Source organism: Stegodyphus dumicola, chromosome 1 (genome assembly GCF_044657685.1).
Source record: "Stegodyphus dumicola isolate Sdum_Otavi_A_Nest chromosome 1, ASM4465768v1".
Lineage (NCBI taxonomy): Eukaryota > Metazoa > Arthropoda > Arachnida > Araneae > Eresidae > Stegodyphus > Stegodyphus dumicola.
The window spans coordinates 190,564,912-190,637,000 of NC_140768.1; the positions used below are offsets into that span (position 1 = coordinate 190,564,912).

Genomic DNA, 72,089 nt, shown 5'->3' on the forward strand with positions numbered 1-72,089 from the left:
TTTGGCCTTTCAGGCGCCCCAGCAACATTTCAGCGATGCATGGACATTGTGTTAAGACCTGTTCTCGGAAAGTCCACATTTATCTATTTAGACGATATCATTATTACTAGTGATAATCTAGACCAACATGTACAGGATTTAAGACAGGTGTTTTCTTTATTAAATGAGGCCGGTCTAAAAGTTAATGTCGAAAAGTGCAAATTTGCAGCCCCTGAATTAAAATATTTAGGTTACAAAATAACGCAAAACGGGATCGAGACAGATGAATCAAAAATAATCGCTGTACAAAAGTATCCGACTCCAAACACGGCAAAGAAGCTCTCTTCTTTTCTAGGACTTTGTTCATATTATAGGTCCTTTATAAAAGATTTTGCGGCTATCGCTGAGCCATTGTTAAAATTAAAAAGGAAAAAGGCAAAATTCTCGTGGACGGCCGAAGCCAATAGTGCTTTCGAAAAATTAAAACAAGCATTAACGCAAGCCCCTGTGTTGAAATTTCCTGAAAAGGATGAAAATTTAGAAATTTCAGCGGATGCTTCGGATTATGCGGTAGGAGCGGTACATCGCAAAATCAGCAGCCAGTGGCATTTTTTAGCCGAACTTTAAATCAAACACAAAGAAACTATTCCGCGACCGAGAGAGAGGCACTTGCAGTTCTGTTAGCAGTGCAAAAGTTCCGAGTCTATTTTGGAAAGGCGCCGATAACAGTATATTCTGATCATGCGGCGGTAACTAGATTGTACTCTGGGAAAAATTTATCCCCAAGGTTAATAAGATGGGCACTCAAGCTGCAAGAATATAATCTGGTAATCAAGCATACCCCCGGAAAGGAAAATATCGTAGCAGATGCCCTATCACGAATTAAATTAGACGAACAGGGTAATACCGTAAAAGTTGCAATGCTGACAGCGTGTACAATAAATTCCCGAGAAACTGTAATAACCGAACTGGGTAAGGATCCTGAGTTTGGAAGTATTTATGAGTATCTGAAGGATCCTGAAAATTTTAGCCACCAAGATATTGTGGCGATAAGAAATAGGGCGGCCCATTACGAACTAATAGATGGTCTATTATTCTACACAAAAACTACGAATTCCAACAACGAATTTCGACCTGTTATCCCAGCTAGTCTTAGATTAAATATCTTGCAAGAGCTCCATGACAGCCCTTTAGCTTCTCATGCTGGTATTCGAAAAACTATCCAACGCGTACGCGAGGCAGTCTACTTTCCTGAACTGCAAAAGTTAACAAGGGCGTATGTCCAGTCCTGCCCAACATGTCAAGCCGTTAATTATATTAATTTCCGCCCGGCCGGGTTTCTAAATAGTATTAAATCCGAATTTCCAAATGAAATAATCGGCATCGATTTATTGGGCCCTTTCCCAAAAAGTCAGTTAAACAAAAGTCGCTATCTCCTTGTTATAGTTGATCATTTTAGTAAATGGACCGAAATTGTTCCCTTAAAACGAGCCTCCGCGAAATTAGTTACCGATTCTATTTTAAATAAATATATTTTAAAATACGGGGCGCCCCTAAAAGTTATATCGGATACTGGTCCTCAATTTGTAAGTAATATATTTGAAGACATGTGCCAAAAACTGGGCATACGTCATTTAAAAATGGTCCCGTATCGGCCGCAATCAAATATAGCGGAACGGGTCAACAGAAATATAGTGAAAATTATCCGTAGTTATGTTAAAAATTTTCATAAAAGCTGGGACAACTATGTCAATGAATTTGCTTTCGCCCTTAGGACCGCAAAACATGATACAACGGGCAAAACTCCTGCTGAGTTATTTCTAGGCAGAAAGGTTATAACACCGTTAGATAAACTATTTTATGTGCAACAAAGAGCCCCAGAATTTAAAATGGGTGATATAGAAAAACTAATAAAAGAAGCAAAAAAGAATACGGAAGTAGCACAAAGAAAACAAAAATTGTATTATGACTTGAAACGACGGGGAGTAACTTATAAAGTAGGGGATGAAGTACTAAAAATTAAGCATTCACTTTCTTCAGCACCAGAAGATAAAACTGCCAAATGTTTTCCACGCTTTGAAGGACCATTTGTTATAGAAAAAATAACTCACGCTGTTGTAGTGTTAAAGGCAAGAAATGGTGAAACCTGTTCCGCAAACATTGATCAAATCAAGCCCTACTTCGATCGTAATAAAATGCAAATCTTTTCAGATCTTTTGCAGGATCCGGTACGGCAGACACCGCAGGTACAAGTTCCAGAGGTGGGAAAACGACAAGTACAAGGGCAAGCCAATGAGAGACAGAAGCAAGTGAAAAGAAAATTGCCCCGCGGAAAAACTGAAGGTAAAAAGAAAAAGAAGCCGTTCCACCGTCCAAAAAACAGAGTTCACGAACACCCCCAGAATGAAGAAGGGAGAAGGACGACGTATGTGGAAAAGACCGGGAGAAAGGACGGCAACTATAACCCGGCTGTGAAACGGAAGATTGACTCATCCGACAGAACTCTCCGCAGCAAAAGTCGCCGAACTGCGGAAGGGCCATCAGCGGCGGAGGAAAAAGTACAAGAAAAATTTGAACGGCCAACAACGAGGTCCAAGCAGGATCACGACAGAAGTTTCCCGGTTCCACCAATACCAGCTGCCTTCAAACGGCCAAGACCACAAGCAGAGCACAAAAGGAAGATGTTCAAGGGTGGCCGTAGTGGTGAAAAACGGAAGCTTCCAGAGGAAAGCACTGAAGGGCGAGCCCGTACAAGGAGGAGGATCAACCAAGCTACGGTCTGCAGCACCTTTAAAGACTGGGCCCAGAAAAGGATGTCTGAATATTACAAAGATAAGTAAAATTTTATGTTACTTTACAAACTTAAGTTAATCTTTCATTCTTACTGCAAGTGGCAGATTTCAAGAAGTTTTACCTCATGCGACGTCTACCTTTATCGCCAAAAGGGCGAGAAATGAGTTGTGACCGATTTTCTTATTATGTTTTTCAATTACTCGCGCGTAAAACTAAAGTTGATGTATAATAGCGTTGTATAAAGACTTAAATATTGTAAAAAGTTATTGTATAAATTTTATTTAAAACATTCTAACAAGAAAGAAGTTTTAGTCTGAAAGACTTTTTGAAATGTAGTATTATTTCAATGTAGAAAGAATTGGCACTTGCTTTGAAAAGAATAGAGGTTAACAATGTACTACTAATGTATGTTTTCAAATGTGTAAAATTAACGGCATCCTGATATGTTCTTGTATACATGTGAACTGTTATTTTGAATGTTTAGAAATACCGTGATATGGTAAAAGTGAAAGTAATGTTAAAAATTTGTTATTCGTGTGACTGTAAAGATTAAATCATGGTGAATATGTGTTAAAGGTTGAATGATGTAGTTAGGCTCTCTGACGCTACACTTTAGAGTTAGCCACTTTCAGAATAGTACCTCAGGGTCTAGAGTTGAAATTAGGGTGTGTTAAGAGGTCTCGTATGTTGAATTTTAACACGCTAGTGTTTTGATTGTAGGAGGAAGTGTTGAACACATAGACAGAAACACATTCGTGTTTGGTGTTTTTACAACACATGTCACAGAGCACGGGGAGAGATAATTAAAATAGTCATGAATGAAATAAGAATGTTAAGAAAAGTATATTCTATATGTTATTTGCAATGTCATTCTGTAACATTTCATTAAACTAGTTTTCCTTCCAGATCTCTGGAAGGAACCAGAATTGAATAAAGCTCCTGTTTAGATGCAGTACAGATGAAAAAGAAAAAAGATTGTTGTATATTCCAGGAGCTGCTATTGTAACAAATTTCTTTCTTTTAAAATTTTCTAGTTTCTAGCTAAGTTATGATTGTAAAAGGTTGGCCTCGCGTTAGTTTCTAGAGCTAAAAGTTTTCAACAAGGTCGTTTTAGACCTCAGTTTCAAACTAATTAACTCTGGCGGGAAGTATGTAAGGATCTTAAGTTTTACTAACGTTTATTTTATTTTAAATCTTTACTATCACTTCTTATTTTCTACTTCCGGCCAGAATTATAAGCGTGAAGGAGTTTATGCAAAGTTGTCTGGCGAACGCCAAGTATTTAAGTGTGGCCTTTTTGCCAAGCAGAAGAGAGGAAGCCGTGAGTTCGAAGCAGGCCGCTTACCTTAGAAGTTACGCAGTTGCTACTTTGCCTTCCAGGCCAGAGGTTTTAATCCTCTTGATAAATTAAACGTATTGTAGTGTTCACAGTCTCTGTGCTACATACGCTTCCTGTTATTATAAGGCCAATCTTATTCTAAAGTTCAATTAGAGTTTAGTTTTATTTTGATATCTTTTAAGTTAGACCCCGAGTGGAGGGTCATTGTATTCCGAAGTACGGAAGTCATTGTATATAAAGAAAAAATAAAGGGTTTTGTATACCCTTCGTCTGTATCCTGTCTACTTACTACAATTAGTGAACATAGCTTTAGTAAGCTCTCTGTTCTAGTCAGGTCATTGTATGTTTCCGAAGAAGGTTAGAAGAAACATTGAACCTGATAACGTAACGCTCAAATTATTTTTAGAAAGACTTAGCTAAAGCTATTTTTAACTCAAAAAGTGTTGAAGTTATTATTCTAATTTGTACTCTTATTATTAAAACCAAGTGAACTGAACAATGCTGGGACAATTCGTGTACTAAAACATTCAACCGAAAAGGTTACCATAAGAATTATTGTGGTGCGTCCTTTACGGCTATTTTCGTATATTCGAATGCCAGGTAAAATGACTTTTCGTTGGAGGAATGAAATGACTGCGATTTGGATTGAAATGACTGCCGGCCTTCTGCGTTTGCTGCGTTAGCAAGTATTTATTACAAATGTTGTCAATGCGCGAGTCGTAAGATTTTTAACTTATATTTCACGTAGCCTCACAAATAAAAGAAGTTAAAGTGCTACCATTGAAAAAAACGTAAGATTTTTAATTCATCTTTCCGTCCATCTTTAAATGCTTAATTAAACAAGGTCCATAGGCAGCCGAGCGGTGAAGTTGCAAAGTACTCGTAACTCAACCTAAATTCGAATCCTCCATAAAAACGTCTCTCCTCACAGGCAGCTAGCCATGAACCTGCTTTGCCTTAACCAGTTAACTAAACTAACAAAGTGAATGACTCAAAAAAAAAATAAATAAATAAATAAATAAATAAAAGAGAAAATCTGAAAGGTTTCAGATTTTAAATTACGTCAAAAGGAGCGTTTTTTTTTTTTTTTTTAAACATTTTGTCTGTTACCTTTATTTATTAAATATCACGTTCTTCGCACTTAAACTAGAAAATTCAGTTCAAGCAATATCGCAAAATAATTTTAAATTGTGCCTATCTTTAGAATTTCCGATACAAAATCTCGCGCTGGAGATAATTTTTTTTTTTTTCTATTGCTGGCTTTGAAATCGTTGAGTTTGTTAATTAAAAATTCGTTAAAGTTTTACAAAATATGAAATCGATAATAAAACAAATTCCAAATTTGGGCTTCCAGATGCCCAAATTCGCAGGAGGATTGCGTTATTCAAAACTGGATGGCTCTAGTTACCGTAGATTTTCCACAACGCGAGAAACATACCTGCATTTATGCAATTCTTCGTTATTTAATTTCATTAAATATAAAACAGGGCAATAATATTTGGGGGCAACAATTTGAAAAGTGAAACAACGCTTATCGTGAATCGACGCATAATGCCAAAACGAAATTAATAGTCCTTCAGGGCAAATTGCCCCTTTGGACTAATAATCAATCTGATTGGTGTAATTTTAAAAATATTTGATTTGTGATACGCCCAACTGATAATTCTTATAAATATCTGCAGCGTTATCTATATTAATAAAGTTATTTTTAACGCCATGCATTAAGACTCTCAGTAAAGAATTGTTTTTGATATGCGTTTCTTTTTCGTTGGTACATCAAATGATTAATTAAAAAAAATAAAAACACGAACAGAACAGGTCTACATAATTTTTATTGAAAATACAAAAGCATATATGATATTTACAATGTGGTCTTCCCACTGATAACGACTAGTTAAAAATATAAAATGCACACCATTCTTTTGACATAAAACTTTCATTACATGACCCTGTGTTTACATTTTTACAGTATTACAAATCACTTAAGGGTTAACAAAATTCCATGAATCTTTACTTTTTCTGCCTGTTAATAATTCTTGAATGACACTTTGTACTACAGAATTCACCAGAAAAAGAATGTAAAGAAAAGCAGAGACTAGTAATAATGTTACCTCAAATTGCAAATTGTAGATCTCTCCACACCCTCTTCCTTTAGTATTCACAAGTTTACTATATTCAGTTTCAAATTTTTTGCGATGTTCAAAAGCTTCTTATAAATATTTTCGTACATGTCCTGCACTTGCCGAATTCAATTACATTTAAAATTTTATTACATATTTCTTCGATTCTAAGATAAATAAATTAGGAATTTGATTGTAGAAAAAGAGACATGCAACAAAACGTTGAAATACAGCAAAGGAAATATTTTTTGCTAATTAAATTTACTAACAACAATGCTACTTCTACTTTAATTAGTGATTAGCAAAACTTTATTCTATTATTATTCTAACACACATCTCATTTTTTAGGTCGTTTACATAGGGTTTAAAAAAAAAACGAAAAGTTATACTAACTTTATAGAATTTTCTGTTACCATCAAATTTACAATTACAATCGAACTTCAGTAACTGCAAATTGAGCAGAAAAGGAAATTTAAAAAAAAAAAAAAAAAAAAAAAAAAAAAAAAATCTATCGAGGATTTCTGTAAAATTACGCTTGAAAACATTTAACTTTATCTAGGTTTCCAATAAAATTCTATATTTAATAAAATAAAGTAGGAAAGATTGCATACCTTTAATATAATAATTATTTTGGTATACATCAAAAATAGAAAAATGGTGAATATAGAAATGTGAACTCAGGATGTTACTAATGGAGAGTCCGATACTATAGTATGGTTTGAAGATTAATAAAATGTTTTCCTTGTATAAGTGACGTTACTGTTTCAGCAGCAGAATCTTATAAAACTGTTTAGACATTCATACAATTCATAAAATAATTAAAATGATTAAGTATAACACGAAATGCGGAAAAAAAATTATGCTATTACACATATAAATTTTATATATATTTCAGGACTTTTCGAATATTTCATAACAGTAACAGAATATAAATTTCGAAAATAATATTCACAAAAGTAATCGGACATTTAATTACTCCACATATACACACACAAATAGACAAACAAAGCAAAAAATCTTAATATTTTATTGGATAAGTGTTTCCAGTGCGGTTTAATATTAATCTTTCAGTTGCTCCTTTAAGAGGAACGAATTTCACATTGTATTTATTCCAGCAGCATAAATGTTAGGAGAGTTTTCAATATGGATCCTGAGATGGTATTTTATTTCACGACAATTCCACAGCAACCCGATTCGCGTCTTCATAGCGAATTAGCAGAAATTATTTTGCAGGTTACATTTTTATAACGACGATTTAAAATTATATTTTAAAATATAATTTAATTGTAACGATTGATACACTTCACCGTGTGCTGTGATTGTGGGGGGAGGGAATATTCGAAAAGCTTTCAAATTTTATATTACGCCCAAAGGGACCTTTTTTAACGTTTTATGTGTTACCTTTATTTATTAAATATCATGTTCTTCGCACTTAAATCATAAAATTCAATTCAACAGCAATATCACAAAATAATTTCTAAATGAGCATACCTTTAGAATTTCTGATCTACAGTCTCGAGCGCAGGAGATAAAAATGTGTTTTCTGTACAACGTTGCATTGCTCGCTTTGAAATCGTTGAATTTGTTAATCAAAAATTCGTTAAAGTTTTACAAAATATGAAATCAATAATAAAACAAATTTCAAATTCCAAATTAGGTCTTCCAGATGCTCATATTCGGTGGAGGATTACGTTATTCAAAATTGGATGGCTGTAGGTACCGTTGTTTTTGACAATGCAAGAAACATACATATATTTATACTGATTCTTCATTACATAATTTCTTTAAATATAACACAGGGCGATAAAATTTGGTGGCAACAGTTTGAAAAGTGAACCGACATTTATCGTGAATCAATGCAAAATGTCGAAACAAAATTAATAGCCCTTCTGGACTAATGCCCTTTGGGCTAGAAAACGAAACTAATCTGGCAACACAGAGAAGAAAAAGATTTATGGACAGAATAACGACGATAAATGATTAGGCTTAAACCAGTTCGCAAAAATTTAATGAAATTTTAAATTGTAAGAATGATGTACTTGTAAGCAATGCAAATACATTATAATTAAAATTAGCTTTATTTTTTCCTCTTAAATGTGTTAGAATTGTGATCAAATCCTAAAACTGATGTAGTTGATATATTCAGAAGTATCATTTCTCTAAATTTTTTATGCTTCGTGTATGTCTTTTATGAGATACCGAGCTAATTAAAGATAGAATTAAAAAAACTTTTAGAGGTTTGTAAAAGCGTTTCATTATCAAAACTATTGGGACTGTGTTTTCCAAGGCCATACACATCCCAAAATTATAACTTCTCTTAAAATGTTTTACTCTTGGAACTAAGAAATATTTTTCTTTGAGCCTTCTCCATACACTCAACAAGCGACCATCGTAATCAATAAAATGTTAAATTTATCTTCATGTTCCTACGTTCAAAGTTCTTATTTCTCACAAATTCTGAGAGAAAAGTCTACTGCTCTTTTCACAAGAGTAGAATTTTTCACTTACATTTCTGTTTAGCTGACGGTTAACTATTTTAACAACAATTTCTAAAATATTAAATAATCCATATTATCTATGAAGTCTTGTTACAAATTTGAAAACGTCTTACACTTCGGTTATTTTAATATTTAGGATAATAATAGTTATATTTCACAGAATAGCTTTATTAGTCTCCCGAATCTACTTTCACTTCGAAGTTTACAATGTTTTAAATAATATTATATCACATGAAAAATTATTTAAATACTTCAAGATACCCGTTTCGGCAACTTTTCTGATAGATTTATCTTTTCTTGATTGAAAATCAGTTACTTGAAAACATTGAAATAAAAAAAAAATTCTAAGAAAAAGTTACTGAAGAATTTAATAGTCTATTTTTTAGATGTTACCTATCGCTTCCAATGCGAAATTACTTCATAGATATTGCATTTATTGCAAATGATTTTGTTAGTAGTTCGAGTAATATCCAAAGACTTTAGTGACACTATTTTACAGCTTAAAAAATAGGTTAATTAAATTTTAATCTGAAAATTTTATGTTTGAACAAAATATTTAGGCGAAACGAAGATTTCAAACGTACAAACGAAGCTTTAACATGTAATTCAAAAGAACAACTTTTTATAATTCGAGTATAATACATTTAAAATAGGAATATTAATCTCAGAAGCTAAAAACTGTCCGATCACTTTTGTAATACATTATATTTTAAAGGTACTAACTTTTCGTTTCAAATAAAAATACACATTGCATTTCTAAAATATAAAGAATTTCTTTTAAAGTCCATTTCTAAGTATTCATAAGAGCAGAGAGTCTGTGGGTAAGAAACAATACTGGGCTTCGTTTATCGAGAAAGAGATAAAAAAAGAAATAATTTCATCGAAATGATTTACTGAATATTTAGACTAATTCAAGTTAAAGAAACCCGACTTCCCAAGACACGTTAAAAATAAATTTTAACACATTTTGTCATAAAGAAGTATTTAGTTCCATGAATTGTTAGCCAACATTTTTTTAATTATGGAAGCACGTAACGTCGAAGTTTGATCGGAAAAAATTCCATATTTCTTCTTTAACATACTCTCATTTGGCAACAAGGCAAATATAGTTCACAACTCTCTCACTAATGATTGAATTTATTTATAAATTCAATCATTAGTGAGAAGAAGTAATTTATTTATAAATTCTATCATTAGAATAGAAACCTATTTTCACTTTATAAGAACATATTAAGCTGAGTGCAACCTATACAAATATTCAAGAAGTCTTAATAAGATGGATTCCAAAATGTATACTATTTTTTTAAAACTCTTAACTACTGTATACTTTAAAAAAACGCAGAAATTTTAAATGAGATATAATTATGTTTAGAACCATATGCGCTTTAAAATGCGCATTACTTCGTAGAATAGAAGTAATCGTGCTACTTTGCATAAATTAAACTATACTACGATGTGCTAACTGAAAAAAAAAGGGGTAGAGGTAAACCTTCAAATGTGACTAATTATGTGTTTCTTTTTTTTATTTGTAAACTATACGATGTATTTACCACAAAAAGTTTAAAAAACATAAATCTGACGTAATTATATTTAGGATCAATAAATAACCAATTCAGTTTGATTTCCATTGTTTTGGCGTTTTATTTTCGTTTCGACGCAAGAAGTATATGTAAATGAGGAATATTTAGTTAACATGAATTAATCTTTTAATGATTTTTGTTTAGACCATTTTTCTGTGAGGAAAATAATCGCAAGATTAACTTCTAGAATGGAGATTTGTTGTAGCATTAGAACTAAGTCCTGACAGCACAGCAAATATCAAAATAGCCTTGATATTCTCTTGTGAAAACTTGTTGGTGATGTTGGATACAGTTTTTCCAAAAATGTTCTTGAACATCACTTATTCTGAGACAGAAGAATGACTGCAAAAATCGCCAATGAAGAGGAATGTTTTCCGAACTAAATCCTGAGCACAGCAAATATAAAAAAAGCCTTGATATTCTCTCGTAAAGACTTGTTGGTGACGTTGGACACTTTTTTTTTTATAATCCTTGAACGTCACTGCTTCTGTGACAGAAGAATGACTGCAAGAATTGTCGATGAAAAGGAATGTCCTCCGAACTAAATCCTGAGTACAGCAAATATAAAAAAAGCCTTGATATTCTCTCGTTGGTGATGGTGGACACGAATTTTTTTTTTTTTTTTTTTAAATCCTTAAGCATCGCTGATTCTGACACAGAAGAATGACTGCAAGAATCGTTCGTCGATGAAGAGGGTGTTCTCTGTTTTAGTCTGGGGGTACACTCTGATAGCCACCAAGAGCAAAAACGTGGGAATAATGGAATACTTGCTTTTGCTTGCCTAGCTTGTAGCCTAATTTAATTAAGTTACATTTTGAGTACGCATTATTTAATGCATTTCCGGATCTTAGTATACCCAAGTTCACTTTCAATAGAATGGATCACTAAGAGTTGTCCTAACAGAAGATCAGCAAAATGGTAAACTTCTACGGCTGTTGAAGACTGAGCCAACAGGCTGAGATCGACATTTTCATCGAATTAGCTTCCAATAGAATGGATCACTAAGTGTCGTTGTCTTAACAGAAAATCAACAAAATAGTAAACTTCTACGGCTGTTGAAGACTGAGCCAACAGGCTGAGATCCACATTTCCATTGTCCGTACAGTCAAAAGAGAATTTAAATGATCCATTCAAATTTTATATTCTTTTGAACTGAACTCACTGCTTATTCAGTGGAACTATATTCATTCACCTTTACTAATATCAATTTTTGCATATGCCATTGTCAATAATGATAGCTAGTAATTAATTACATTATTTAATTTCAATAACAATATCAGTTGTCTTCCTCTTTATCAAAAATCTCATAGTGAAGAAATTCAGTTTTTCCGAAAGTATTATTTCGTTGAATCCTTTTTAAATATATATTTTAAGATAGAAGTAAAATTACAAAAAACGAACATAAACGTTTAAAACGATTTGTTTTTCAAAATCTAGATTCAATCAAAGAGCCCAAGATTTTCTATACTAGTAAATCATTAAGTAATTTTACCAAATAATTTGATTTCGAATTTTTAATTTATTCGAATTTTCTTCTATAGTTTCCACATCAAAAAAAATTAGCAGAATTGGCCTAAAGTTTCTACCTGGGGTTCGCTGCAATAAATTGTATATAAATTGTTATGTTTCGTGAAAACAATCTTGCTAAAGCTTTCAGTTATAACATTTTTCATATTAGAATTTGAGAAATTTCAGTGACGAAATAAGCACGAAGATTCGAATTTTCGAATCTCGAGGCTTTTTCGTTCTTCTGAATACCCCGTCTTAACTTATACGATTATTTAACAATAATCCTAACATTTTCTTTCATAATTTATATTTTGCATTTCATTTTATTTAACATGTCCTCCTTTTTAACTGCTATCGGAATAAATATTGTGGATTTTCTTTATTTTGCAAGAGAATCCTTGTTTCATAACATTCCTTTCCCCTGTAAAACGGTCGTTTTTTGCCCTCTTCCTCTGCTAGGGTAATAAAATTGAGAGGCAGTCAATATGTATTTAACATACTGCAAAAAGTAAATCTGATGATCGGGACTTCGTTAAGGTAAAATCCCAGTTAGTCCGGGTATTAAAAGTTCTACAAATAGTCAGATTTTTTCCAATAACTAATTAATTTCGGTTACTTCTAGAGTGAAATCCATCTTTAAAATTACTTTTAATAATAATAATTTACTCTGTGTGGCAATTAAATTTTAGAAACTTTTTAAATAAACCTTTAAAGCTAACAGGTACTAACTACACTGTATTTTAAAAAGTAGTTTAATACACGGACGAAAGATTTTTAATGCCGATTATTAAGTGAATTAAGTGAACGACTTTTAATGCTGGTCTAAATAATAATCAAAAAAACATGTAGTAGCAAATCGCAATTCCAAACGCATTACATTTGCAAGACGTAGTTTCATGCGTATCAACATGTGAACAGTCATTTCTGTCCGAAAACAAAGGTGTGTATCCAACCATCCCACCTTTTCTCCAGATTTGTATTCTCTTGACTACTTTCTTCACCTAAAATTAAAAACTGTCTCTCATAGGATGGATGTTTTCTGACTATGTTGGTATTCATACAGTTGTGATAGCCTTTTAGAACTATATACAAAACAGACCTGCGCAAGTATTTTCCTTAGTTTATCAGATTTTTCCATAGCTTGCTTAATGCTGGAAGCTCGTATTTCACATCAGCGTTAAGTTCTATCATTTATGGATTTTTGGTGTTGAAAATGTTCTTTAGTGCAGTTTTTACAAAGCTTTTGGACCATAAAATTACTTTGTGCACGCAACGCTGCCATGCATTTATCATTCATGGGAATTGACAAATGTTCCAGAAATATAAGATCATTAATTTATCCATCAAGCGGCTGCACAAATACTTAGAGTGTTGCACTCGGTAAAGCGCAAGATCTATAATCTGTTGAATTTATTTGTTTTTGATTAAAAAGCTGGGTTATTTAAAAATCTCAATCATAATAGTATATCAGAGTAGTAATTCTTATGATAATTTTGCGCAGAATTTTAATTAATGAAATACGTTTCTAAAGTCACATATTACGTATTTCAGTAAACAGAGGCTCTTCGCACATTTTTCAAACGATTTTGCCTTGCTGCAGGGAAAAAAAAAAAAAAAAAAAAAAGAAAAAGAAAAAAAGGAAAAAAAAAAAAAAAACTTCGTTGGATATATTTTTTTAACTGCAACTATATTTTTTGAAGTATAAATTATCGTCTGCTACTTGACAGTTTCATTTTCCTTCGCTTTTAAAGAAGCAATGGATGGAAGACTATATTTGTGTTCTTTCCAAAGAAAATTATTCGTCTCTAGTTATTAAAAAACGTTGTCAAAGCCATGATTTTTCGATACCTAAAGCTAATATAAGTAATGTTGTCAACAGCAAATGGAAAAAACGTCAAAATTTAGCTTCAAATAGAAAAATTGTTCTAAATACGCATCCAAGGGAAAAGCGGATTGTTTCGGTTGTTGCAAAAGTAAGATCTTTAATGTCGGCCAAGTCAGAGGAAATTCACAGAATCATTAAAATGCTCAGTGTCAACTCGAAAAAAAAATTAATAATGCTGACTTGAGTCTTAAAAAGGCGAAAAACATAATGTCCATCGTCCTTCTCCACGACATATCGCCGAACGCAGAACTCGCTGAAGAATTCTTTATGAGAAACATTTACCCGGATAAAAATGGGAAAATGCTGTCACAGTAGACGAATCTTGGGCGTAGTTAAATGACTGCAATATAAGAGATTCATTTATTATCATCAAAAAGGAGGAAAAAAATCTTGAAACATAGTTCAAGGAATCTAAAGAATGTTTTCCTAAGAAGTGTATGATTGTTGCTGGTTTTTCATACAACGGCAAATTAAAAACACAGAGAGTAGAGAAAAATATTAATATCAACTCCGCATGTTATCAAAAACATATTTTATACCCAATTTTCAAATATGAAATACCTTCTCTTTACACACAGTGTGAACATCAATCAGTAGAACTACATCAAGACAAAGAAAGCAGCGACGCGTCAAAATCTACTGTTAATTTCCTGGGAAAAAAATGAACAAGAAACGGGTATAAAGACCATACCATTCACTCATATTATTGATAAATCTCCTGATTTATCACCAACGTATTTTTGCGCTTTTGAACTTTTAAAAAGCGAGTAGTCGGAATACAACGTTCTCAGACTTTGGAAAGTTGTTCGAGAGCAATAGGATAAAATACCTCTTTCGAAACTAAAAAATGGTTTATTGTCTTGGAAATTACGGTGTGTGAAGATAGCAAAGAATAAAGGTTATCAAATAGAGCATTTAAAACATAAAAATATTTGGTAAAATATTTCTGTTATTACAATGAAAATCGTCTAAAAAATGTGTGAATAGCCTTTGTAAAATCCTTAGCGTTCATTTTAAAGAATGTAGTTGCATTATTTAATTGCCACAACAGTATTATTAGTTATTATTAAACATGTGCAACATTGTAAGAGAATATGTGTAAGCCAAAAGTGCGTGTTGCCAAACGGAAATATGCGAAAAAAATTCAATAAGTAAAATACTTTTCAAGCTCAACTTTTAAGCTGATTAAATTGATATGGAATGGTGCTCATAATAAAACAATCTCTACAATACACTAGCAATAATTATATCCAAGATGGCATCAAACGTCTACATACAATTCCTGTATAGCTCTGTAACATTCGAAATTATCAACAATGCACGTGTTTAAGCTTTTATATGTTAAATTAAATATTAAATCCCCGTGTGCCAAATGTGTTATATTTATACTACTTAGGAAATTTGCTTTTGAGGATATCTTTGAATTTATCACATCAAAATGATAATAATATTAAACAGAATATTTAGCAGAATGATTAATTTTAGCTGAATTATTTTATCTGAAAACTGAATCTCAGTTTCATCTTATTTATAAATTTTGCAAATTTCTGAAATGGTTTTATCTCTCAAATATCGATGGGGTAAATAGAATTCGTTAACGGAATTAAAGGAGGTTAACTAAAATACAGAGGAAGCAAGCAGAATTAATCAACTATATGTGCAAATGTATGAAATTCCCAGCTGAGAAAATTTTATATAATCTGAAAAGCAATGACTTTTTGAGATTTCGTTAAGTAATTTATTTATTTATATTCCTATTAAAATTAAAACAAATTTTCAATCATTATTTATTATTATTCAACAAAATAACAATGAATAAATAAAATATAAATAAAAAAATTAAAACAAATTTTCAATCATTATTTATTATTATTCAACAAAATAACAATGAATAAATAAAATAATTATCATTTTATTATTTGTTGCAAAAAGACGCTTTAGAGAATATCTGATCTCAAATTTTATGATGTGGGAACACAGAAAATATAAACTATTAAATTAAAATTCGTGCATCTGAAAAAGAACTATTTTTATGTACTTATAAAATTCGTGTATCTGAAAATGATTATTATTATTCATCAGAAACTATTTATTTCTTTATTTATGTAGCAACTTATTTTGAAAGGGATGTATTTGAGGATGCCTGATGTCTTTCAAATTTCTTGGTATTTTATTAATCGAATTTCTTGCAATTTCTGCTTTTCCCACCTGAAATATTTTGAAAAGCTGCGAACAAATAACAAATAAAACGGAACGTACGATAGCCAACTAAACTCTTTTTCCCCCTACATTCCAGAAACATCCAAAATATTTTGCATATTAAATATACCTATGAATTGCTTCGAAATTATTATATTTATTCTTTCACTGTTACTAGAGCGTAACGGAATTAATAACAATAAAATTTTAACTGTAATTGAATTCGGCTGGTAGACGTTTCGTTGATAAAAAAGAAGCTTCAGTGATAATAAAACGCGCATTTATTTATATTTTTCATAATAAAATTGTTGTGAAATGATTTCCTTTTTCATTCATTTATTTTTAAGAAAAGGTTGAAAAAAGATTCTGCAGGTAATAAGTATTTTTTTTTCCCCTGCTTTTATAAAATTAAGGTACAGAATAGCTCTAAATCTTTAAAACCGTCTCATATTCTTCGACAACTACGATAGTTCTCCATTTAAAAGTACTAAAGCAAAGTAAAACATTTCAGATAAAAAGTAGTTTCATTAAATATTCAACCACGAGTTTTAACATTCATTAACTACAACTTTCATCACATTCTTCTTAGAAATTTTAACATTGCATGATAAATTATATGTTAATTTTGCAACTGAATTAACATGTGCTTTATCACAGAATTTTCAAGCAAGCAAATATCTAGCAACGATAGTACAAGAATTCAATAATCTATTTGCTCTGAATATTTAGGTAGGCAGACAGACCACTCAGTTGTTTTGTTAAAGACCTCGAAGAAAAATTTGTCCGAAATGTTTTCAATATAGATTTTTCTTTAACTTCAATGTTACAAAATTGCGTTGGTCGATGCACGAAAGTTAATCCTTTTAGAAGTCATTTTATTTTGTACTTCTTAACATTTGCAACATACATTTCTCATGTTAAGAATGTTATAGATTTTTAATAATCTATAGAAAGGCATTTTCAAAATTTTGTAATATGTGTCCACTATCGTTTTCAACAAAAAGAAATAGAATACCTAGGACAAAATTTTGCACGCCCTTCCCCCCCCCTGATTTTATTCAATCAGTAATTATTTGAGTATTTCGATAACTTCTGTTTATATCACCACTTAAATTACGTTCCGAAAAGAAACTGAAGGAAAAACGACAATATTTTAAAAATTAAAAATTCTTTTTAAGCTTTACGTCTTGCGGGTATTTACTTCAACTTATATTCAACAAGAAGTTACAATTATATATATTTGTTAACGTCCAAAATGTTAAATTTTCTTTGTTAAATGCAAGAAAAGTATTTTAACTATGACATATTAAAATTATATAACTTACCGTCTTGTAATAAACACCATAATCGTTTGAACATTTTATTTTAATATTAATTCATGTCTTAAACTTGCAATTTGTAAATAAGAAATTAATTCGAATATTTTATTATTTCATGCATATCGCTTTTATTTCACGTTTTGTGATATTTCAAAATTTAATTATTTCCTTAAAATTTTCATTTAATAGGCAAATTGAAAATGGTAGAATTTAATTAATTTATAACAATGCAAGAGGTCAAAAACTGAGAAAATTGCATTCAACGTTTCCAACTCAGTTCACTTTGAATGCAAACATGCAATAAAATACTTTATGATGATTCTCTTTAGTTATGATAATGAAACGAAATTCATAGAATATATTTATTAATATCTAAACACACAGAAAATGGGTTTTAGAATTTTAGGAAGTTTTAAAAAAAAAAAAGGTGTTTTGCCTCCCTTAAATTCTATCCAACTAAATTACTGATGGAAAAAAAAAAAAAAAAAAAAATGCTTTTAAAATACTTTTGGTTTGTGTAATTTTGTAAGTAATTTTTCATACAAAAACCAACACTGTTTCACATATAGGTATAAAATAAACATATAATTAATGCCTAAAAATTACAAAAAGGATACTATGTTACCAAAAGTTAAGTAACAAATATTAGAATTCTGATTTCTGAAAGCTCTTGTTCAGGAGTTTTTTAAGATGATGGAAAATTACAAATAACATAAACAAGAATGCTAGACCCTTTTCGGTGCTTGCAAATGCATCAGATCTACATTTCATGATTTCTACCCTTTATCTTTGCTATATGCAAGAAATTTTTGCTAAAATATGAATATACAACTTCTTTTAAATATCTATTTTATACAAGGAACATATATCAATTTCTTGGTACAAAACAGTGATAACCACCAACTCAATCGTTTCTAAATTGAACTTTTATACAGTTGATTGTATCTAATCTGTGAATCATACACCTATTTCTATTTTCGCGGAATTTTTTTAACATTGATTTAATGGTTTACTTAAAATTAAACGGAAATTTTTTTTCAGGATTGATGTAAATGTAGCACCGTATACCGGCTCTTGTTTAAAAATCTCCACCTGCATTTCACTTTTAAAAAACATTCTTATTCAACAGAATTTAAAGAATTAACATTTATAATGAATATGACATTCATAGTCAAAATTGTTTAGGCCGTTTTTACTTCGAAAATGGCAAACTTTTACAACTTAAAATTTAGTTATGAGATTCACTGATTTGGACAGTTTCTATTACTTCGGCGAACCGGTTTTAAAATTGTAATAATTATACAGGCAATTTATCACTATTCAGTAACAAATGTCATTGTTCATTTAGGAAACAAACCGCTTCTAAAAATTTTTTAATACCAAACACAGTTAAATTCCTCAAACCAAAAATTACTCTAACGTAAATAACTATGTAGCAAGTTTTTTTTTCTTTCTTTTTTTCTTCTTTTTCTTTTTTTCTATCTTCTACACACTTCAGATGAGTAAGATGTAACATGTGTCATATATATATATCAAAACCTTATATTAATACCATTAGATAGCTAAAAATATATATTGAGAATATTAAGGGGGTGATTGGTACAGTGTGACTTAATGCAAGAAAAATTGCACAAAATCTGTTTCTTTCTTTTTTTTTTTTTTTTTTTCCGTAATAAATGCCACAAGGAATAAATTTTAAAATAGCACGCATATGTGTAAAATCATGCTTTACTTAATTTTTTGTGCCTAAATAAATAATTGATTAGTTTCTCTAATAGGATTTTTTACTATATATAGATACATATATAATTTAAGAAAGGAGAACAAACTTTATATATATATATATATGTGTGTGTGTGTGTTATATTTTTATTTAAAAAAAAATGCGTTTAATTTGCATTCCTGTATAAATTAGCGGCATTTATTTTCTTCATGAAAGATAATTTACTTCACATATTTTTCTATTATTCATATCTTTATAAATCGTAAAATAATATATATATTCACTAGGTTTGAAAATAAGATATAATTAAAGTTTTGAGATAACTTGTTTGAAAATGACTTAATTTTTCTATTGCAAATTTTATTTCTTAGTATGCATACTATATAATTTTTCAGCGATATAATAATACTAATAATGGAAACAATAGTATATTACTAAAGAATAATAACAAAGCAACAGCTACTATTATAGCAGTAGAAAAAATATTCAGTGCATAATTACTGTATCAGTAATAGTATACAATATTTATTAAAGTGCATGTGACTTTTAGTACATAAGTAGTTAACAGTAACACTAGCATACTATCTTATATGTGTATATATTTTTACTCTCTGTTTATGTGGGTATAATTAACATATATATTCATATGTATATAATTTTTTAAAATAAGCTGATTTTAAATCTTTCCATTTTTTGGGGAGGATGCTTTTTAAATATAAATAATATTTTATATAAAAATAGAATTGGGTGTAAATGTACACAGCTTAAAATTTCACAAACTTCCGAAGAAGTTTGTAAGAACTTACATTCCCGTTTATTTAAAGCCTGTCTTAACAATATAATAAATTAGAATTGCATGCATGGGTTACCACAGTTTTGTTTCAAGGAACAGAAATTTGAAATACACTTACTATGTCCAACACAGAGCTACCGATCAGTGACCGGGGTCTGGAAAAACACAGCTGATGAAGAGAACCTTGATTTGCAAGTCCTAACGTGCTGTTGAACGTGAGCTATTCTGTCTTTTAGAGTTTTCACACTTTTTTCTGGCAAAAACGGTAGCCAGTCCAACATACCTGGATCACTGCTCATGAAAGCTTGCTTCAGAGCAACTTCGACGTTGTTATCACGATGCAGTTTACCCACAATATCGACTGTGTGCTTCCTGAAAATACACAGTCCATCCAACAGGGCTCTATGGAAATTTTCGTACTTCTCCAGAAGTCTATATCCGTGCAATAAACCCGATTCATTGTCCAGGAAGAGCAGAAGTCCTTCGGGGGTTTTAGCTAGATTGTGAGTGGGCTGCTTCATCATGTCTGAGTTCCATCGCTCATTGTACAAGTTATTGACCACTCTGTCCAAGTTGGCAGTCAAGTAATCAAATACAATTAGGTCTGACCACTGGACGAGTTCGGCAATTTCCTGAGCCGACAAACCAGAGATGTCTTCAGGTATGGGATGCAAGCGACGCTTCATATCGACGCGGAAGTGTCTGGGGATGAAAGCGGGTTGCAGCCTCTCTACGAACTGTGTCAACACCACTGGTCTCTCCGAACTCCACTGAGCAAGAGCCACTTGCGAAGCAGCAATAGACCACTTCTTCTGTTTTGGGTCCACTAGAGCCAAAGAAGAGGGTGATAAGTTCTGGAGACCCAAAAGCTTGCCTAGGTAAAACGAGAAGATCTCTCCTTGAATCTGATCATTGTTATGCCTGTATCGGCAGCAAGATTTGCCTCCGTCTTCCAAGATGATTAGTCTGTTTTGCATGCGACCACAACCTTCTTCCAATTTTAAGACTTGGGTGTGATTTAGGAATTTTCTCCACCGTGTGATGTCTTCATCGTCGAAACCCTTCGGCACTAATTTTTCCGCGAAAGATGTCCAAAACACACCATCAACTAAGTCACCGATTTGGAATGAATGCCTTGTGGAATTCATCTCTGAAATAAAAGTGCTGTTTGATGACAACTTTAGCAATACACTTTCTGGATTTGCTTCTTCGAGATCATCAGCTCCATTATTCAAAAACACCACATCGGCATTTTCACGCTGCTTCGTCCTGGACGGTTTGAACGCGGCAGGGAGTCCCAAAAGGGAGAAGGCAGAACGAGTCCTGGCCGGATCGCCCCGGGGAACAGGCACAGGCATGACGGAGATTCGCACGTGTCCTTCTCCATCATCGGTGGCCGCGGCGATATCGCTTTGTAAGGATACATTAAAACGGCTTCTTTGAATAACTAAAGGCCCAAATTCGTGATTCGTTCTAGCAACATAGCATTCCTTTTCCTGGGAGAGGATAGGGAGAAACAAGAGACAATACGTAATGGGTATGCCTATCAGAATACCAGCTACGAAGGAAACAGGCACGGCGAGCTTGGGATCCATTCTCGGATGTCTGAAGTCCATTGTGATTGGCAAAACGACTCTGCTCGTAGGTTTCATTGCTGACAATTAGACGGAAAATAGCACCTTAAATCATGAATCATTTTTAATAATTTGTTATTTTTGCGCATTTGTCGCAGTTTTTCACTTGATGTAAATCACAGTTATCAACATGCGAGGATCTAATCTCCAAAACGTACTAACGGAGTTGTATCCAAAGGTATGATTAAAATGCAAAGTTTCTTCATATGAGCAGCAACGTACAAGATATTTGCACTATAAGTTTGTAAACTGTATGAAAAGGCACAGTATCACTATGCATTTCTAAGTATGTAGTAAGACTACTTACGATGCAAAGCAAAGAGAACGTGAAGCTGCTTTCAGCGAAGGATTGCAGCACACACTGACACTTTCACAACTGTGTAGTTTACTGTTATCCAATCCGATCACGTGTCTGTCAAAGAATGACAACGGTAGGGGGTTCCATGGGAGGAGCGAATGGCAGAAAGGGGGACGAACCAAAGGGGGAAAACATCCAATCCGACCACACCTGCAGTATTTGTCAATTCCCCCTTTTCCTTTTCAAGATTCCTGAAATTCTTATTATCCAAAATTCTCTGCTTAAATCTTTTTTTTCGCGGTTTCAGTTCTTTATCACACAATTCATGCTGTTTATTTTTAACAAGCGAAAACAACTATATTTTTGATTTAAAAAAAATTCGACTTTGTGATCAACAGTTCAAAATTATAACTCCATTTCTCTCAATAATGCTGTTTGCCCATTGGCCACAATTCTAATTTATAGAAATCCCATTTTTTTTTTTTTTTTCCCAAATTTCAGTTCGCCAACTGGCAACAGTTCATGTTTGCCATAACTCTCTTTTCACAAATATCATTTCGCAGTTTCTCGAACGCCTACCACTCCACGCAGCACCACTTTAAAAACACCGCTTTTATTACCTTTCACATGGAGATGTGGATAAGTTCACATTCAGATTAATTTTTGATTCAGTTCGTCTGGGAAGGAGTATCACCATTCTCAACACCGACTCGCGAGAAAGAGAAAATCAGTAAATATTCTAGGAGAGTCGTGCCTTGTAGTAGTAGTAGTTGGCAGGAGACGGGGTGATCCATCAAACGGAACAGGGTGAAAAAAATTCGTTTATCAGCGGTGAGCACTGCGAGACACAAGTCGAACTGCTTGTTAGTAGATTATATATGCGGGGAAAAACAGACCGCGACCCGGTACTATCTCGACCGTCGACAGTTTCACCGTAGCAGTCAGTCGCTCTTAAGAGTGGATGAGGTTCAAGTTTTTCATTCTTGCTCTTGCTAAGCAGGGTTGCTTGTTGTGCGGATAGCATGTGTCGTTTCGTCGCCAAATGTATGCCGCATTGCTCGCCAAAAAAGTAATAACAACATTTTAATGTTTAAAGATTAGATAAAAGGTTTTTTTTTTTCGGCTAAATATTGAAAAAAGTGCTATCGATTTCGGGGATGTTCAAACGTACTTTTCATTTTATTTTTCTCTTCTGCCTAAATTTAAATTCTACTCTAACGTGTTTTTCTTCTTAGAATCTTTTCTTCTTTGGCCCAACACCTGAACAAAATGGGATTGCAATCCACTGCACTTACGGGAAATGTTTCTTACAAGCGATTTTAGGAGTGGAAGGGAATTCCACAACAACATCTTGATTAATTAAATCTTTTCCTGTGTTAAAATACTGCAAAAAGTTCATTTATGGCGCATTTATTTATTTATTTAATTTTCAGTAACGAATTCTTTGATATTTTTAGACTGTAATTTAGTTTTGAAACTACAGTTTCTTTTCCTTTTGATAAGCACGTGACACGTTATAATTTTGAAATAAACCAAAACAGAGCAATTAATTTCTGTTTCGCAAAACCTGAAATTAAAAATTTAAAAAACAACTTTATTTTCCTCATTTTATTTTCCTTTTTATCTTCCTCATCAAATTAAAAAAAATAAATTATGATCAATTGCAGTCAAATACACAAATTCATAAATTATTTTACTCAACCATACACACCACTGACCGTGTTTGTAAGTCCACTGAGTAAGAATGAGCATAATATTATGACCCTAGCAATTTTTTGTTATTAATTTTTCCACAACTTCTGTTCGTAAAATGTTTAAATTACAAATGGTAATAAATGGGATGGATTAAAACACTTAGATTAAAAAATCCGGGCCATACCCTTCGAGTCGTATATTGTACAAGCCTACTGTGAAACAAGTGAACTTCAAGTAAAATTGTTAATAATTGTTCTCTTAAAAAGAAAACAAGCGTTTCGCGTAAGACTTCCAGATGTCTGGATTCCGGAAATCTGAAATTCATTTATATTAGGAGTTTCCAACGGGATCTGTATTAAAAATACCTTCTTAAACAGAAGAAGGTTATGAGATATTTTTTCCATACTTCAAGCATGCCTTCTTGGTGCAGCGGTAACACGCTAGGCGCGTATTCGAGACGTCCAAGTCCAGGTGAGGGCTTTGTTCGTTTCTCTTGTCGTCTAGTTCAAAGAAAACCTAATGGCTCTACAGTGGCACCCGAACTAAAAGGTGGTGGACGATAATTCGGCATCACCAGGATTTGGCGATTGGGTCTCCTAATCCCCAGTCGCCTTTTTAAAGAGGGGAGAGTATAGGTATTTCCTCGCTCCTTCCAGAACACTCTTGTGGTGTAACGGCAGTACACTCGGCGCGTATTCGAGAGGTCCAGGGTCGAGTCCTGGCAAGGATACTGCCCATTTTTCACATTTTCTGCTTCAAAAAACATAATGGCAGTACAATGTATTGGAAGTTCTCTTTAAGTAGGTATTGGCATTGACCCCCCCCCCTCCCCCAGGGATAGATGAAATTTTAAAGGTGTTGTTTGATAAACAAGCGGTCGACTGGGAAACGATAGCCGATGTATTTAATATCATGACAGAATTTTTCCTTAAAGTTGCCAACCCTATGGCGACACAATTAATAAAATTCAAAAATATCCATCGCTCAACAAAACAATCTGCAGTCTCACTGAAGCTAGAACGCTTATCCTCGGTTTTCACTCTGAAATTGATTTGCTTATATCGCCATTAAATCAAAAAGAATTGCAGAATTTTGATAACTTAATACGAGGGTCCGTTATTGAAAAAGATTGTATTCACTCAGAAGATATATATAGTTATAAACAAGACACTTGTAAAATTTAAAAGAAAATTTTAATGTTCGCTTTAAGACATTGAAAATTTTAATAGGTGCATCATTTCTTAGAGAACCTCTGAATTGTGATATAACTGATCTTGATATTATGATACAAAAAACGATTTGATTGCATTGAAGGTGGATGTTCAAGTGTTATTGGAAACGCATGGGTTCACTAAGTTTCGGAATTTGATAATTATTTCACAGAAATATCCCATATAATAAGTTGTTACCGAACAAACATTATTGATCTTTTTCACACTTCTTACTTAGCAGAAACAAAACTTAATCATTTCAACAATTTACTATGGAAAACAAGTTGAATATTGTTGAACGAGGTGATTTAAGAATTAAACAATTTTATGTCAAATATTAAAAAAAATTGCATCATTACAAAAAGGTAGACTATATATTATTTAATAGAACTTTTGTGCAATTAGAATCTGTGATTTTTTTTCTGAAAGCTTGTTTATATTTGTAAAATTAAAATTACAAAAATAATAATTAAAAAAAGCATTAATAAATAAAAATCTGAAAGTTTCAAATTTTAAATTACACCCAAAGGTTTTTTTTTTTTTTTTTTTTTTTTTTACATTTTGTGTGTTACCTATATTTATTAAATTTTATAAAAAATTAATTCTTAGTTTGTGATTAAATCTATCAAGTACTTATTATTATCGAAGACGACGACGAAGACGTCCAGATAGGAAAAGGAATGGCAAAGTTAGACATTCCAAAGAACACACTGCAACTAATGTTCATAAAAATTTGCTTTAATTCGATTTTAAAAAAAAGAGATAGATGAAAAAAGTAAAGAAAGAAAATCTGAAAGCTTCCAGATTTTAAATTACGTTCAAAGAGGCGTTTTTTTTAACATTTTATGTGTTACCTTTATTTATTAAATATCATGCTCTACGTACTCAAACCATAAAATTCAGTTCAAAAGCAGTATCTCAAAATAATTTTAAAATCAGCATATCTTTAGAATTTCGGGTACATAGTCTCGCGCGCTGGAGATAAAAATGGTTTTTTTCTGTACAACGTTGCCATTGATCGCTTTCAAATCCTTGAGTTTGTTAATCAAAGATTCGTTAAAGCTTTACAAAATATGAAATCGATAAAAAAAAAATTCAAATTTGGGCTTCCAGATGCCCATATTGGCAGGAAATTTACGTTACTTAAAATGTGATGGCTCTATGTTGTATCACAATGCGAGAAACATACATACATTTATGCAGATTCTGCATTATTTAATTTTTTGAAATATAATACAGGGCGATAATATTTGGTGGCAACAATTTGAAAAGTGAATCGGACATTTATAGTGAACCAACGCAAAATGCCAAAACGAAATTAATAGTCTTTCTGGGGAAACTGCCCCTTTTGACTAAAAATCGATTAAACCTTTTTTTTTTTTTTTTTTTTTTAAATTTGTTCTTTTCTTAGTCTGGCTGTTAAGTTATTTATAACGCGTTTAAGTAGGATCGATGCATGAAAAGGATCGAGAATCCCTGATTTATAATACTGCATACGTCCGAATATGAAATGAGCTCTTTTGCATAGGTACTTCAAAAAGAAGAAGCAGACTTTAAATTTGTTTGTAAAATCGTTGTTTTCTGCATTTTAGTCTCAAAGCAGGTTATGGAATATATTTGGTGCAACAATTCGCTGCCCAAACTTTCTGAGAATCTGGTCGGTGATTGCGAGACCCAACATTACCGAGCTTTTATTACCATATCTTTGACGAATCTCTGAGGAAAAACCAATTGATGCTGTTCTGTAGTACCTAAAATATGGCGTTAGAAACACCTTCCATTTACATTACAATAATGCCGATAATTCCCATAAAAATAATCAGTCTCATTGCTATAAATATGTATTTTAAATTTTAGTGAAAAGCCAAAGGCCATGGCAATACCATTGAAGAAGCAATTGCAACATTGCTTTGAATAGCAAATGCAAGAGGTCTTTCTGGCCGTTGGCCGAGTTGCTTGCTTTTTCCTAGAAACTTTAATTTTAATCATAAAAAGAATTTTAACTGTTTTTAACTGTATCTGGTGTTTTGAGTTTTTCTGCATTTTACAATTTTCAACGAAGATGTTCTGAGTTTTTATGTATTTTTGGCTTGCTGCAAAGTGCGAACTGAATTGATTGGATGAGAACTACACTGGTGTGCAAAAATTAAGGACGAAGTCGAAAAATTAGCATATCAGCTGAACGAAGAGGCAGAGCGGACAGAAAGACCAATCAGAAGATTAAGTAAGGTGATGTACATGCGCAGATATGCAGGTAGACGTAATGGGGGAGTGTCTGAGTAGTATAAAGCATGTTGTCGGTGTAAGATCAGTATTTCTGGCAAAGAGGTTGCACGCCGTATAGCAGTTAAAATTACACCGAGTGCTGCCTCAGCGAGAAATGGCGAATAATCAATCTGTTAGACGACATCTGGATGCTTTTACCCGAGGTCGAATCATTGGGAAGTTGGAGGAAGGCCGCAGTGTGACAAGTGTGGCTGCAGAGTTCGGAATTGCTCACAGCATCGTTTCACGACTTTAGAGACAATTTCAAAGTATAAGAACAGCTATCCGGGGGTTTAGTAGTGGTCGTCCACGAGGAACCACACCCGCAGATGACCGTATATTGCCTTACAGGCCAGAAGAAACAGGCGGCAGACAGCGGGAGAAATCGCTAGACACACGACACAGGCGACTGGACGACCGATATCGCGTTTTACCATGGCCAGAAGACTGCACGGTGGTGGTCTGTTTGCACGACGCCCTGTACGGTGTGTACCTCTAACGCCTGCCCATAGGAGAAGGCGTTCTCTGTGGTGCCGGGAACACCGGAATTGGAGAGACAATGAATGGGAACGAGTACTCTTTACAGATGAGAGCAGATTCAGTCTGAGTAGCGATTCTCATCGCATACTCATCTGGAGAGAGCGGGGAAGCCGCAATCATCCCTCGAACATCATTGAAAGGGACAGGTATGGAGGTGGCGGTGTTCTCGTTTGGGGAGGCATCATGCTTGGTAGTCGTACAGACCTTCGCATCTTCGACGCAGGTTCAGTCAACGGGACCCGTTATTGTAACGAGATTCTTCTTCCATATGTGCGTCTTTTTAGAGGCGCTATGGGTTCCTTTTCATGGACGACAATGCACCATGTCATCGCACAGTAGCTGCCGAACAGCTCTTAGAGAGTGAGGATATTGGCCGGCACGATCTCAGGATCTCAATCCCATCGAGTATGTATGGGATTTTCTAGGCAGACGCTTGGCAGCTCGTACCTTACCACCAGTAACGATTCCGGAGCTTCGATTGGCGCTGCAAGACGAATGGGCAGCAATGCCTCAACAACTCATTGACACCCTTATTCTCAGCATGGTCAAACGCTGTGAAACCTGCCTAGCAGTCAGGGGAGATCATATCTCCCCTATTAAAGACCGTATGTTTCTTGCTGGACACCCATCACAGGGATGTTTCGGCCTTCAGTCTCATTGCCCTCCATGCTACTTTTTCAATAAAGCTTCTTTTTATCCCTCTGATTTCTCTTTTAGTAAGTGTTGCTTACATTACTCATGTCCTTACGTATTGGGGATCTTACGGTATTAAATGTGTTGATTTAGAAAGCTTTTGTACAAAGTTATATTGAAAAAACCGTCTCGTCCTTAATTTTTGCACACCAGTGTATATCTTTGATGAAATTTGAGAAAATGAGCTTAAATGAAGTGCAACAAAAAATGTATATAATTTAATAGGCCGTGAAGTCGTTTGGTGTCCAGGTCAGATTTTTTATCTTAATGCACAAGTGTCTAGTATTCAAACCTAAACATGTTACATATTTTTGGAATCAGAAAAGTTAACTGTATTTCTTAAAATCAAAATTGAAAAATCGCTTTTTTGAAGCCAAAATAGGTCTTACTCCCCTTAAAATAGGAAATATGTAAGGACAGAAACTGCACCTGATGCAAGTATGTAATGTGAAATATTTTTGGAATGAAATTAGATAATAAAATATATGTATCATGGTTGGTGCCAAAGCTATGGTCATTGCAACGGATGGCAAAATTTAATGTCGGTAAAGTTCTCGTATATGCCTTAACGGCAGAAAACGTAGCGCACAGTCCTTAGGTATATTTTCAATATTTCCTTGTGAAAACGCCTGTTATATTCTCTTTTTTTTAAAAAAAATCATGTTATTGAATCAATACAACAGCTGTGTTCTAAGCTATAACGGCGTTGAATTCAAAGTGAGTTTATGGATCTGTGCTATTTAAAATCTCATATGCAAATTTTAGTGCCTTATTGTGTTATTTTTATCTTCATTTTTCCTTTTTATGTCTTCTGTCTCTGCTACTGAACTGCTATGATTTTATAAAATCCTGCAACCTTTTATCGTTGTTATTTTTTCCCTCTGTCAGCATTTCTTCTGCTTGAACTTCTCGCGTCCGATATTGTTGCTTAAGTGTCGACAGGCCATTCCTGTTCTGCAAAAGCAAGTAGCTTTAAATTAGCATCGAATTCATTTCATCCTAAGTTTAGCAATGAGATTAACCACAAGCTTCTTCCAAAAGGTGAAATGTATTCCCCCTTCCTGAGGAGTTGGAGAAATTTCCGTTTGACGATTTTCGCGGACTGACCGCAGCGGAGATTATTCGCATACGTATAATCGGGAAATCAATGTATTGTTAAATTCAGTGATTTAGCACTGAAAAATGTCCTCAAAGAATACCAGAATCCACTTAAGATATATAAAATATTTTTAAATATAATTATATCCTTTCATGTTGTAGGGTTTATATTTATTTTAACTAACATTTACTTTAAGTTTAAATTATCTTTCCTGTCAAGCCTTACTTTCCACTGGAATTGCCAATGCCAGAGTATGTAAATTTTAGTAGAGCGCGCAAAGTATTCAAAATAGTCAGCGGAAGTATTCTGAGTTAAATAGAAGGGAAACGAGTTCGAAAGTGTGCTTTCTTGCTTCACGAGCGTGGAGGTGGTTAGGTAGAAATTGAAGAACCGCGCGTTTCGGCCTGTGTGCTTGCCTAGGCAAATAGTTAAATCTTTCAACGTAATATTCAAAAGTTTGCTGAATTATCAGCGGTAACTTAGGAAGCGGTTAGGTTAGTTACGTTTAGAGAGCCTCGTAGGTAGTCACTTGTTATTATTCATTTTTAGTTTCTTATTTTTATTTAACCGCCGGGTCGGCGTAGTTTGTGAGCATCAAGAGCACGCATCTGTAATTTCTAAAGTTGAATAAAAAGGGATTTAGACCCTTCTCAAGACTTTGTGTACTTTCCAGTTCATAGCAGTGACCACTATTGTTACGTGCAGGTTGAGGCCGCGCAACATTACATTGGCGCCCGAACACTTGTCGAACTGAAATGGCCGAAAATTGGATGGAAGCTGCTGGACAACAACAAGAAATGGCAAGCCAATTGGAAGGATTTGGATACCTGATCCAGACGATGAGAGCGTCAATCAAGCCAAACGTCAATTTCGACGGAAAAAATTCCGTGGCGATATTTCTAGAAGGCCTCGAAAATCACTTCCAGCTCTACCCTGTGCCTGAAAGACAAAAAGTTGCCATCGCCACGTTTGCACTAAGAGGACAGGGCTCACTATGGTAGAAGAATATAGGCAAATTTTTATTAGGGGAATTCGGAGGCCAGACATATACATTTGAAAATTTCAAAAAATCGTTATTAAAGGCTTTCCCCATAGTGAAAGACCGAGCAAGGCTAGAAGCCGAACTATATAGTTTTTATCAACGGGATATAGCAGAGTTGACGGACTTTATTCTGCGAAAAATTAAGCTGACGGATATGCTATATGGGAAGAAACCCGACGCGGAGATTATTGAAATAATCTTACCAAGATTGCTACCTGCTATTTAAGATTACTTCGAAATTAGAAACCCAAGCACATTGCAGGAACTCTTCGAATTGGCGGTCAAGTTCCAAAATCGCAGAATAGCGGAAAAAGCTAGAGGGGCATCGTATTCTCAAAGTATCCGAAGGCAATTTTCAAATGAGCAAACCAGAAAAGCAAATCGCTCTTATGGGGGAAAGAGCTATCAAGCTAACTCATCGAAGCTCGAAGGTCAAGGCCCAAAAAGGAAATTTGAAAACAATCGTCCGCGTACCCAGAAGGCAGAAGTTGAAAGGAAAGCTTTAAACGAGTAGAGGGGCCTGTAAAAGCGAGGGTCCAGACCCCGGAAGTTTTGAAAAAACCCTCAAGAAAATACTTAAATACGGTCATCGTAAAGAACTCACAATTACCGATTATACAAGTACTGGTTGGCGATGTACCAGTAGAAGCCCTGATCGATACAGGGGCAGAAGGTAATTTTATGAGTGATACATTTTTAAGAAGAATTTTAATAGGTTACGATTATTTAAAAATAAAAACACAGAAATCATAGCAGCGCAAGGACAAACTTGTCAATGTATTGGAAAATTATCTTTAAAAATACAGGTTCAAAACGAAAGCCTTAATGTATTAATTTTTATAGTAAAAAACTTGCAAAGTCCACTTATTTTAGGTATGGAGTTTTTAAAAGCCGCGAAGGCCAAACTGAATTTTCAGGAAAGTTCTATTGTGCTGGAAATGGATCGGAGGGTGGTGGTACCAGTGGAACAACCGCAAGTCGACTTTAGCCATTTGAATGACCATGAAAGCCAAACCAACCAGCAAGTGGTGAGTACTTTTTCAAACTTGTTTTCAGAACGGCCTGGTAGTTGTCAAATTATTACGCATGATATTCAGTTAATTGACGACAAACTCTGTAGGACTAAACCTTACCGCTATGATAAGCAGAAAGAACAAATCATCGAAGAACATATTCAGGAAATGTTAAAGAACCAGATAATAACGTCAATAAATAGTGAGTACGCGAGTCCAGTCGTACTATGTAGGAAAAAGACCGAGTTTCCTCCTTCGGATAAAAGAGCTTGGAGGTTTGCTATCGATTACAGAAAACTTAATAGTTTACTAAATTCCCAGTTTACCCTTTGCCGGTTACAGAGGAAATTATTAGAAAAATTAAGTCTACAACATACATGACTACGTTGGACTTAACGTCTGGCTACTATCAAATAGCTATGAGACCCGAAGACATACATAAACCGCGTTTATAACAAAATCGGGCACTTATGCTTTTTACGCATGCCCCTTGGGTTGTGTGGGCCCCCGTCAACATTCCAGAGAGCTATGGACATTGTTCTAAAGCCTCTCCTAGGAAAATCGACTTTAATCTATCTAAATGATATAATTATAACGAGTAGTACGTTGGAACAACATATTAAAGATCTAGAAGAAGTTTTTAAATTATTAAAAGAGACCGGTCTTACAATTAAAGCCTCAAAATGCAAGTTCGCAACTAAAGAACTTAAATATCTGGGTTATAAAATTTCGCAAAAGGGTATAGAAACTCAAGATTCAAAACTAAAAGCCATCAAGAATTTCCCAACTCCCAACACCGCCAAGAAACTTTCTTCTTTCCTTGGGTTATGTTCTTATTACCGGTCATTCATAAAAGATTTTGCTAATATTGTCGAACCCTTGTTAGTAATTAAAAGAAAGAAAAGTAAATTCACGTGGACAGCAGAAGCAAATACCGCATTTCAAAGGTTAAAAGAAGCGCTCGTCAATGCCCCTGTTTTGAAATTCCCGGAGGGGGACGAAAACCTGGAAATTGCAGCAGATGCATCGGACTATGCTGTAGGTACTGTTCTCATGCAAAATGGCCATTCTTTGGCATTTTTTAGTAAAACGTTGAACCCTACACAAAGGAATTATACAGATACAGAGAGAGAAACATTAGCCGTATTAATGGCTGTACACAAATTTCGAGTTTATTTCGGCAAAGCGCCAGTAACAGTCTTTTCGTATCATGCGGCTGTTGGGAGACTTTACTTGGGGAAAAACCTAACGCCCAGGTTAATAAGATGGGCTTTAAAACTTCAAGAATATAATCTCATAATTAAATATAAACCGGGTAAGGAAAACAATGTAGCTGACGCACTTTCTCGTATAAAACTGGACGATGAAGGCAATGAACTCAAATGCGATGTGTTCACTTCAAAAATTTTAGATTCTAGAGAAACAATTATTGCTGAATTGAAAGCTGATCCTGAATTTGGAAGTATCTATGCGTATTTGAAAGACCCCGAAAGCTTTGAGCACACAGATATCGATGCGATAAGAAATAGAGCAGAAAACTATGAAATAATAGATAATTTTTTATTTTACACGAAAACAACAAACGAAAATCTCGAGTACAAACCAGTCATCCCAGCCTCGCTTCGATTAAGCATTTTGAAGGAATTACACGACGCGAAAACAGTGGGTCATTAAGGGGTCAGAAAGACTTTAAAAAGGGTACGCGAGGCGGTATATTTCCCGCAATTATACAAAATAGTAACTGCGTATGTCAGGTCCTGCAATCAATGTCAGTTAATAAATGATATTAATTACAGCCCGGCCGGGTACTTAAATAGCATTCGCGCTACATTTCCGAATGAAATTTTAGGCATAGATCTTCTTGGTCCTTTCCCTCAGAGAAGTTAATAAAAATCTTTATTTAACTTAAGAGTTAAATAAAAATCGTTTTCTTTTAGTAATTGTAGATCATTTTTCAAAATAGACAGAAATTGTTCCACTTAAACGCGCGTCAGCCAAAACAGTTGCAGATGCATTCTTACACAGATACATTTTAAAATACGGTGCACCGATAAAAGTCATTAGCGATAACGGTAAACAATTCGTTAGCCAAATATTTGAAAACATTTGCACTGGACTTGGCATACGCCATATCAAAATGGTTCCGTATAGACCACAGGCAAACATCGCAGAAAGCGTTAATAAAAATATTGTAAAAGTAATTCGAAGTTATGTTAGCACACATCACAAGCGCTGGAATGGCTACATAAATGAGTTAGCTTATGCTTTAAGAACGCAAATCACGATACTACTTGAAAAACTCCAGCAGAATTATTTTTAGGACGGAAGTTAATTACGCCATTAGATAAATTATTGTTTGTGCAACAAAGAGAGCAAGAATTTAAACAAAACGATGTGCAAAAGCTCATTGACCAGACGGTTAAAAGCTCGGTCGGATACGGCAAGAAACAGACAAAAATTATACTATGATAGAAAACGCCGTGAAGCAGATTTTAAAGTTGGGGATAAAGTGTTGAAGCGGAAATTTTCTTTATCAAGTGCCCCAGACAATTTTACTGCAAAGTTAGTTTCAAAATTTGAAGGCCCCTATGTAATTCAGGAAATCAAGGGAGTCGTATTGTACCTTAAGAACGAGAGAGGGGAAATCTGTAAAGCAAGTCCCGACCAGGTGAAAAAATATTATAATCAAAATGATTTTGAAATCCTTAAAAGTTTCTTGCAGGACTCAAGCGTAAAAGAAGTAGAAGGTCCAGAAGTAACGTCACCCGCTCCACCACCCAAGAAGCACACAACTGAAGAGAAAGCTAGCCCTGCTACAAGTCATGCGATGGTATCGAAAAGAAGAAATGAAAACGTTCAGACTCCAGCATTTAAGAAATACAAGAAAGCAACGCCGCCGCGTAAAGAAGCTTTGGTAAAGAGGAAAACACCAGTTACAACGTATCGCAGTAGAAATTATGCATCGAGGAAAACGCTTCCAGTGCCAGAGAGTCAGGTGCAAACAAGGCCGCCGTTCCCGAGAACGAAAAGACAGCAGGAGGAACGAAAAGACTACCACCAACAGAAGAAATTCAGGCACGATTCCAGACCGGAGGACGCCAAGACCAGCGTCCAGGGGCAAAACGGTAAAGACAGCAAACCGACGACTACCACTCCAAGAGGCCAGCATACAGAGGGCGAATAAGAAAAAACAACATGGACGAAACTCCAAGGACACAAAGGAGACGACTGACGTCGATGAATTCCATATCGTGGGAGCAGTTCTGCCAGAAGAGGATTTCGGAGTTCCAATCATCGAAAACTCAAAGATAAGTTAAAATCTTCTATAAAATTTTTTCTTTTGTTCCGAAATGTTATGCGTAAATACGAAGTTCCATGTTTTGACGGAAGTCAATTTGTCTCGGTTGAGACTTAGTTTTGTTTTACTTTATTTAGCTAAGGCAAAAGTATTATTTTCTTTAAGTATAAAATCTAAGAACAAGCAGTTTCTGTTGGTCGAAAGACTAATTCTGTTATGTTAAAGCCAAAATTTGGCCGAAAGTAAAATAACTTCGTATTCTTGTATTAATAAGAAATTTAGTTTCAGTGCCGCCAGCTTGGCGAAGAAAGTGTGAAGGAAAATTTTATTTTTATCTTATTCATTTTATGGTAAATTGTAAAAATCACATGGATTAGAATTTTGTAAATATACGTAAATAATTGAAAGTTATGTAAAAGTAGAATTTAGTCTAGAAGCATAAAATTTTAGATGCTAAAAGTAAATGCTCAAAAGAAATGAATTCAAATTTAAGTATTAAATTGTAGATAAAATCATGCTTTAGAGCGAAAGGCTGCATGTCTAAAGATGAATGAGGGGGAATTTAGAAAGAATGTATTTTGTAGGGTTCTCCACCTACACTTGAATTTTAAGAATGTTAAAATAGCTCATCGAGTTTTAGAATGTCGTGTAAGGTGTGTCTATTTGGTCGTTGAATTCTAACAAATCATTGTGGTTAGGGGAAGTGTTGCAATACTAAAACACGAATATTCCCGTTTGACACCACACATGGTGGAGAGCCAGGGTAAAGTTAAATTAATGTTTGAATAATTGAATGAATGTGAATTAAGCAGTAATTAAGGAAAATAAATCGATCAAAAACAAACTTTATTCAGTGTCAAGAAAGTGTAAATTATAATGTATTTAGACAGATACTGATACTTATTCCTTCCAGATGCTGGAAGGAAGAGAACAGATTGATTGCCGAAGTCCAGGAAAGGTTGCTGTAAGAAGAGAGGGTTAAATAAGTATCTACAGAAATTTATTCTAACTTTTGTGAGAAAACAGTTTTTTTATGTAAACTATACTCTTAAATTTTAGTTAAGAATTGTGGAAACTTTTCAACAGGTCGTTTCTAGGACCTGCTTCCAAGTTTACCAAATTCTGGCAGCGGCAAATGTAGGGTTTATATTTATTTTAACTAATATTTATTTTAAGTTTAAACTATCTTTCCTATCAAGCATTACTTTCCCCTGCAATTGCCAATGCCAGAAGTAGATAGAATATGAGAGTTTGGAGCTATGCTGCGCTGTGGCGCTCACAGACGACGAACAGAGAGGGGGGAGAGGAAATTTACGGTGGATCCAGGGTGGTTTGATACGTCACCAACTACGGACGCGTTGCATCCTGTTCCTGACGTCATCACGCTCTATCACCTCGGATTATCTTGCTACCTCAGCCACATGTTTCATCCTGTTTGTGTTGTAATCCGGTTTCATGTCCGCGCTTATCGATTGACGTAGACCTCCCCACTGTTCTGATGTCATACTAAATCTGCATCCTGATTGCAACATGATAGAAGTTTCTAGTGAATTCTTTTTAGTTCAGCAATCACCGCTAGAGGGCAGTAGTCTTACCCATAGCTCTTTCTGATTGGTTCTCGTGGTTCGTGACCAAGTTATTAACCATTATTTTTAATTGATTATACTATTTGATTTAGTATAGTAGGATTTAACGAACAATTTTCATGTATTTGTCTATCTATGGCGTGGGAAACGTGGACAATAATACAAAGCCGTGCTTTTATCTCTATTATTTTCATAGCATCTATCTTCTTTGTTCATCTGATATTGTGCAGCGAAAACCAGCATGAGACCGATGGATTCTACATAGGCAATTCTGTTCCAACTTGCTCAGACCTTTGTACATTCTCGATAATGAAAGAATTCATAACTTTAAATTAATTTTGTTTCTATTTTAGGTTAAGATATTTTAAATTTCTCATTTCTGTATCTTACAAACATAATTTACGTAATTTTCTTTTCTTCTCGTTGTTAAAATAAATGTACTAATTTTCACACCATATTTTTTAAATAGAAACATAAGAATTCTCCCCCCCCCATTTTTAAGTTTTACATTCTTTTCCCCCTGCGTTTAACTTGCAAAAGTAATAGATTTTATAAAAGTAATAAGTTTTCACAATTTTAAGCTGTACTTATTTTCATACGATTTTTTCTTTCTTTTTTACGAACTCGGTATTTTTTCCTATATTTTACTTCAAGAAGTAATTTTAAACTTTTCTTTTATATAAAAGTATTTTTTTAATTCTTTGAAGAATTTTCTTCTCCCATTTCTTTTTTCTTTCTTTTATTTTCCTCTTAAGATTTTTCTTAATGTTTTAAATACTTATTGATGTTAACACCTCCATTTCTCGAAGCGCAAAGTTACATATATATTTCTCTGTCTATGAAATTTAACCTGGAACTTACACGAATATAATTTCCCTCTAGAGGCTTTCATGGATAATAATTTCTGCAAATTTAAACCAATAAGTACGATGTTCGTTCCATATAGCTTACTTAGCATATTATATTTCTTCTTATTTTTTTACTCTACTAATACTTAATATATACAAAACTTTCTCTTCTAACTTATTATACTAACTTTTTGAAACACTATACTAAAACGTCGCGAATTCTCTTTTACACATCTCATTCTTGTTCAAAGGATTCACGAAATGTGTCAAAAAATGTGAATTTTTAACTTTCTATTTTCCATAGACATTTTGCCTTACATTTAACCTTTATCATGTTTCTAAAACATATCCCTGTTAATATTTCTGATTCTTTTTTTTCCTAAAAATAAATACAGACTTATACGGAATTTTTAAAGGTCTACTGACTTTGAATTAAACCTTCTAATTCAGAAATAGTAAATTTTCACAACATAAAATCTACTTGAACTAATATATGGACATCTCTAGCCAGTTTAGTTCAAATACATACGAAACAATATGAAATTTCTTATTATTGTCTACCCAAGTTTAATACGTACCAACAGCATTTCATTTCTTATTATTTTATACTACAGACATTTACATGAATATACTCAGGACACTCCTTTTTATTGAGCAGTAGGTTTCAGATATATTACTTACACAGATTAACTCTTTGAAATATTTTACAAAAATATATTGGATTTTCTTGTACACATTGTATTTAATCATCGAACATACGTTAAATTTTGATTTCTATCACGTGAAAACTTCACCTGGATTCTTGATGTGATCCCACCATTTACCGCAGACCTTCAAAAACACTGCTATATTTGAACTTAACACAGCCTTATTCTTTTAACAAGCTACAGAATTTTTAACTACAGAGAAGAATATACACATTGTAATGTAACATTTTAAATTCACTATAGAGCCATATTTGTGTAAAACATCTAAAACGAAAGGATGTCTGGACATGGAATTAATGTTCAGTCACGGAAGTGAAACTTTGTCATCTTTTTCCCTACTTAGAATATAAAAATTTCTCAGCTCGGAATATTTTTTTCAAAGAGTATGATCACTATTTTTACAAGTCTCAAAGCTCTTTAATATATTCCTTCTAACTTAAGATATGCATTTCAAATTGACAAATACTGAACTCTTATAGCTTTTTGAGGATGATTTTTAAGTTATGATACAGCAAATAAAAGCCTACATAACACGGATTATTGAGATGAATTTCCAAACAATAATACAACGTAACTTCAATATATTCATTTTAACTGAAGATACGCATTTCAAACTGACATTACTTTACTTAAGCTCTTTAAGTTCATCCGATATTTAATTTTTCACAGATATGAGAAACATTTTTGAATAAATACCATACAAAACAAATAATATTGACATAAACTCCATATTATGGTTAAACATTGGTAACTTAAATGAACTTTTAATACATTTTAGTGTGAATTAATCTTAAAAAGAAAAATTCAAAATGCAAGTATTCAAACAATGCTTCACAGATTTACATATTAGTCAAACATTCAAGAGAATACCTATATATCTAGAGATATTATTTACACTAGTTGGTAATGTAATTTATTAGAATAGTCGCAGACGTATAGGAATATGCAATATCCATGAAAAATCTTCCTACCAAGCCAAAGAGCAATAGTAAAATACAACATATAAGAAGGGGAAAAAATGTCTCAATATGGAAAACATCAACAAGGAATGAATATTTTTTCTGAAAATGTCCCGAATGGGATAAGTCAGGGGTAAGAACCTTAACCAGTTTCAGGAATCGGGCCTGAAAACTAATGAAGTATTTTTAATCATATTTTAGTCTATAATGCATTTATTAATATTAAAATATTCTGTTTGAAGACTATATTCTACACTTAGAAGGAATTTGATAAATCAGAATGATTTCATTTTCTAAAGATTCACGTTCAGAAATATTACAACTCAAAAGGAAAAAAAAAAGGTTAGAGCGAGAATGAAGTATACCGTAACCAATAAAAAATGTTTTTCTTCCTAAAAAAATTAAAGTGAAACTTTTTCCACCTAAAATAATCTAAATGAATTTTTTTCGACTTTTCAAAATCAAAGTGTAAATTTTCCCCCTCACATTTTGAATTTAACATGGGTTTTCCCATAGACAAAATAAAAGTGGAGATTTTTCCCCCTAAAAAAATTAAAGTGAAAATTTTTCGACCTAAAAAAATCTAATTGAATTTTTTTCGACTTTTTAAAATCAAAGTGTAAATTTTCCCCCTCACATTTTGAATTTAACATGGGTTTTCCATAGACAAAATAAAAGTGGAGATTTTTTTCCCTAAAAAAATTAAAGTGAAAATTTTTCGACCTAAAAAAATCTAAATGAATTTTTTTCGACTTTTTAAAAACAAAGTGTAAATTTTCCCCCTCACATTTTGAATTTAACATGGGTTTTCCCATAGACAAAATAAAAGTGGAGATTTTTCCCCCTAAAAAAATTAAAGTGAAAATTTTTCGACCTAAAAAAATCTAATTGAATTTTTTTCGACTTTTTAAAATCAAAGTGTAACTTTTTCCCCTCAGATTTTGAATTTAACATGGGTTTTCCCGTAGACAAAATAAAAGTGGAGATTTTTCCCCCTAAAAAAATTAAAGTGAAAATTTTTCGACTTAAAAAAATCTATATGAATTTTTTTCGACTTTTTAAAAACAAAGTGTTACTTTTCCTTCTTACATTTTGAATTTAACATGGGTTTTCCCATAGACAAAATAAAAGTGGAGATTTTTCCCCCTAAAAAAATTAAAGTGAAAATTTTTCGACCTAAAAACATCTAAATGAATTTTTTTCGACTTTTTAAAATTAAAGTGTAACTTTTTCCTCCTTACATTTTAAAATGAACACGGGTTTTACCACAGACGAAATAACAGTGGCGATGTTTCGTCTTAAAAATTTAAAGTGAAATTTTTCCAACTCAGAAAAGCAAACTGCTCATTTGAGCCCTAACGGAAACTGCAGTGAACATTTTTCACCCTTAAAAAAACAAACACATTCAGATATTATCATCAAGATATTCTACTTAGATATATTTTTCTGCTTTTTATGCCATTACATTTCCAATGAAATTTGATTCATTGCCAGATAGTTAAATGTTTTTTTTTTTTTTTTTTTTTTTTTTTTTTTTTTTTCACATCCGAATGTATTTCGTGTCTCGCATATGCTCATTACGCATATGCTCTTACGTAGAATCTACAATTCTACTTAACTTTTGTAAGAGCAAAGATCAAAGGCCCACTTAGAGTTTCAGGAGATTGCTGGCATGTTTTCTTCGCTGGAACTACTTTATCGAAATCTTCCATACAACTAGTTTTGTATAATTATCGCCCAGATTTTGCAGAATACTTGATCTTCATTACATCTGTTTTCACTAAATTTACATTTTTATGCTATGTAATTCCAAAAATAAGCTTCGAATAGGATGAATATTTGCACATTCTACTGAATTGCCTATATCTGAAGAATTTCTTTTACTTCCAGATTTTTACCTTATGTCTGCGTAACCTGCATTTATTCCATTCGTCTTCTTATTATTGATAGGAAAAATTAAAGTTACGTGAGAGATTTAGAATACCAAAGTTCATATGAATGTTGAATACTGGGAACAAATCCGGCATTCTGTCATAATTGAGTAATACTCTGAACAATAAAACTTTAAGAAAACATCAGTTTCATTCACGTGAATAAAATAAATACATTTTCCAAAAACACATCCAAGAAATCTATCACAAGTATCAAACTAAATGATCTACAAATATATTTTTAAGTAATTAAATAATTCCTAAGCTGAACATAAACCAAGAGAAAAAGTATCGAGAATTCTTTGGCATATTTCAACAGCAAAGATAAAATAGTTTCCAATAGCAAAGAGAAAACAGTTTCGAGGTGTTTAAAAGAGTACCAAAAGCACACTCTCTCAAAGCGTTTGCAAAAAGGCATTAACATCACAAATTCATAAATTTTATGGAACATGACATTATTTAAAAATTTTCGTTCTGATACAGGAAAATACTCATTAAATTATTAAATGTGGGTAGTCTGTACGTGTTTTTAAAGAAATAAATGTATACATTTTTAGGGAAATTTAGCATTCTATTTTGGTAATAATACTGATAAGTTAGAAAATTTTTCTGTATTCAACAAATGTGTCTACGAAATTCTTTGCAAAAAGCAGATAGATTATAATCATTTCGATACTTCATTAGAAATCAAGTGCTATAGATGAAAAGCAATTTAAAATTAACCAAGAGTAAAGCGGAGTACATGTATAAACCATTTTGCTAACCAGTTATGAACGTTTAAGTAGGATATATCCAGAATCTTCAAATTTAGTAATGAAACGTTCAGTTTAACGTTGAGATTTTACGAAAGAAGTCTCTGTAATAGCAAAATGCTCGTTCAAATTGTGCTAACAGAAGGAAAATTGTGCCTTTTTTATAGCATTCGCATGATATGTAACAAAAATGAAAGCATGGCCCCGGTTCAGCAGTACAATGTAAGGTGTTAAGTAAGAAAAGGTTGTAAACTGAGTGCTTTGTCACATACGAAAGGCACTGAAAAAGCAAAAATTAGCAATATATTAGCACTAGACTAGGAAAAAAATTTTCAAAGATAATCATGTGGTATAATAGTTAATTAAAAAGTACAAAATGTACAAATGTTTCTTCCCACTAACTTCTGAATATTTTCGTTTCAGTAGAATGAAGTCGGAGAGTACAAATTTGGTAATGAATCACTCATTTCAGCCTTTGAGATTTTATTCAAAGATGCAATATACACGTTCACTTGAAATGTAATGCAGTAAGTGAAAATATAACTAACATCAATACAATATATTAGTTATGTACAATTAATTATTCATTTCGAAGCTTTTAAGTCAAAGAGAAACATATTTACAAAACGATGGTTCTTATTTTAATACTAATTTAAATCAAAGCGCTGATGCTTCTCATGAATGTCAGATACTTTCTTAGACATGTTTCTAATGAAATTACTATATAAACTTCTTTTAAGAAAGAAATGAACTTCATGAGAAAAATCTATGACAATGCAAGTCAGTGATTCTTGGTAACTTCGAGCAAATATTCAGTATGAGCTGGGTTAACAGTCTCTATTCCCATAGTGTACTAAGATAAAATTTCTAGTTCTTTTCTTAATTTCTGATTCGGTGTGGTAGTGTTATTGAAGTTAAATCTTCCAAATGTGCAAAACGTTATTAAATCAAATAATATAACTATTTAATAAAAATTTGTTCTCAAGATTTTAGGAGGCATTGTAAACGATAAATAAGAAAATATTTGAAAATCCAATGATTTGCAGTGACTGTAACGTTAAAAATTGGTAATACTCAAAGTTTTCAAAAGGTTTATGGAAACACGATAACATCATTGTCATCCTCAAATAACTTCCATCGAAACTGAACACTTTATGCACAAAATTTACTTGGAATCAAGAAAAAAGAAACATTAGAGGATTCAAAATGAAGATACTTTCCGGAATGAAATGTACAGTATTTCAGGAAGTATTCACTTAACTTCTAACTTGGTTGTAATGAGCATATGCGAGACACGAAATACATTCGGATGTGGAAAAAAAAAAAAAAAAAAAAAAAAAAAAAAAAAAACATTTAACTATCTGGCAATGAATCAAGTTTCATTGGAAATATAATGGCATAAAAATCAGAAAAATATATCTAAGTAGAATATCTTGATAATAATATCTGAATGTGTTTGTTTTTTTAAGGCGAAAAATGTTCACTGCAGTTTCCGTTAGGGCTCAAATGAGCAATTTGCTTTTCTGAGTTGGAAAAATTTCACTTTAAATTTTTAAGACGAAACATCGCCACTGTTATTTCGTCTGTGGTAAAACCCGTGTTCATTTTAAAATGTAAGGAGGAAAAAGTTACACTTTAATTTTAAAAAGTCGAAAAAAATTCATTTAGATTTTTTTAGGTCGAAAAATTTTCACTTTAATTATTTTAGGGGGAAAAATCACCACTTGTATTTTGTCTATGGGAAAACCCATGTTAAATTCAAAATGTAAGAAGGAAAAGTTACACTTTGTTTTTAAAAAGTCGAAAAAAATTCATTTAGATTTTTTTAGGTCGAAAAATTTTCACTTTAATTTTTTTAGGGAAAAAAATCTCCACTTTTATTTTGTCTATGGGAAAACCCATGTTAAATTCAAAATGTGAGGGGGAAAATTTACACTTTGATTTTGAAAAGTCGAAAAAAATTCATTTAGATTATTTTAGGTGGAAAAAGTTTCACTTTAATTTTTTTAGGAAGAAAAACATTTTTTATTGGTTACGGTATACTTCATTCTCGCTCTAACCTTTTTTTTTCCTTTTGAGTTGTAATATTTCTGAACGTGAATCTTTAGAAAATGAAATCATTCTGATTTATCAAATTCCTTCTAAGTGTAGAATATGGTCTTCAAACAGAATATTTTAATATTAATAAATGCATTATAGACTAAAATATGATTAAAAATACTTCATTAGTTTTCAGGCCCGATTCCTGAAACTGGTTAAGGTAATACCCCTGACTTATCCCATTCGGAACATTTTCAGAAAAAATATTCATTCCTTGTTCATGTTTTCCATATTTAGACATTTTTTCACCTTCATATATGTTATATTTCACTATTGCCCTTTGGCTTGGTAGGAAGATTTTTCATGGATATTGCATACCTTTCCTATACGTCTGCGACTATTCTAATAAATTACATTACCAACTAGTGTAAATAATATCTCTAGATATATAGGTATTCTCTTGAATGTTTGACTAATATGTAAATCTGTGAAGCATTGTTTGAACACTTGCATTTTGAATTTTTCTTTTTAAGATTAATTCACACTAAAATGTATTAAAGGTTCATTTAAGTTACCAATGTTTAACCATAATATGGAGTTTATGTCAATATTATATGTTTTGTATGGTATTTATTCAAAAATGTTTCTCATATCTGTGAAAAATTAAATATCGGATGTACTTAAAGAGCTTAAGTAAAGTAATGTCAGTTTGAAATGCGTATCTTCAGTTAAAATGAATATATTGAAGTTACGTTGTATTATTGTTTAGAAATTCATCTCAATAATCCGTGTTATATAGGCTTTTATTTGCTGTATCATAACTTAAAAATCATCCTCAAAAAGCTATAAGAGTTCAGTATTTGTCAATTTGAAATGCATATCTTAAGTTAGAAGGAATATATTAAAGAGCTTTGAGACTTGTAAAAATAATGATCATACTCTTTGAAAAAAATATTCCGAGCTGAGAAATTTTTATATTCTAAGTAGGGAAAAAGATAACAAAGTTTCACTTCCGTGACTGAACATTAATTCCATGTCCAGACATCCTTTCGTTTTAGATGTTTTACACAAATATGGCTCTATAGTGAATTTAAAATGTTACATTACAATGTGTATATTCTTCTCTGTAGTTAAAAATTCTGTAGCTTGTTAAAAGAATAAGGCTGTGTTAAGTTCAAATATAGCAGTGTTTTTGAAGGTCTGCGGTAAATGGTGGGATCACATCAAGAATCCAGGTGAAGTTTTCACGTGATAGAAATCAAAATTTAACGTATGTTCGATGATTAAATACAATGTGTACAAGAAAATCCAATATATTTTTGTAAAATATTTCAAAGAGTTAATCTGTGTAAGTAATATATCTGAAACCTACTGCTCAATAAAAAGGAGTGTCCTGAGTATATTCATGTAAATGTCTGTAGTATAAAATAATAAGAAATGAAATGCTGTTGGTACGTATTAAACTTGGGTAGACAATAATAAGAAATTTCATATTGTTTCGTATGTATTTGAACTAAACTGGCTAGAGATGTCCATATATTAGTTCAAGTAGATTTTATGTTGTGAAAATTTACTATTTCTGAATTAGAAGGTTTAATTCAAAGTCAGTAGACCTTTAAAAATTCCGTATAAGTCTGTATTTATTTTTAGGAAAAAAAAGAATCAGAAATATTAACAGGGATATGTTTTAGAAACATGATAAAGGTTAAATATAAGGCAAAATGTCTATGGAAAATAGAAAGTTAAAAATTCACATTTTTTGACACATTTCGTGAATCCTTTGAACAAGAATGAGATGTGTAAAAGAGAATTCGCGACGTTTTAGTATAGTGTTTCAAAAAGTTAGTATAATACGTTAGAAGAGAAAGTTTTGTATATCTTAAGTATTAGTAGCGTAAAAAAATAAGAAGAAATATAATATGCTAAGTAAGCTATATGGAACGAACATCGTACCTATTGGTTTAAATTTGCAGAAATTATTATCCATGAAAGCCTCTAGAGGGAAATTATATTCGTGTAAGTTCCAGGTTAAATTTCATAGACAGAGAAATATATATGTAACTTTGCGCTTCGAGAAATGGAGGTGTTAACATCAATAAGTATTTAAAACATTAAGAAAAACCTTAAGAGGAAAATAAAAGAAAGAAAAAAGAAATGGGAGAAGAAAATTCTTCAAAGAATTAAAAAAGTAGTTTTATATAAAAGAAAAATTTTAAATTACTTCTTGAAGTAAAATATAGGAAAAAAGATCGAGTTCGTAAAAAAGAAAGAAAAAATCGTATGAAAATAAGTACAGCTTTTGAAAAACAATTAAAGTGAAGAATGTAAAACAAGGAAAGGAAAGATTAAACTGAAGAGGAAAAAATCCTTTTGTAAAATAAAAAGAGAAAAAAATTAAAATTATGAAAACTTATTACTTTTATAAAATCTATTACTTTTGCAAGTTAAACGCAGGGGGAAAAGAATGTAAAACTTAAAAATGGGGGGAAAATCTTATGTTTGTGTATAAAAAATATGGTGTGAAAATTAGTACATTTAATTTAACAACGAGAAGAAAAGAAAATTAAGTAAATTATGTTTGTAAGATAAAAAAATGAGAAATTTAAAATATCTTAACCTAAAATAGAAACAAAATTAATTTAAAGTTATGAATTCTTTCATTATCGAGAATGTACAAAGGTCTGAGCAAGTTGGAAAAGAATTGGCTATGTACAATCCATCAGCCTCATGCTGGTTTCCGCTGCAGAATATCAGATGAACAAAGAAGACAGATGCTATCAAAATAATAGAGATAAAAGCACGGCTTTCTGTTATCGTCCACGTTTCCCACGCCATAGATAGACAAATACATGAACATTTTTCGTTAAATCCTACTATACTAAATCAAATAGTATAATCAATTAAAAATAATGGTTAATAACTTGGTCACAAACCACGAGAACCAATCAGAAAGCGCTATGGGTAAGACTACTGCCCTCTAGCGGTGATTGCTGAACTAAAAAGAATGCACTAGAAACTTCTATCATGTTGCAATCAGGATGCAGATTTAGTATGACATCAGAGCAGTGTTGAGGTCTACGTCAATCGATAAGCGCGGACATGAAACCGGATTACAACACAAACAGGATGAAACATGTGGCTGACGTAGAAAGATAATCCGAGGTGATAAAGCGTGATGACGTCAGGAACAGGATGCAACGCGTCCGTAGTTGGTGACGTATCAACCCACCCTGGCTCCACCGTAAATTTCCTCCCCCCTCACTGTTCGTCGTCTGTGAGCGCCACAGCGCCACATGGCTCCAAACTCTCATATTCTATCTACTGCCAGAGTGGAAGATTGTTGCCGCGAAATGCATGAGCTCCGTAGTAAGCCAAAGTCATCAACGGAATTACTCATCCTAGGATTCTAAGTGTTATATTATCGGAAAGTGCATAATCTGTGGATTAATTCGGTGTAAAAATCGAGTGGATAACTTCAGCAGTTCCGGAGATATTACATTTTTAATTATTGTGTTTCTCGCGACGGATACCACGCAATTTCCATTGTTTTACTGAGTGAAGTGCCGATTGTTACCTGTTTTATATAAATCGATTGTGTAAAATCTAGAAGTAATCCATCCACAATCGTCATACGGTTGAATAGGGGATACATTTCGCTCTCCTCTCGTACAATTTTTGTGAGTGTGTGCCGAGCGTGTGTGATTTTATATAGTTTTTAATGAAGATCACTTTTTAGCCATTTACTCAATCGTTACAAAGGATTACTCCGGAACCCCTGGTGCTACAGCCTTCATTTAACAATAAGGAGGTAGGCCTTCCTATTATCAATCATCTGGTACATCACTTATGTCAATAGCCTAATTATAACAATATTTATTAAACTTTTAATGATTTTTTAATCGTTTTTAATTCACGTTTCTACCCTCTTCGACTCTGTCAGTTGGCGTCACTTTATAACACCGCAGGGTTGGTCCCTGAGACACTCTGCTACTTTATAGTCTGCGCATGCGCTCACTGTGGAGCGTTTGCTACTGGCCTAAGTACAACGTCCACTGTCCAGCCCCCTCTACATTCCCTTACCCTGTAAGGTCACTTGGGAGCTATTACGGAAGTCAACTCTGCACTGCCATCTAAAGAACTTTGCAAGAACTATTTTCCCATGCGCTACTGATTACTTCCAAGACTTAGTTCTTTACCTGGTGCACATCAATATATATTTCTTCAACGTTATATCAGTGTTACAAGACTGATTTATTCTAGCGCAGCATTTCCTCAACTATTAGATCTTTTCTTCTAGCACCCCATGGCTAATTTTTGAACATACTGCTTGTTGTCTGTATATATATATTTTAAATTTTTAATAATGATTCTCACATTTCCTGCTTACTGTTTTCAGTAACATTTTTAACGCGTAGTACGTAGAATATTAACTGAGTATTATGTTTCTCGGAAATTTTAATCTTAATTTTCTGCTTGTATAATCATTTTAATTTTGAAATACTGTGCCTTCCGAGTAATAATCTCATTATAACGCGCAGTTATTGTGCTTTCTAGAAATTGAAATTATTATTATTATTATTATTTTTTTACTATTATTATTCTTTTCGTTGTATATTCTTTATGATTTCCAGTTTTCTACTCCTCGGTTAACATAACTTTAATCTTCTGCATTATTTTTGTATTATAATTCTCATTTACTGTGTTTTACATGTTAATATAATCTTAATTTCCTGCAATGTATAATCAATAATTTGCCAGCTTACTGCACACGGCTAATATAATTCTAATTTATTGTATTATATAATTTACGGCTAATATAATTCCAATTTATTGTATTATATTATATAATTTTTTTTTTTTTTTTTTTTACTTCTCTAATTTCTGATCCCTCTAATGCGTTAACAACTCCTTACGAATTTCACATCAATTCCCTTACCCTTTCCTCCTCCTCTATCTCAACTCCCACTAACACTTTCAATAATTCGCCAGCTTACTGCATACGGCTAATATAATTCTAATTTATTGCATTATCTAATCTCAATTTCTCTAATTTCTGATCCCTCGAATGCGCTAACAACTCTACGCCAATCTCCACTTTCCCTTTCTTCCTCCTCTATCTCAACTTCCACTAACATATTTAACTACTTAGTTAATTAAGCTCATTATTTTTTCATTCCTCCTGCTACCTCATCTGTAGCTTTCCAATTCCTCAGTAGTTATCCCCATTCAGCAGCTACTTAAGCTATAATTTATATAATTTATTTATATTCAGTAAGCTTTATACTTTTTACCAGTCTAGAGTATTGCCAGCATTAGCAAATTGTTTAGTATCTTTTTTTTTTTTTTTTTTGTGTGTGTGTGTGTGTGTGTGTGTGTGTTATTGTTGTTGCTGATGTTTAGCTAAATTTACCTGTTTACAATGTTGCTTTGATTTTAATAGTCATAGTAATCCATTTTTTTTAATTACATTTTTGTTCTGCATTCACAATTATGCCTCTAGCATGGTAAATAATGTTATCTAGTTAGCATCGCTTATCTGCGACTTACTGTGCTAGTAATTTTCTTTGTGTTAGATACCAAGAGGTCTTTTTATTTAATACTCTATCTACAGTCCCCCTAGAATTTTACTCCAGTACTTGTGTTACTTATCAGAAATTTATTACAGACCTCGGCATTTCACATAGTAATCATAGTGTTACATAGCTCCAACCACACAAGTGTATCATGCCAGAAGCCGACACGTCAGTGCACCATAGCAACTTAGACACAGCTATACTAATCGAATCAGTGCAATATAACTACTCCGATAAAGTAAACTCACTTATTGAAGAAGCAAAAACAATTGGTACAACTATCAGGAACAAACGATTCCTGTTACCTGCTGATCTCAGAGACCAATTAACAACAACTCTGGAAGCTCTCCGAAATTTGGCCCTCAGAGGACTGTCCTGTCAACAACTGATGCGGAAGTTAACACAGATCAGGAGTTAGCCACCTCACCACCCATTGCCACACCTATTCTGCCTACTTACAACATCACGCGCACATACGCTCAAGCGACCTCACAATCCTATAAGCACACTCTGCTTGTTTATCCGAAAGAGGACACCAGAACAACCAGAAAGGAGCTCAAAGAGAAGCTGAGCGCACAGTTCCCACTTCCCTCATTGGGCATCAAAATCGCGACAGTCCGTAACATCCAGGAGGAAGGACTAGCAGTCGACTGTGCCACTAAAGAAGATCTCGAAAAGCTCACCCAAGCACTCCAAAGTACACATTGTCGAGAAATCGTTAAAACGAGATTGCCAATCATTAGACTCCCACGGGTAGCAATCCACATCGTCCCTCCTAATATCACTTAGGAGGAAATAGAGCAAGCTATTATCTCAGAATTTAAGATCTCCAAAAGCAACGCCAAAGTCCTCTATAGGTTAAAAGATAGGGGCAATGGCGTCAAGTGGATCGTTGAATGCCAACCCGCAGCTTTCCACACCATCATGCAATCATCAAGATTGTATCTCGGCTGGCGGGCATACCGCATCGCTGAACATTTCAATACCCGTCGTTGCTACCGCTGCCAGGAGTTTGGGCATACCCAAGACAGATGCAAAAACAAAGCATATTGCTCATACTGCTCAGGCAATCACAAGATCACAGATTGCAAATCCCAAAAGGCCACTTGCATCAACTGTGCGGATTACAACTACCGCACAAAAAGCAAATCACCCTGCAACCACCCAGCCTACGATGTCACCTGCCCAACTTATGGGCGGTACATCAGCAGAATTAAATGCAGTACCACCTATGGATGATTTACAGAATCTCAGCAACGATACCCTCACAACAGCAATCACAGACACTCCCAAGACAAATGGACCAATACGCTGTGCTCAGATCAATTTACAAAGAGCTCAAGCAGCTGCCTCCCAACTGGTCCAGCATGTCATCACCCACAACCTAGACCTCCTTCTCATACAAGAACCGTACTGTAAAGATCGTCGTGTAGCCACCCTTCCAACAGCCTGGAAAATTTTTCAATCACAAGCAGGTACGAATGATCAAGCCCCCAGAGCAGTTATCGCCTGTTGCAATCCTTCTTGGTCCCCTCTCGTTATCACACTCAAAAGAGACTACATCGCCATTTTACTCGTTTACAACAACATACAAATCATCGCTGCCTCTGTTTACTCTTCCCCCACGGAAGACATCAGCAACGCCATCGTCAACATACAGGAAACCAAGGAAAAGTATCCTTTCACACCACTCCTCCTAGGTGGTGATTTCAATGCGCATAACTCCATATGGGGTTACGCAGACACCACAATGAAAGGAAAAGAACTCGAAGACTTCCTAGCAATCCAAGACCTGCAGCTATTGAACGCACCAAATGCGCCACCATCCTACGATAGTACCTACGGAAAGGGCTGGCCGGATCTCACCATATCTACAAGCAGCATAGCATCCTTCATCCAAAACTGGACCATCTTAGACGAGGAAAGTGCTTCAGACCATAAGTACATCCATTTTCAAGTAGACTGCGACACCTCCATTACTATCCTACGACGCTTTAAGTTACCAAGCAATAAGATTCGTCCCATTACCCACACCTTCACTCGCTTACTCAGAGAAGAAGAAAAGTACATTTACAACTTCAGCAGCCCGGACGGCATGGAGCACTACACGAATCATCTGATAGAAAGCTTACACGAAGCATGCAAAAATCACCTTCCTATCCGTGTGGCCAAGAAAATACAGGGTGTCAGCTGGTGGACCAAAGAGCTGAGGCAGCAAAGGCAAAAATGCAGAGCCCTTCGACGACGTCTCCGCGCCACTATTAACGAAGAAGAAAAGACACACCTACTCATGACATACCGTAAAGAGCGTGCAGCATACAAAAAGAACATCATCACGGCTAAAGTCACCAGCTGGCGCACCTTCTGTACCAACAACAACAATCCTTACGGGATCCTACACAAAATCTCGTCGAATAAGATTTTTAACCCGGCCCAGATCCACGCACAACCCACCATGGATTCTACCACCAGCATCGTGCAGAGCACAGCTTCCACCATTCTGGACACCGTCTTCTCAAACGATGACCCAGAAGAGGACACGATAGAACAACGAAAGGTTCGCAATAACACCACCATTCCTGCGACACCTCCCGATGTACCCTTTAACGATAAAGAAATCAAACAGCTGTTCCGTCACCTTCCTCGGAAAAAAGCGCCAGGACCTGACGGCTTAGATTATTCAATCATCCATACAGCTTATAAAGCACGCCCCTCCTTCTTTAAGACCTACTTCAATCAACTTCTTCACCAACAAATCTTTCCAGCAGCCTTCAAAAGAGGACATGTCGTTCTCTTTCTTAAAAAGAATAAGAACCCACAAGACCCAAGTTCTTACCGGCCCATCTGCCTCCTCTCTGCTTTAGGCAAGATTTATGAAAAACTCCTCGTTAACAGGCTCAAGCACCACCTGCAAAGAATTAACCATCTCAGCCCCCGGCAGTATGGATTCCGCACAGGATTTTCCACGACACATGCCCTTTACAATATTCAGGATACAATACTACGCAATAAAAACAGCGACATGCACACAGCCTTCATTTCTATAGACCTAAAGAGTGCATTCGACACCCTCTGGTGGCCAGCAATTAAGCAGGCCCTCAGAGGAGCACACTGCCCCTCCAACCTATTCAACATCTTCAACAGCTACCTCCACGACCGCCATATTCAGCTTGTAAATAACGACGGTACGACATCCAAGGTACAAGAAAAAGATTGTCCGCAGGGGTCCTGTGCGGGACCGACACTCTGGAACCTCACCTTCAATTCAGTCCTTGAAACCAACTGGCCACAGCATACAAACATCACTGCTTATGCAGACGACGTAGCCCTGCTCGTAAGAGGACGCACCAGGAAAGAACTGGAACGCAACAGCACAGAGACCTGCACCTTATTTACCACCGCATGCAACAAATTAAAGCTCACAATCTCCATAGAAAAATCGTCAGCAATAATAATTCCCAGACGAGGTACCAATCCAACTCGTCGTCCATGCATAAAACTCCTAGGCCGAAACATCAAAATTGCGCGGAATCTCAAGTATTTAGGGGTAGTATGGGACTAAGGTCTCACTTGGATTCCGCATATCATGGAAACCAGAAACAAGACGTCAATTATCGCCCGCATAGCAAGACAATTTCAAGGTCGCAACTGGGGCCAAAACCCCCACATCCAAAAAGTGCTATACCTCACAGTTGTAGAAAAAATAGCTTTATACGCTGCAGTGATCTGGGCGCAGCCAATGGGTACTCGCAAGATCAGGCAACTTACAACGCTACAACGCCCCTTCGCCCTGCAATTAAGCAAAGCCTACCGCACAACCGCCACCAGTGCAGCAACAGTTCTAGCCGGCATATTACCACTCCATATAAAAGCAGAGATGGAGGCAACTTTTACTAAATTGATCCACCTACGCAAAGATGCAACTTTCGCAAATACCAGCTACAGTCCAGTCCAGTTCGAACGTCCCTCCACTTCTACCCATACTCATCCAGCTCTCAGAGGAAGTGGAACCCACATCAAAATTGACAAGCAACAGACTCACACCTCGACACACGCACCACTGAATGGGAACCAGATCTACACAGACGGTTCAAAGCAGGAGAATGGTGTAGGCAGTGCTTTTGTGCACTATGAGAATGGCAAAACTGTACACGACTGGCAAGGACAACTTCGCACTCACAATAGCATCTTCCAGGCGGAAGTGCTGGGAATTACGGCAGCAGTGCAACATCTCATAGATTGCCAGATCCCACGAGCAAATATCTATACCGATAGCCTTTCAACTTTACTTGCACTTGAGAACCATCATCATGTCTCACCTCTCATACTCAGTCTCCAACATCTCCTTATGCAACACCCTCATTACCAGTTCAATCTAGTCTGGGTTAAAGCCCATGCGAATAATGAGGGCAACGAGGCTGCTAACACGTTGGCCAAAGATGCAATCTCCAATCCGACAGCCCAACCCATCACCATACCTGCGCCCTACTCTTATCTAAAGGGCCTCCTACGAGAGCAAGGAATGCACCAATGGCAACGTGAGTGGACCGAATGCGAGACAGGCAGACGGACTTTCACCTGCCTCCCGAAAGTTTCCGCCTATCGACTCTTTGCCGTAGCACCTCTCACCTACTTCATCACGGGTCACGGCCCGTTTCCCAGCTATTACAATCGCCACGGCATCTCAAATACAGATATCTGTGTCTGTGGATCAGAAGGGTCACCAGACCATTACGTATTTGAATGTCCTTTGACGGCTGCACACCATCTTCCGCTACCTACAAATAATAGGAACGCCTATCACCGGTTCCTTATAACGCATAAAGGAGCGGTTAATTCAATCTCCAGCATCATGAATACCATCGCGGCATTGGGCACAGACCTTTGCCTACCGTGCTAAAATGACGCTATGGTGTACTGACGATAAGCTCTAAGACTAGTCCAGTGAATTTTACAATATCTGGGCTTCACCACAACTGTGTGTTTAAGCTCCCCTGCCCACAATCTAAAGTGGCAATACTAACAATTCGCAAATATGTGGCATCTCCTTAGAGAGATGTGTTATGCCTCCATAATGATACGTGTGTAATCCCTTCAACAGCATGTGAACAACATCTTCTTACGCAGTGTTAGTGAACGCTTGTGTGCCTCACGGTGCACACATTGCTGGGGCACTGCCCAATAATTAGTGCTACAACATCCTCGTGCCTTTTATCAGTGTTTTTATCTATGTTCTTAACGATGCTACAATAATCAACGCCTTAGCAATCTAACCGCACTCTTCTTCTGCACACATGAGTATTCATGAACTCATCATTCATCATTCAAGATGTACTTGTATTTATATCCAACAGAACTGCCTTACACTAACATTGTGCTCCAGCTTTCATGTGACTTCATGTACTCCATTTATCTTTTTGTGCCTTAAGTGACTATGTGCATGTACCTGTTTTTTTGTGCTCTCTGATTATGCATTTTACGCATTGTGCTTTGTGTATTGTTGCCTTTGCATTTTTATGTTTTTTTTTATTATTTATTTATTTTTTTTTTAATGCGTCTTATTATCCAAGTATTTTTAGTTTAACTACCTACTATCTGTAACACCACAGCTTTTCTCTTCAAACTGTAATACAATCCTACTAATGCCCTTGTAAGGCCATGTACTTCCCTTTGACAACCTCAATAATCTCCTGGTGCAGCCTCGTGTGGTTCCAGGAAGCTTTTGCCGTAGTTAGAGGAGGGTGTTTGGAACACATGCCTGTTTACCTCTGTTAGACACCAGGCGTTCCAGTCCTCCGTAACCTACCTACCTACCTACTGCCAGAGTATCTAAATTTTAGTAGAACGCGGAAAGTATTCAAAATAGTCAGCGGAAGTATTCTGAGTTAAATAGAAGGAAAACGAGTTCGAAATTGTGCTTTCTTGCTTCACGAGCGTGGAGGTGGCTAGGTAGAAATTGAAGAACCGCGCGTTTCGGCCTGTGTGCTTGCCTCGGCAAATAGTTAAATCTTTCAACGTAATATTCAGAAGTTTGCTGAATTATCAGCGGTATCTTAGGACGCGGTTAGGTTAGTTACGTTTAGAGAGCCTCGTATTTAGTCACTTGTTATTATTCATTTTTAGTTTCTTATTTTTATTTTACCGCCGGGTCGGCGTAGTTTGTGAGCGTCAAGAGCACGCATCTGTAATTTCTAAAGTTGAATAAAAAGGTATTTAGACCCTTCTCAAGACTTTGTGTACTTTCCAGTTCATAGCAGTCACCACTATTGTTGCGTGCAGGTTGGGGCCGCGCAACATTACAATGTATCTGATACAGTAGCTTAGGAGCTTTTAAATTGTTTAATATAACGCAAATTCTAACTACGTTATTTGTCAAAGACATTTAAAAGCATCTAATAATAAAGTTTATTTCACACTTACTACTTACTTTATAGTTTTCTACGTACTACTTTCACAGTAGTAAGTAGAAAACTGTACAGTAGTAAGTAGAAAAGTACTTTCACAGTAGTAAGTAGAAAAGTACTTTCACAGTAGTAAGTAGAAAACTTTACTACTTTCACAGTTTAATACTTACTTTCCGCCCAAGTTAGTGACTCCGACTACCGTACCGAAGGCCCCGGGTTTGAATCTCGGAGAAGGCATGTATGATTGTAAATGTAAAGTGTCTATGTGGCGTGGCGTCACTCAAAATGTACAGCGAGCCGAAAGTCCTCTCGAGAGGTTAGTGATAGGAGAAGTTTAGTGAAAGACCCTCCGATTCGTTCCCCCCCGGTTTACTGTCCTTCAAAATGGGGGAGGGCGTAACTGAGTCGTACAGTCACCTGTATGGTGCCCATAGAGAAGGATGTATGATTCGCAGTTGACCCAGTGAAACCGTAGACTGAATGTCAGTTCGTATTTGCTTACATGTGCCTATTCGGTTTTTGTATTAAGCTGACATCAAGTACAACAGTTAGAAGGGAAAGCTTCGGTGTGGCCTTTGCATATGGTTTGCGAGAGTTTGTCATTAATAGTAAGAATAAATTGTTTCATTTCGGTTGCATACTGTTATCATTTTGGTATAAGGTCATACTGCATAGGTTATTAAATTCAGAAACAGTTGCAGAACTTCACGTCAGCCGCAAGATTTCTTAGAGTTTTGTTTGCATAATTAATTTACTACCTTACATAAGTAACTTGAATCGGGCTTTAACTAGAAAATCTATTACCATTCGCAAAGTAAAATAGGAGCGCCCGATCATCTTTTGCCATCCTTTTGAATGGCTAAACTAGCTATAATATCACGCTATAAGCAACAGTTTGCACCTGCAAGTTGTATATAAGATTCAATATTTCGTGTTGATTTCATAGAAGGGTCTTTCTAGAAAAAGTTGCGGCTGACTCAGATTTGCGAGAATCTTCCGGATTCGATAAACCTTTTGCAGTATTATATTCGGTTTGACTGCAATTTAACTGCTGACTCGCCTTCAATGTATTGTGGAAATGATTCTATAAAACATTGTGCTTACTTTATAATTATGCAAAATGTTTCAAAGCTATTAGACCAAACAGCTGGTCGTATATCCATGGTTCGAACTTAATAATGAGTTGATAAGATGAATCATCAGAATAAGACGGTTTTATTAAAAAATAATGCTTATTAGTGGTCCCGAGAAAATTTCACTTAGTAAGTCACTGAGTCACATAAAAAGTAATTTTCAAGAAATTAATTGTGTTAAATATATAAATAACTATCTCCGAAAAAACTGTGAAATTTGGTAATTCAGATCACTGAATTCAGCATCCTCTGAATGCACGATTTAGACCACATGGTACTGCTTTCGCTATTAAAAAAAAAGGATGAATTGACAAATATTATTTTCAGCGAGTAATTTTTAGAGTTTCCAAAATTGTGAAATTGAAACCCATGTCTGTATGCTCATATTTACTTGTCTTACGTAAAAAGTACTTTTAGAGTTTTGTGAGTTTCATGGCGCATAATCTTCAAGGTTATAATGCACCAAATGAATGGCGAAATTTTGAATATATACAGATGAAAGATAAAAACAGTATTAAAGTATGTTTGTGATGATGACGAAGTGACTAATCAACAGAATGAAACTAGAAATGTAAATGGAAGAATAAAGAGTAAAAACACATAAGGTAAAAAGACGCATTAAAATATTTGGAGCATTTATAAAAATTGCAAAGTAGATCAAATTAAATAATAAAATCCAACTCTTTTAGATATGAAAATAGATCAAACGGTGAAGAGGTATAAAGTATTTAAAACGAAGTTCCTTAAAACAGGGGCAGTCTACTAAAATATGATGAACTGATGAAATAGCTTTGCACTTTGAGCAAATAGGTTCACTCTAATCGTTTAGGTGGTAACCATGTGTAGTTCGATAGTGACCTATTCTAAGACGCGTTAAAAGAACCTCTTCCTTCCGGTTTGCTTAATGGCAAACCGCACATTAAGTTGATCAATGTTAACGAATTGCGCTTACTGCGCATGCTCAATAGTGTACCGCTGAAGGCACGCAGGATGACAGTGCTTCAAATTAGGTGATCAAACATGCGATTTTGTAAAGTGACTGATCTCAACAGGATGTTCTGATTGTGATTGTATATTGAAATAGTGGCAGAGAGACAACTGGTTTTGCCTTAAATAGAGGGATGGCTCAAAATTGTCCACTTACAGACTTTCGATAGGCGATGTTCTAAATGCTCCAGAACATGTCCTCAAAGCCTGGTGATGAATGGGATCTAGTTTCAGTAACATAGAAGGTCGTGCTGAGCCATACACCACTGAAACGTAATCCAATTTAGTACGAATGAGACTCCTGTAAATACGTAGCATAACGGAACGATCTGCACCCCAAGAGGTATTCGCCAAGACTTTAAGAAATTCAATGTTTCAAAGCATTTCTTCCTCAAACATCGGGACGGAAGGTCAGTTTGTAAGTATCCTAAGTTTTACTAACGTTTATTTTATTTTAAATCTTTACTATCACTTCTTATTTTCTACTTCCGGCCAGAATTAAAAGCTTTAACTTATTTATGCAAATTTGTCTTGCTAACGCCAAGTACTTAAGTTGTGGCTTTTTGCCAAGCAAGGGAGAGGAAGGAGTTATTAGAAGCAGGCCGCTGGCCATAGTAGTTTTACTCGGTTGCTGTTTGCCTTCAAGGCCAGAGGTTTAGTCCTCTTGATAATTTCAAACAGGATGTTCTGATTGTGATTGTATATTGAAATAGTGGCAGAGAGACAACTGGTTTTGCCTTAAATAGAGGGATGGCTCAAAATTGTCCACTTACAGACTTTCGATAGGCGATGTTCTAAATGCTCCAGAACATGTCCTCAAAGCCTGGTGATGAATGGGATCTAGTTTCAGTAACATAGAAGGTCGTGCTGAGCCATACACCACTGAAACGTAATCCAATTTAGTACGAATGAGACTCCTGTAAATACGTAGCATAACGGAACGATCTGCACCCCAAGAGGTATTCGCCAAGACTTTAAGAAATTCGATAGTTTTAGCAGCTCTCTGTAGTACCTACGTATTTTGTTAAATAACGGCCAATCTTAAAGTTAGGCGCTTGTATATTAATCCAAAGTTAGTTTTAGTTAGAGTTTTAGTTAGTAGTTCTATAATCTTACGTTCAGACCACAAGTGGTTGGTCTCTGTATTCCGAAGTTCCGGAAATCTCTGTAAAGATAGAAAAATAAAGGGTTACGTATACCCTTCCTGTGTGTATTGTCTACTTCACAATTTATTGAACATAGCTTGAGTAAGCTCCCTGTTCCGAGTCAGGACAGTTCATGTTTCCAAAGCAAGTAAAGAGGAACATAAGTCCTGATAGTGGCGCCCGACGAAGAAGAATAACCATGGCCGAGTTTCAAGAAGAACCTGTGGTGCCTGCAGAAGGGGCTCAGAATCCAGAAATGCCAGCTGCTGCCCTGGAAGGATTTGGGTACATCGTCCAGACCATGCGCGCATCGATGAAACCAGAAGCAACATTCAATGGAAACTCACCGGTAACCAGTTTTTGGAAAAATTGGAAGACCACTTCATGCTGTATCCAGTCCATGAATTCTAGAAAGTCACCTTAGCTACCAGCGCTTTGAGGGGTCAAGCGCTTAATTGGTTCAAATGTATAGGCAGAAACCTCTTGGGTCAAGTGGGAAGTCCCACCTATACTTACGAAAATTTTAAGACTGCCTTAGTAAAAGCCTTCCTTGTCGTAAGAGATCGTGCAATATTAGAAACGGAAATCTTCAACATATACCAGCAACGAATCGAAAATCTTTCCACCTTTATTTTAAGAAAAATTCACGTCTTTAAACTCTTGTATGGAAGCTGTCCGGATCCTGAGATAATCCAAGTGATTTTGCTGAGGTTACTTCCCCAAGTACAAGATTTTATTGAATTAAGGAATCCGACTACACTGGAAAAGTTATTTGAACTAGCAATCCAGTTTGAAAGTAGAAGAACGGCGGACATTGAAAGAAGACGCCAGTATGAGCAACGAAGCCAATTTGGTGCGCCAAGACCACAGCAAAGGCAAGAACACGGCTACGGAAGCAAATCGAATCAGTGGGCAAGGAAACCTGAGTATCCAAAAACAACCGGCGAACGTCGACAGTTCAATAGTAAGCCAGAAAGAAAGTCTGAAGGACAGCGGAAAAAGAAGGAAGGCATGGAAAGGAAGAAAGAAAATTTAAACTAAAACGGATTTCTGCTGACGGGAGGGTGCGGAAATCCGAAGGCCAAGAAAACCCCTCTTCCTTCAAGTTAAATACAGTGATGGTGAAAAATTTGACTCTTTCAAAGATTGAAGTTTTGGTGAACAACATCCCAGCCACCGCACTCCTGGATACAAGCGCGCAGTGTTCCTGTGTGGCAGAAGATTTTTTTAGGAAGTATTTCCGTAGATACCGAACATATAATTCGGATAATACGACAGTGTTAGCTGCGCAGGGAGAAAGATGCAAATGCATAGGTAAAATAGCATTATATATTCGCATTAAGGACGAGCAAGTAAAGATCATGTTTTTATCGTAAAAAATTTACAAGCACATGTCATTTTAGGGATAGATTTTCTTTCAGAGGCAGAAGCAACGCTGGATTTCAACCAAGCAACCCTTAAGCTGACCATGCAACCAGTTCGGGAAGAAAAAAGGAGAACCACCCACATTAAACCTCAACCACCTGCCTAAGGGAGAGCAACAAAAAATTCGACAAGTGGTAAGTGAATTTTCTTTGTTATTTAGTGATATTCCCGGATTTACTCGAGTTACTAACCATAGTATCGACACAGGAGATTCACTGTCAGTTCGCCACAAGCCGTATCGGTACGATAAAAATAAAGAAAAAATTATAGAGTGGCACATTCGAGATATGTTACGTAAAAAGATCATAACGCCCATCACAAGTAGTTATGCTAGCCCGGTTGTGTTATGTAAGAAAAATAATGACTATCCAGTAACACATCCGAAAAGGTGGCGTTTAGCAATTGACTATCGTAAATTAAACTCCATGACTAAATATCCGGTATATCCGTTACCTATTATTGAAGAAATTTTAAGGAACATAACTTCTACGAAATATATGACTACGTTAGACTTAACGACTGGTTATTTTCAAATAGGTGTTAAACCAGAAGATGGGCCTAAGACTGCTTTTATAACCAAGTCTGGCACTTATGCATTCCTTCGTATGCCGTTTGGCCTTTCAGGGCCACCGGCAACATTTCAGCGATGTATGGACATTGTGCTAAGGCCTGTTCTAGGAAAGACCACATTTATCTATTTAGACGATATCATTATTACTAGTGATAATCTGGACAACATGTACAGGATTTAAGACAGGTGTTTTCATTATTAAATGAGGCCGGTCTAAAAGTTAATGTCGAAAAGTACAAATTTGCAGCCCCGGAATTAAAATACTTAGGTTACAAAATATCTCAGAAAGGAATCGAGACGGACGAATCAAAAATAATCGCTGTGCAAAAGTATCCGACTCCAAACACGGCGAAGAAGCTCTCTTCTTTTCTAGGACTTTGTTCATATTATAGGTCCTTTATAAAAGATTTTGCAACTATTGCTGAACCATTGTTAAAATTAAAAAGGAAAAAGGCAAGATTCTCGTGGACGGGCGAAGCCAATAGTGCTTTCGAAAAATTAAAGCAAGCATTAACGCAAGCCCCTGTTTTGAAATTTCCTGAAAACGATGAGAATTTAGAAATTTCAGCGGATGCTTCGAATTATGCGGTAAGAGCTGTACTTTCGCAAAATCAGCATCCCGTGGCATTTTTTAGTAGAACTTTAAATCAAACACAAAGAAATTATTCCGCGACTGAGAGAGAGGCACTTGCAGTTCTGTTAGCAGTGCAAAAGTTCCGAGTCAATTTTGGAAGGGCGCCAATAACAGTGTATTCTGATCATGCGACGGTAACTAGATTGTACTCATGGAAAAACTTATCTCCAAGGTTAATAAGATGGGCCCTCAAGTTACAAGAGTATAATTTGGAAATTAAGCACACCCAAGGGAAGGAAAATGTCGTAGCAGATGCCCTATCCAGAATAAAAATAGATGAAGAAGGTAATACTGTAAAGGTGGCAATGCTCACAGCATGTACAATACATTCCCGAGAAACTGTAATAACCGAACTGGGTAAGGATCCTGAATTTAAAAATATTTATGATTATTTAAAGGATCCTGAAAATTTTAGCCACCAAGATATAGTGGCGATAAGAAATAGGGCGGCCCATTACGAACTAATAGATGGTCTATTATTTTATACAAAAACTACGAATTCCAACAACGAATTTCGACCTGTTATCCCAGCTAGTCTTAGATTAAATATCCTTCAGGAGCTCCATGACAGCCCTTTAGCTTCTCATGCTGGTATTCGAAAAACTATCCAACGCGTACGCGAGGCAGTCTATTTTCCTGAACTGCAAAAGTTAACAAGGGCGTATGTCCAGTCCTGCCCAACATGTCAAGCAGTTAATTATATTAATTTCCGCCCGGCCGGGTTTCTAAATAGTATTAAATCCGAATTTCCAAATGAAATAATTGGCATCAATTTATTGGGCCCTTTCCCAAAAAGTCAGTTAAATAAAAGTCGCTATCTCCTTGTTATGGTTGATCATTTTAGTAAGTGGACCGAAATTGTTCCCTTAAAACGAGCCTCCGCGAAATTAGTTACTGATTCTATTTTAAATAAATATATTTTAAAATACGGGGCGCCCCTAAAAGTTATATCGGATAATGGTCCTCAATTTGTAAGTAATATATTTGAAGACATGTGCCAAAAACTGGGCATACGTCATTTAAAAATGGTCCCGTATCGGCCGCAATCAAATATAGCGGAACGGGTCAATAGAAATATAGTGAAAATTATCCGTAGTTATGTTAAAAATTTTCATAAAAGCTAGGATAACTATGTCAATGAATTTGCTTTCGCCCTTAGGACCGCAAAACATGATACAACGGGCAAAACTCCTGCTGAGTTATTTCTAGGCAGAAAGATTATAACGCCGTTAGATAAATTATTTTATGTGCAACAAAGAGCCCCAGAATTTAAAATGGGTGATATAGAAAAACTAATTAAAGAAGCAAAAAAGAATACTGAAGTAGCACAGAGAAAACAAAAGCTGTATTATGACTTGAAACGACGGGGAGTAACTTATAAAGTAGGGGATGAAGTATTAAAAATTAAGGATTCACTTTCTTCAGCACCAGAAGATAAAACTGCCAAATTTTTTCCACGATTTGAAGGACCATATGTCATAGAAAAAATAACTCACGCTGTAGTAGTGTTAAAAGCCAGGAATGGTGAAACCTGCTCCGCAAACATTGATCAAATCAAACCCTACTATGATCGTAATAAAATGCAAATATTTACAGATCTTTTGCAGGATCCGGCACGGCAGACACGGCAGGCACAAGCTCCAGAGGTGGAACAACGACAAGTACAAGGGCAAGCCATTAAGAGGCAGGAGCAAGTGAAAAGAAAGTTCCCCCGTTGGAAAACTGAAGGTAACAAGAAAAAGAAGCCGTTCCACCGACCAGAAAAGAGAGGGCACGACCACCCCCAGAATGAAGAAGGGAGAAGTACGACTAATGCAAAGAGAGCCAGGAGAAATGACAGGAACTATAACACGGCTCCAAAACGGAAGATCTACCCATCGGATAGGAGTCTACGCAGCAAATGTCGACGAATTGATGAAGGAAGACCAGCTGCAGATGCAAAGAAGCAAGAAAAATTTGAACAGCCAGCAACGAGATCCAGGCAAGTACAAGAGAGAGTTGTCCCGGTTCCGCCAAGACCAGCTGCCATCAAACGGCCGAGACCACAAGCAGATGCTAAAAAGAAGGTCTTCAAGGGTGACCGAACTGGAAGAAAAAGAAAGCTCATGGAGGAAGGAATCGAAGGGCGAACCCGCACAAGAAGGAAGAAAAACCAGACTGTAGTCTTCGCCACTTTCCAGGACTGGGCAGAAAAAGGGATGTCTGAATATCACAAAGATAAATAAAACTTTATGTTACTTTGAAACCTTAAGTTAATTTTTCATTCTTACTGCAAGTGGCAGAATTCAAGAAGTTTTACCTCATGTGAGGCCTACCTTTATCGCCAAAAAGGCGAGAAATGAGTTGTTACCTATTTTGGTATTGTTTTTCAATTACTCGCGAGTAAAACTAAAATTATTGTATAATAGGAATGTGTAAATACTTGAATATTGTAAAAGCATTGATAATCTTTGAAAAAGGTACCTTAAGAAAATTGTAAAAATTATTGTATAAAATTTTATTTAAAAGATTCTGGCAAGAAAGAAGTTTTAGTCTGAAAGACTTTTGAAATGTAGTATTTCAATGTAGAAGAATTGGCACTTGTTTGGAAAAGAATAGAAGTTAACAATATACTACTAATGTATGTTTTAAAATGCGTAAAATTAACGGCATGTAAATATGTCCTTATATACAATGTGAACTGTTATCTTAAGTTAAGAAATACTGTGATATGTTAAAAGTGAAAATATTAGAGTAATGCCAAAAATTTTAACTTATTGGTGTGACTGTAAAAAGAGCAAATTATTGTGAATATGTGTTAAAGGTTGAATGAATGTAGTAAATATTCAGTTTCACAGGTTGGAAAGGATACGTACAGAGTTCTTCAAAAATAGAATTTGCCTTTTCTTTACTATGAAAATCTTTGAAATAGGATAGTATTAACTGATCATCAAATATTTCGGTCATCGTGAGAATTGTAAGAGTTAAGAATGACTGCTTTGAAGTACAATTCGTCAAGATTTGCAATAAAATGAGAAATCTACTGAGGTCGAATATTTCTAAACTTATTTATATAATCATTTACTGATAAATAAGGATCATTTGATACATTCTTTTAATCGGTAATCGCCTTATTTATTCCGATAACATCATATTTTCCAGAACGATGTCGATATATCGAACCTTGTCATGATGAATCATCTAAGGATAAACAGATAGGGTAGCCCGTATCACCATAAGTTGATAAACCATCGATTAGGGAAGTGAGGACCTGTTAAAATAGGATGTGTACACATCGCATTTTATTTACGGCCACCAATATATTCCAGCTGGACTTTGTTGCGCTTTCGGGGATGAAGATGGACTCACCTACAGTTTTTCGGGCACATCAATCGTCGCCCAGGCCTGGACTCCTATGCTGCACCAAATTAAAAGTGAAGTGGAAGCCCTCACCCACGAAAATTATAATTACGTTCTGCTCAACAAATACCCTGACGGAGATACCAAGATATCCACGCACAGAGACGATGAAAGCTCCCTGGATCCTTCCTAATGCATTCCCACGCTGAGTTACGGTGCGACGCGAGTGATGCATTTTACAAGAGAGAATTATATGACTCACATTCTGAGTCTGGAGCATGGTTCGCTTCTAGTGATGAAACCCCCCACTAATGTAGTTTGGAAACACGGTACCCATCCCAGCCCGAAGTGAAGACTATTCGAATAAGTTTGACGTTTAGAAAAATTATATCTCCACAAGTGAAGCGTTCTTCTGATGAAATGGACTTTGGTTATTATGACAACACAATCCCTATACCGTGCATGAATAAAATAACTTTTCCGCGTAAGAAACCATGTTTAGAAGATGAGGTGCTCGAGATACCCCAGGATGACTGGCTGAGTCGTCATTACCAGTCATCACGAAATCATGATGAAGTGATCAATTATTGGTCATTAGAACGGATGTCTCGTCTTTCCATCGTTGTAAGTAGAAATAATAATGTTCGAATTCTTATACAAAACTTTGCAGAAACGAATAATTTCAACTGTGGATCTTCTCTTGAAGGCGTGAGTATGACTTCTGAGACGTGGTATGATTTCATGAAAAAATTACCAAACTTTAATTTCAAGTATTCGGAAGCATCCTTCATAGCCAATAATCAGTTGGCGGTATTTTCTGCAAACGCGCAATGTGTTCTTCAAGAAATTTTTAAGAGTCCCTACGGTGGTTTCCGCCTCGTAGCAGATTGTTTTGAATTAGAGTCATATCAAACCGATAAACTTTTAGATTTATACAGTGAAATAACACAAACTATCCAAACTACCCTATTTCAACATGTGTTACCGCATGAGATAAGAAAACGGCAATCTAAATGTCAGCAGTTGGAACATTTAACTAGCGAGCAATGCATGCAAAAAGTTAACAATATTATTTACAAGGAGTACTTAACTAGTCTCAACGAGGTGTTTATCTGTGAGGGATGTGCGGTCAATCATCCAAGTCAACGTCGCCACTCCTGTATAATGGAGACAATTCGGGAAAAAGCTATGAATAATACTGACAAAGCTATATTGTCAATGAATTTTAAAAGACTTGCTCAAAAACTTTATAAGGACACTTGCTGTTGTATTTATGATAATGAAGACTTTTTAAAGAATATTTCATTGTCACCTTTACGTGATCAAATAGCAAATTTGTAAGAAAAAAAAATTTAGTAAGTATGTATTTTAATAAAAAAATGGTTTATTTATATTGAAATGTATCTTTACTTAGCTGTCAACTGTTTCTTATTATGTTTTAAATGAATATTTCTTTACCTTAATCTTACCTCTTAAGTCTTGATAAGTTATAAGAATACTCTTTTTTTACCGTATACTGCTTATAGGAAATGATATGTTACTCAGGTTTTATATTAATGCATTGCAAGATTTTACATTTCATTTAAGTGTTGGTAAAGTTTTACTGTTCCTAATGAATGGGATTTTCATAGTGTGTACGTGGATATTTAATTGCATTTATCTTAATAATGCTTGGGAATAATTTGATAATATGTCGCATAAATATATTTTCTTTTTAAAATTTTAATTGAAAGTTAATTAAAATTAGTTCATTAGTATTAAAATGTTAATTGTACTAAAGAATGATTCATGACTTTTCTGTGAATACTGACGAGGGTAGATAAAGTGAACTTCAGGTTTTTCTCACTGATAGTAAACCTGAAGCCGATAAAAATCTGTTAAGACTCATGTTTAGGTAAATAAGTTGCTTTCTATAGCACATTTTCTAAAATTTGTTGGAATTCTGGGTAAATAACTAAAATTCGGTAAAGGTTATATCCTCATTTGGGTAAAACCTTAAATATTCTATAGTGAAAAATGCTTCTTTCGTATTTAGTTCTTAAGAAAATAGTTCTAAGATAAGTATTCGGTACTGCTGGAAATACTGCAGGTGAAGATGAATGATTTGAATAGTCTTTGGAGTTTTTATTTCAGAAAGAGGTAATATTTAGCAAATTACAGTTCTCGAAAATGCATAGAAAGTTCCTGTAATGCAAACATATATGTACAATTACAAGAAAACGTAACACTTATTTGGGTGTAATTTTCTATTGAAAAGGGGATATTCCTCATTAAATGTGTATTAGTAAGGAATATTTAGCTGATATGATGAGTATTGTACGAAGAAATTTCTGTATTTGTGATGGTGATGAAGAAGGTTAAAATATTCGAAATTATAGTGGAGATTTGGGTAAAATGTCTCTTTCTCTCTGTGGTTCCTTCTGTAAATATAGGTATATTGGAAATGATATATGTTGCGTAAAGTACCTCACAAGATTTCGTTCATAAGAAAATAAATTAGTAAATAAATTAATGCAAACTGACATTTTCGAAAAGAACATTTTAGTCTAAGAAATTAAAAAATAGTCTAGATATGAAATTATCTAGTGAATTAAGTTGGAACTGAACTAAGTTAAGAAAATGTGTTAACATTATGCGTTAGAAATTAATGCATATCAATAAAACAAACTTTCAAGAGATGAAATGGTAACCAATAGGTAAAATCAATGGTCATTCATCTCTTATTCAATACTGGAAATGTTTATCTTAGAAATTTCTTTTATACATGTAACGTCAAATTTCGTCCATTTCATATTAAATTCGTTCATGAAGGTAGAAATATCCGTACTTAGTGTAGGAAAAGTTAATAAAAGGAAAATTTACATAGTCGAGACATTTAAAGTGATGTAGAATGCATTCAGTTAGTACAAATTACTGAATTAAAAGGTACTGAGCTTTCAAAATAATAAGAAAGAATTTTGTATGAGTACATGAAAGAATAAATATAAAATTATGGATGAAAGTTGAGATTTCATTCTAAAAATTCAGAATCTATCAGACTAGCTTCATGAGAATCAAGATTCAAAACTGAACATTGGTAACACTGCAGAGCTTAAAAACATATATTTAGATATAAAGGGTGTTAAAAATTAAAAGGAAATACCAGAATATGCAGGAAATGTTAAAGTTTGAAAATGCAAATGAAGTTAATAATGAAGTAAAATAGTAGGATAAGTCATGGTAAGAGTACTACAGAATGATAAATTGTAGAATTGGCAAATTAAAATAGTACTATAAAATATGGACTAAGTAAGGGTTATTCAACGAATTGGATATGAATAGCAGTTAAAGGTTTTAAAATAAAATGCTTAATCGAAATCTATCTCTATGTTTAAGAAATTTAAGCATGTTAATTTAGCTGAAATAGTAAAATCACAAGCGCAATTACAATCACAAATTGTAAAACAGAGTTAAATTTTAGAGTATGCTGGAAACTAGAAAGAAACCCAGTGTCAGAAAAGCATAACAATGACATCTAAAATTATCTAAAGTTCATGCGTATGGTGGGAAAATGTAATAAACAAGTTCAAAATTAGAGTACTTTAAAAATTACGAAGGTATAAAATGTGTAAAACAAGTTAAAAATAATATCTAAAATGAAATAAAGCTCATACACATAGTAAGAAAATAGAGGAATTAAGCTAAAATTAAAAGCCTGTTTGAAATTAGGAAGGTTAAAACGTATGAAAGTCATGTGAAATTATAACAAATTAGTTAAAAGTCTTAGTATGTTGGAAACTAAAAACGATAAATAATAGAAAAGGAGTTAAATTTCACATCTAAAATTAAATAAGTCAGGTAGAAAAATGTAGAAAAATGTAATAAACAAGTTTAAAATTAATGTAAAATGTTTAAAATTAAAGTTTAAAATTCAAAATTACGAAGGTCCAGAATGTACGAAACAAGTTAAAAATAACATATAAATTAAATAAAGCTCATATACATGGTAAGAAAATAGAGGAATTAACCTAAAATTAAGAGCCTGTTTGAAATTAGGAAGGTTGAAACGTATGAAAGTCGTTACAAATTAAATGAAAGTCATGTGAAAATATAATAAATTAGTTAAAATTCTTAGTATGTTGAAAACTAAAAACGTTAAAATATAGAAAAGGAGTTAAAATTTAGATCTAGAATTAAATAAGTCAGGTATATCATGTGAAAATATAGCAATTATGTTAAAATTAGGACTATATTGGAAATTATGAAGGTTAAAATGTATAAGAGAAATGAAGTAAAAGTCATGTACGTAGTGTGAAAATATATCAAATTAGTCATGTATACAGTGTGAAAATATAAACTGGTTAAAAATTTGAGTATATTAAATAGTGTGAAGGTTAAAATGTACAAAACAAGCTAGAAATGTTACATCTAAAATTAAATACAAGTCATCTATATGATTAGAAAATGTATGAAATAAGTTAAACTACAGAATATGTTGAAGATCGCTAACGTTGAAAAGAACGAAAAAAGTTAAAAATTACATCTAACATTGAATAATATAATACACGAAAATGGGTGTTTTAGTAATTACACTCATAAAATATAACGAATAAGTTAAAAGTATTGCCTAACAAGTCTGAAAAAACTCTGGGTAAAATGAATTTAAGAATAAAAATGAGTAAAATGTAATGAAGATTACGGAAAGTATAGTATATGTGATATTATGAACAGAAGATTTAAGAAATAAGGTAAAATTCTGAGTGTATAGGATCACTCAATCATTAAATTCGAAAATAATCCTCATTCAGGGTAACTAGGAGTATACATCATATACGTAGTAAAACAGTTGGAATACGAAGAAAAAACACAAAGGCTAAAAATTTATTAACGAAGGGAAATCACCTTTGATAAATCAGTAAAATATAATCTCTTATTAAATTGTGATGACATGCAGCAATTTTGCAGATATTCAGTCATATAGGATAAATACAAGTAAGAAAATAAATATTTTCCAAAAACTGTTACGGAAACATTTTAGTATATGCTAATATCTGTTTCAAGATAATAAATGTATCAGTCACTTAAAACACCTACTTGATATACGTTTTTAAGAATTCAATATAAATAAGTACACATTATCATATAACTACTCAATGCCTAAATCACCAAATTAAAAAAGAAAATAATCCAAGCACACTTTGTTTCTCTGTGACGTAGCAAGTACTCTACTCGCATCCACTTCCTGATAAGGCTCTCTGTCTCCATTTTCAGATAAGCCTCCCTTCCACGGCTCAGCCTTCCTTATCGGGAGCTCCCTCAACTCCAGATCCCTAAGATCCCGAGCCAGAACTGTCATTTTCCTCTACTCACGTTAGTGTTTTGATTGCAGGCGGTAGTGTTGAACACTTGTACATAGGCACGCTCGTGTTTGGTGTTTTTCTTTACAACACATGTCAGAGAGCACGGGGAGATAATTAAATAACGTCTTGAATGAAATAAGAATTTTAAAAGAGAAATATAAATATTCATGTTACTTGCCATTTGATTGTGTAACATTTCATTAAACTAACCAGATTTCAACTAAGAAACTCCTGTTTATAGATGCAGTACAGATGAAAATTACTTGTCCATGGAGTTGATAATAGTAGGAGTAAAAACGACTTTTTAATTTCTAGTTTCTAGAGAGAAATGTTTGTAAAAGATTGGCCTCGCGTTAGATTCTAGAGCTAAAAGTTTTCAACAAGGTCGTTTTAGACCTCAGTTTCAAACTAATTAACTCTGGCGGGAAGTATGTAAGGATCCTAAGTTTTACTAACGTTTATTTTATTTTAAATCTTTACTATCACTTCTTATTTTCTACTTCCGGCCAGAATTAAAAGCTTTAACTTATTTATGCAAATTTGTCTTGCTAACGCCAAGTACTTAAGTTGTGGCTTTTTGCCAAGCAAGGGAGAGGAAGGAGTTATTAGAAGCAGGCCGCTGGCCATAGTAGTTTTACTCGGTTGCTGTTTGCCTTCAAGGCCAGAGGTTTAGTCCTCTTGATAATTTCAAATGTATCGTAGTTTTAGCACCTCTCTGTAGTACCTACGTATTTTGTTAAATAACGGCCAATCTTAAAGTTAGGCGCTTGTATATTAATCCAAAGTTAGTTTTAGTTAGAGTTTTAGTTAGTAGTTTTATATTCTTACGTTCAGACCACAAGTGGTTGGTCTCTGTATTCCGAAGTTCCGGAAATCTCTGTAAAGATAGAAAAATAAAGGGTTTCGTATACCCTTCCGGTGTGTATTGTCTACTTCACAATTTATTGAACATAGCTTGAGTAAGCTCCCTGTTCCGAGTCAGGACAGCTCATGTTTCCAAAGCAAGTAAAGAGGAACACAAGTCCTGATAAGTTTATGATCGAATATCATCCCTAGGAATTTAACTTCTGAATGAACCGGAATCAATGACCCATGAATATACAATTCAGGCTCAGGATGCAAATTCCGCTTTCTGCAGAAATATACACAAACGGGCTTGAAAAAGTGAATCCATGCTGATTCGACAAGCTCATGTTTATATTAATTGCAATCTGCAACTGCAAGTACCTTTAGAAAATAGCAGTTAAATATTTAACACGCACAGTTATTTTTAACATTACTGAAAACTTTAAATATTAATGATGTCTGAGGAATTCCGATCACTTGACGATAGCTTTCTTTCTCTTTTTTAATATTTCGAAATGATGGCAGTAGTTTCAATTAGCGATAAAATCCTGTTAAGAATGAAGATCATAAATACAAGTTGTTACCAATCGACTAAACGTAACATTTTTTACCAAATGCTTTGTTCATTAGGATGTAAAGGGTGTCATTAAAACCTCATTTTGTTTGACCTTCTTAATAAAAATTTTCAGCATGTGGTATTGTATATCATGTTATAAATGAAATATGTTTCTAATAATTTAAAATGTATAGACTGAAAAATTTGTAACATGCATTCAAAAACAAAATCAGTTGGTTACAGTGAAATTTTGAAGTAACTCGCAATCTGCAAACCTATATGTATATTTCTGTTTTTCATTTTATTTAAAAGCTAATGTAACTTTTTAATACTTTAAAAATTTTCTATTTATAATATTCTATGTTCACAAAAAAAAAAAAAAATGCAGAAACCAAAGCCTGTACTTTTAAAAATGAATTTCTTTAGTGGATTTTAAATTTCATTAAACAGTAACAACATAACTTGATGAGGTGCCAATGACAGATATTATTTTGATTATTTATTAAGAGAAGCGAAATATTGATAAAGTTTTTAGATTTAAGAAATTGTTTACCTTTTTATTAGTCCAAAAGGGACGTTAGTCCCGGATGAGAAATTAGTCTCGAAATTGCATTTTGTATTGAATCACTGTAAATGTGTTATCACTTTTCAAATTGAAGCCGCCCACCACCGACCGAGCGGTAAAGTCGCTGAACACTGGTAGTTCGGTCCGAGGTTCGAATACCGCGGACGGGCTGGCTGCATGGGCGTTTTCATGGTTTTCCCCGTGTGTAACGTGTATACGAGCCA

General features: G+C 34.4%; 1 protein-coding gene across 1 annotated transcript; it reads right to left on the minus strand.

Moving 5' to 3' along the window:
- Positions 1–5,925: 5,925 nt before the first annotated feature.
- On the minus strand, positions 5,926–22,612 carry LOC118192852 (extracellular serine/threonine protein kinase four-jointed-like). The gene has a single exon (XM_085824125.1). It carries the CDS (start codon positions 21,387–21,389, stop codon positions 19,872–19,874), a length of 1,518 nt encoding a protein of 505 aa, XP_085680251.1. The 5' UTR covers positions 21,390–22,612; the 3' UTR covers positions 5,926–19,871.
- Positions 22,613–72,089: the final 49,477 nt, after the last annotated feature.

Bases quoted from the DNA above. Each gene is read 5' to 3' on its own strand.
- LOC118192852 (XM_085824125.1), bottom strand. From the start codon at position 21,389: ATGAAACCTACGAGCAGAGTCGTTTTGCCAATCACAATGGACTTCAGA.